General features: G+C 49.1%; 2 protein-coding genes and 1 pseudogene across 2 annotated transcripts; 1 reads left to right on the forward strand and 2 right to left on the reverse strand.

Moving 5' to 3' along the window:
• Positions 1 to 20,392: 20,392 nt before the first annotated feature.
• On the reverse strand, positions 20,393 to 23,007 carry LOC124966620 (PRAME family member 12-like). Its single transcript, XM_047528110.1, has 3 exons — positions 22,721 to 23,007; positions 21,784 to 22,353; positions 20,393 to 20,930 (listed from the first exon to the last, which is right to left on the reverse strand). The coding sequence occupies exons 1-3, from the start codon at positions 23,005 to 23,007 to the stop codon at positions 20,393 to 20,395; spliced, it is 1,395 nt and encodes a 464-aa protein (XP_047384066.1).
• Positions 23,008 to 34,404: 11,397 nt separating this feature from the next.
• On the forward strand, positions 34,405 to 37,315 carry LOC124966666 (tigger transposable element-derived protein 6-like; annotated as a pseudogene).
• An 8,240-nt stretch (positions 37,316 to 45,555) lies between these two features.
• LOC124966720 (PRAME family member 12-like) lies at positions 45,556 to 47,966 on the reverse strand. The gene is made up of 3 exons (XM_047528372.1): positions 47,680 to 47,966; positions 46,760 to 47,341; positions 45,556 to 46,129 (listed from the first exon to the last, which is right to left on the reverse strand). Exons 1-3 carry the CDS (start codon positions 47,964 to 47,966, stop codon positions 45,556 to 45,558), a joined length of 1,443 nt encoding a protein of 480 aa, XP_047384328.1.
• Between the last annotated feature and the right edge of the window lie 7,723 nt (positions 47,967 to 55,689).

The following is a 55,689-nucleotide window of genomic DNA, read 5'->3' on the forward strand; positions in this document are numbered from 1 at the left end:
TGGGACTACAGGTGTGCCCACCGCACCTAGCTTCATAATAACCTGTGAGATTTCCTTCCTCCATTGCTCCCTATTTTTGCTTCCATAAGTAATTATCATGCGTCTGCTAAATGACAGGCACTGGCCTAGGCACTGTAGATTTGCATGATTTAAGAAAGACAGTCCCTGCTCTCTTTGGCAGGCCTTATATTTTTATGGGTAGGACACAGGACAAACAAGGAACCCAAATTATCATCACATGTAGAGAAACTCTGCATGAGGAAAATCAGTGAGCTCCCGTGATAGAGAGCAGGGTGGGAGCCACTCCAGAGCAGGTAGAGGGTATATTCTTCAGGGGTCTCTGAGATATGAAAGGAGATTTGCTCTAAGGAATTGGTCCACACAGCTGCGGAGGCTGAGAAGCATGATCCGCGGCTGCAGAGCCGGAAGCCGATGGAGACATTCAATCCAAGGGCAGGAGAAGCCCTAGCTCAGCAGTCAGGGGGACAGGGAGCAAAGTTCCCCTTTCTCGACTTTGTGTTTCCTTTGGGCCCTCAGTGGAATGCATGGCGTCCCACACATGAGAGGGTCATCGGAGTCGCTACTCAAATGTGAATCTCAACCAGAGACACCCTCAGGGGACACATAGAACTAAGCTAATATCTGGGCACCCTGCAGCCCTAGTCAAGTCAACACGTAGAACTAAAGGTCCCCTTCCAGAACGCCTCTGCCTCCCTCTTCTCTCACCTCCTCACCTCCTTCCTTTCCTCTTCGGCTATTTTTCTCTACTCTTCTTTACGCTCTTCAACCTGGAGGAGACTCTCGGTCCAGCATTATGGCCACGAGCAGGGATCCTTGGCTCAGAGGGGCTGTCTTCTCTCAGTCCCTGGGCAAGGGGGGAAGTGAGCGGCATCTTCCTGGTCTCCATGGTAACCCCAGCACTGGAGGGAGCCACCCAGTAGGCTCTGGCCACCGGCCACCGGGGAAGGTAGCACTTCTGTTGAGGAAACCATACAGGCTCACTGAAATGGATCATCATGCGCCATGGTGGATGGAGAACGGTGAAATCCCAAGAGGGAGGCCTTGGGGGTAAAGCAAGAAATAGTCACTCAAGGGAGAGTGCAGGCTAAGTCCCGAGGAGAGACAATCTCAGCACTGGTTTTACTTATTACTGAAGAAGAAAACTGAGGTTCAAGCATCATGTCTTCCACGTGTATTAGTTCTGGGGAAAGAGGTGACTTAGGTGGCTTTACAGATTCCAGAAGAACCTTCAGATCCACACTTGGATTTCTTGCCGGGAGCCTGCCAGCACCGAAGACAAGCCTGAGGGTCACAGTGCAGGTTCCTGGTATGAGCAGAACTAAGTGCTCAAGTCAAGTTCCCTTTTTTCCCTGACTCTGAGTCTGGGTAAAGTTGCTTCCTCCAGCCAAGCGAGGTGGGGCACCCCTGTAATGCCAGCAACCTGGGGAAGCTGGCAGGATGGTAAGATCCTGACCAGCCTCTGCAACTTAGTGAGACCCTGTCTCTAAAAAAAAAAAAAAAAAAAAACAGGAAAGATAAAAAGGGCACAGAGATGCCTGGACCCGGGGGCACACACTGTAATCCCAGCGGCTCCGGAGGCTGAGGCTGGAGGATCATGAATTCAAAGCCAGCCTCAGCAATGTAACAAGGCCCTAAGCAACATTCCAAGACCCATTTATTCTCAGAATAAAAAATAAAAAGAGCTGGTGATGCGGCTCAGTGGTAAAGCGCCCCGGGCTCAATCACCAGTTCCAACCGCCACCCCTCCAAAAACAAAAGAAAGAAAGAAAACAAAGAGCGTTGGTCTTTTTTCATGTCTTTTCATTGAAACTTTGCAGCTGATCCTGCAGCGAAGGGTTAGCGGTAGCACCCAGTGGTCTGGGGGCATAACTGGTGTCCCCACTTAATGAAGTGGCATGGGGCAGATTCTGACTGACTGTGTTTTTACTCAGTCCATTTTCTACTTGCTCTGTAGAGTTTTTACGAGCAACAATGGTTTCCTTTATCTGCAGTGGAAGTTATTATTCAGAACAGTTAGACCAAAATATTTAACATTTCCCCTTGTTTTTGGGGGGATTTTCTGCTTTAACATATAGATGCCACTATTTATATCCAATTAACTGAGGGACTTTTGAATCTCTAAATAGAAGTACATGCAGTTAATGGTTTCATAGAAATTAGCTTTTGTTTAGGTGACTACTGGTTACACAGTGCAGATATTGTAATGGATTTTTACTTTTATGATTTTTATAATAACAATTGGCGCAGACAGAGAAAATGCCAAGCCAACAAACCAGTGTTCGAAAAATGTGGAAGTATTTTGTTTTAAAACTATCCTTCACAGCCGGGGGCGGTGGCACACGCCTATGATCCTAGCCGCCCAGGAGGCTGAGGCAGGAGGATTCCAAGTTCAAGGCCAGCCTCAGCAACATAGCAAGACCCTGTCTCAAAATAAGAAATAAGGGCAGGGGATGGAGCTCAGGGGAAGAGCTACATCAAACAACAAAAAATTGAAGAAAAATGTCTCTACCAATGTCTCAAAAAATTTTTCTACCAAGATAGCCACCAGCTGGGTACATTGGCCATAAACTCCTTTTTAGTGGCCTCAAGGGTTAAGTGATTTATCATTTGCATAAGCGATCTGCTCAAACCCCGTAGAGTGATCTGGGAAGCAAACCCCTCGGTTTTCTTTCCTTTTCTTTCTTTGCTGTGCTGGGGATGGAACCCAGGGCTCTGTGCATGTGCGGCAAGGGCCCTATGGTTGAGCCGCATCTGCAGGCCCTGGGAATTTCCTCTGTTGCAACCCACAAGGTGGCTTTGTTCTGTAAGCCCCCAGGCTGAGAAACACACGTGCAAACTGTAAATGGCTTTTCCATGGAAAAAAAAGAATTTACAAAGGAGAAAGAACACTGTTCTCTGCTGTTTACAAATGGGATCTGTTCTTTATAAACATACCTTCCCAGGATGTGACTTAGTATATTTTGGCCTTGGAAAAATACCATGTCCTTTTTTGGGAAATCTTCACACCCACGTTCAGGACCGTTCACCGCGGACACGCGAACACTTTGCTCTGAGTCACGTTGGAACCTGAGCCAGAGCTGGTTTTCCAGGAAATCATCCTTCAGCACAGACCACCGGCCCCATCGGCCTCAGGGTGGAATCACGCAGGGAAGCAAATGAGTGTCCGCGGTCTCCAGAGGAGCTCCCAGGGAGTGACCAGCCTGTCCTCCCAGCCCAGTGGCCTTGGCCGGCTGCAGACCCTCTTGGAGCCAAGGCACCTCCTTGGGGGTCAGTGACGCCGGCTTCTTGACCGAGAGGCCATCAGGTCTGCTCGCCTTTGCCTGGGTCAACCTGGCCGCCACCGTCCTGCTCTGGCCCCGTGGGGGACCCTCCTCAGGCCAGCCCTGCCCGCCCAGGAGTCCAGTCCCAAGCTGCCTGTTGGGGGCGCTCACACAGTGAGCACCTTCCAGCCCCACCACACCACAGGGCCACATGGCTCCCCAAGAGATGGGGACCAGACCTAGTCCCAAGGCCAGGCGGAGGACCAGGCCCCCCTCCCTCCACCTCTTCCCTGGACACTAAACCTCTTTCCTCGGGCTTCCTCCACTTCCGTTTAGAAACCTGAGCAGCTTCCCTGGGGCAGGGCTGACATTGCCGCCAGCCAGCGAAGCAGCAGCCTCAGATCCCAGATCAGGCAAGACACGGAGAAACAGGAAAGTTCTGCAGGTTCCCAGGGAGACTGTGGGCTGCACGCTCCTTGAGCTATCGCCCAGGAGGGTGGGGAACGCAGGGACCGCCTCAGGGGCTCTATGTTGGCCCCCGGGGACGTGTCCCTTCCGCCCTGTGGAATCCTCTGTCCCCACAGACGCCCTGGAGACTCTAAGCCCCATGAGGCCTGAGCTGAGGGTGTCACTCATCACTGAATAACAACCTTGGCCGCGGCCTGGCGGGCAGGCCCCTCCACGGTGACGTGAAGAGGCGGACACACGGTTCCCAGCCAGAAGAGGGCTGCCTGCAGCACGTGACCCCTGGAGGAAACAGTCGCAGGGAGTGAGGAGGCAGGCTGAGGGCAGCTGGGTCCAGGTGGAGTTCATGCAGTTGGCCTTCCCGGAAACCCACGAAGGTGTCCAGCAGGGCATCTGGGGAAGTATCGCAGGAGCCCCCTTGTTCACAGAGACCCCCAGGGGAGGCCTGAGACTGGGCTGGTGCCCAACCCTATGTATTCCACGTATTTTCCTACGTGTACATACCTATGACAGCCTTTAGTTTACAAATCAGTCACAGTGCCCAGCACGGTGACCGCACACCTGTAACCCAAGCTACTCGGGAGGCTGAGGCAGGAGGATCGCACACTGAAGGCCAGCCTGGGCAACTTAGCAGGACCTGTCTCAAAATAAAATAAAAAGGGCTGGGAGTGTGGCTCAGTGGAGTGCTTTCCTAGCCTGTGTGGGGCTCTCAATTCAATTTCCAGGACCGTAAACAAATAAATTAGGCACAGTATGATATTAGCCATACTCCTAATAAGACATAATAATTTTAGCAATATACTATCATAAAAGTTATTTAGCCAAGCATGGTGCTACATGTCTGTCATCCCAGAGACTCAGGAGGCTGAGGGAGGAGGATCACAAGTTCGAGGCCAGTCTTAGCAACTTAGCAAGGTCCTAAGCAACTTAGCGAGACCCTATCTCAGAATAATAAATAAAAAGGGTTGGGGACCTGGCTCAGGGGTAAAGCACTTCTGGCAATTCCCAGTACAAAAAATAAATAAGTAAATGCTATTTAAAACTTATGAAGTGTCTATTTCTGGAATTTTCCATTTAATATTGTCAGACGAGGGTTGACTACAGTCAACTGAAGCAGTAGACAGTGAAGGTCTGGTAGTGGGGACTCTGTACCCAATGTTAGGTGCTAGAGTAACGTTCCAGGCACCGAAGAGTATCCCACTTTACCTGAAGCTTTGGGGGCCTGCTGCTCACCCCACCGGCCCTGAGGGTCCTAGGCTTTGCCAACCTGCTCCTGTCCCTCTGCCCATCACTCGCACCCTGAAGTCCCTCCACCCACCTCGGGGTCCTTGCATAACCCCAGCTGGTCCCAGCCAGAGGGCCCTTGCACCTGCTGTCCCTCTGTCTGGATGCTTCCCTCAGCTCTTTCCTCTGTCCTGGCACCCAGGTCTTCTCTCAAGGTCACCCACCCAGAGAGGCTTCCCTGCCAGTCCCAGCCTGCCCCCCTCCGTGTTGGTTAGTTTGAGGCATCAACTCTCCTGGGCTAAGGGGCACCCAGCTGGCGGGACAGCGTCCTTTCTGGGTGTGTCTGGAGGAACCTGGTGTGTGAGTCAGTGGCTGGTGGCCCCCACCCAGTGTGGACAGGCCTGGTCCATCTGTCGAGGGCCTGGGCTGAACAAAAAGGCAGAATTCACCGGCCCATTCTTCTGGAGCTGACCCCCTCCTCCTGACCCTGGACGTCAGAACCCCAGGTTCTCCAGCATCCTGACCCCAGGACCTGACTGGCAGCTCCGGGACTCCCAGGCCTTTGGACTTGGGCTGAACTGCAGTCTCCCGGGTCTCTGAGCTTCAGACTGCCTGTCACGGGCATAATCACCTGAGCTGATTCCCCTAACAAACCTGCTGACACCTCTCTCTCTGGTTTGGATAGGTGGGTGTTGGAGATGAATGGATGGGTAGGTTATGGATGGATGGGTTATGGACGGATGGTGGGTTGTGCATGGGTAGGTGAGTGGTAGGGAATGGATGGGTGATAAATTCCTACCCTTTTCCAGGAATTAAATCTATTGTTCAGTGTGAGGAATATGGACAGGAGAGTCACACACACTACATTAAAGGAAAACCCCTCTCTGCCCTACAGAGGGCACAGCCCTGAGCCCGGGGCTCTGGGAGCTGCTACGTTTCCTTCTTCAGTAGTTGCCGATCTCTGTCGTAGCTGGGGCTCCTGTGACACCTGGCCTTCCCCCTAGAGCCGTGGTCCGACCGCCATGTTGTCAGGCCAGTCCCATGCCCTTGGTACGGCTGGCCTTGGCACTAGCGCTGGATACTGAGTGATTTCCATTTGTGACCATCTGACCCCTAATTACTTCTGTTAATTACTTGGACAGGATTTCTATGCAAAAAGAGCTTAAAACCCAGGGAAGTGGGAGCGGGTGTTCTTCATCTGTCCTTGTCCACCACCTGCCCGGAGAGGGAGGAGACCGGGCACAGCTCAGGTTATTCCATACCCCAGAGATTTATTCTCGCAGATTCGGAGCCAAGCCTGAGGTCAGTCTGTCGTTTTGATGGGTTCCCTCAGAGAGCCGATTCTCCGGCTAATCCTGTGTCTTCTAAAGTGACTGATTGCTTGTCCAAGGGGGGCGGGCGTTGACAGTGGGAAGGGGGAGAGGGAGGGACGAAGCCCTGTCCACCGAGCAGTGTGGAATTAACGGCTTCTGTTATCGGTGGTCCCTCTCTGACTCCAGGGAAAGGCCAGCCTGGAGCTGCCTGCCCGGGACAGAAGTCTAAGCGGGACAGCTTGAACCCGGGGCTACTCGGTGGTAGAGCACTTGCCAAGCACGCACAGGTTCTGTTCCCAGCGCCCCCCAAAACACACACATTTACAAGAACAAAAGCCCACAGCTCCTATCTCCCCTCAAACATCTGCTCCTCTGATGCAGAGGGTGTGGCGGGTAGCAGGTTCTCTGGGTCTGTCCTTTTCCCTCATTCCCCCATCTTTCCTGCCTAAGCCCTCCCTATCCTAGAGGCTTCCCACTCAAGACTTGTCCATTCACTCATTCACTCATTCATTCACTCATTCACTCACTCACTCTTTCACTCACTCACTCATTCATTCACTCATTCACTCACTCACTCACTCACTCACTCACTCATTCATTCCCTCATTCACTCAATCACTCACTCACTCATTCATCACTCATTCACTCATTCATTCACTCATTCACTCACTCACTCATTCATCACTCATTCACTCATTCATTCACTCATTCACTCACTCATTCATTCAGCTCTGGTCACGCAGCAAAGCAGCAAGCAGGACGATCATGGCCTCCACCCACCATGGAGACAGTAGAGGAACGGCCACTTGTCACTGGCATGAGTCATGCCAGGGGTCCCAGAGCAGGAGCCATCCAGGGTCAGGGGTCAGAGGTCAGGGGTCAAAGAGTCTCTGGTCAGAACTGTGGAACACTTGTCACTAGCATCCATCCAAATGTCTGTGAGACAGCCAGACTCCAGCCTGGCTTCCAGCAACAGGAGGCCATACCCAGGGATGGTGGACACGCTGACCACTCAGACAGCACCTACCCCCGAAGCTGACGTCCCTCAGAGCGTCTACAGAAAGGGCTTACCACTCTGTCCCTGTGAAGTGTGTGGGCAACTCATGCCTGCAACTCAGGAACGTCCCTTTCAAGGACCTGGGGGTCATTCCTTTGACTTGGGTCGGGAAGGGTGGGGCCGTTGCCCCCAAGTCTCAGGGGATGGTGGAACCCTAACTTCCGTCACTGCCAGCTAGAGATGTGCTGGGCTGATCACACTGTCCCTGGACAAGGCTGTGTGATTCTCCGCTTCTTTGACTTCCCTGAGCCCTAGACCCCTCCTTCCTGTGTTACCTCTAAAGTGCCCAGTGGTGCCAGCGACTCAGGAGCCCGAGGCAGGGAGATTGCTAGTTCAAGGCCAGCCTGGGCAACTTAGTGAGACCCTGTCTTATAATACTAAACTGAGCACCCCTGGGTTCAACCCCCAGGACTACAGATAAAATGAAATGCCCAGTGACCCCTACACGGGCCAGAGTGGAGGTCAGCTTTTGCCCCATAATAAAATCCACGTTCACTGCTTTGTCTGTCATCTGTTCTTGTTTCTCTTTAATGTTGTCAGAGCGACGTTGGATTTGAAGCTGCAGAGCGGAGCTGGGTTGGCCAGGCGACGTGGGAGGATAAGGGAAACCCAGAGGGCTCAGAGAGCCGGAACGGAAAGGGGAGGCGTCGTGGGGCCGGTGGTCCTTCCCAGCACAAGGCGTCCCCCTGCCCTGAGGGGACAGCCTGTGCCTGCACCCATGACGTCCTCTGGGGCACTGGGCACCTCCCGCCCCCGAGCTTCTCTCTTCTCTCCGGGATCAGCTCTACGGGTGTCCTGCCCCCTCCCTGCTGGGCCGCTCTGGGCCGTCCAGCCCTCTCTGGAGACCAAGAGGATGCCTCCACGTGGCTTCTCCCCTCCCTTAAAGCCTGGGATGTGGCTCACGCGCTGCACAGCTCATTCTGGTCTGCGGTGGCGTTGGGGCTGGTGCCCAGGCCCCGGGGCTCGCTGTGGCCTCCAAGCTCACCCTGTCCAACTGTGCAGCCTTCAGGGCCACGCAGTCGCCTCCCCTGCCCAGCTCCAGAACGTCCCACCACCATGCCCCGTGGCCGTCAGTCACCCCCACGTCCCCTTCACCCGACTCCCACCAGCTGCGACCCTGCCTCTGCGTCCACTTCCTATTCTGGACAGTTCCCATGAGGGGACTCACACGGCATGTGGCCTGTGGTGTCTGGCTCCTCTCACTCAGCGGCCAGCTTCCTGGGCATCGCTGTCCATGGCCGACGGGGTCACTGTGACCGCCAGGCCTCCTTCGCCCTTCACGGTGCCTGGACGTGAAGGCCTCTGCTTCTTGGTGGCTGGGGGACGCGCTGCCGTGAGGGCCTGTGCCTGTGTTGCTGCTGAGTCCTGTGGGGCCTCTGTGAGCGTGGAATGCGTACGGCCGCGTCGGGTGAGGCCTGCGTCCTCAGACGCTGAAGCACGCCAGGCAAGCCCGTGCTGAGCTGAGAGTAGTGACCCAGACTTCTCCCGGGAGGAGGGGCCGTGGCTGATGTCCTGGAGCCCCCAGGAGTGGGCGCACCCCGCACCTTTCATAGATTAGGGTCTCCTTCCTCCTGTTCACTGCCCCCTTATATCTCCTTCTGCCTACATGACTAGGCCCAGGAGATCCCGCTGACATGACAAAAAAGGTGAGCTGCAGATGGCAGGGGAAGGGACACAGGGTGCACTCAGGCAGGGAGGGCCCAGGGGGCATAATGAGCATCTCCCTGCCTGCAGCATTTTGGGAGGGGCAGTTAGGCAGGTAACCTTGGTGACCAAAAGGGTTCTGGAGACACTGACCATCCAATCACCCAGGGGTGGTCTCCACCTTCCCAGACTCTGATGGCCTCCATGCCTCGATTTGACCCAATTCCCTGTTCTACACTAACTGCCTGTCCGAGATTCTGGCTTCAGAATCGCTGGATCCCCTGGCGACTCCAGGAACTGCCTTTGGGAATAACCCATATGCACCATTTTCCACTAGCCATAGACAAGGGTTCCGATTTCTCGATGTGTTCAGTGGACTTGGTGATTATGACTCTGCTGTCTCTGTGGGTGTGAGGTGGCATGTGGCCTGCTGTGACCTGGGGTGATAGCAGGCTGCCGTCAAACTCCTCTCGGGCGCTGGAGAGAAGACCTCATGAGCCCGTGATCAGCTGCAAGCCCAGGGGAGAAGACCTCATGAGTCAGTGAGCAGCTCCCAGCCCAGGGCAGAAGACCTCAGGAGCCCGTGAGCAGCTCCAAGCCCAGGGGAGAAGACCTCAGGAGCCCGTGAGCAGCTCCCAGCCCAGGGGAGAAGACCTCAGGAGCCCGTGAGCAGCTCCAAGCCCAGGGGAGAAGACGACATGAGTCAGTGAGCAGCTCCAATCCCAGGGGAGAAGACCTCAGGAGCCCGTGAGCAGCTCCCAGCCCAGGGGAGAAGACCTCAGGGGCCCGTGAGCAGCTCCAAGCCCAGGGGAGAAGACGACATGAGTCAGTGAGCAGCTCCCAGCCCAGGGGAGAAGACCTCAGGGGCCCGTGAGCAGCTCCCAGCCCAGGGGAGAAGACCTCATGAGTCAGTGAGCACGCTCAAAGCCCAGGGGAGAAGACCTCTGAGCCCGTGAGCAGCTCCAATCCCAGGGGAGAAGACCTCATGAGCCTGTGAGCAGCTGCAAGCCCGGGATCTCACTGGAACTGCCACCTCTGGAGCTCCCAGGAGGGCAGGTAACCAGGGCTGCCTGGTTCCCAGGCCTGTGGCTGTGCGCTGGGCTCTTTCAATGGAAAATCTACTCGGTAGGAGGCTCAACTAGTCTTCCAGCCCCCACCATCCCAGCCTCTCCTTGGATGTGGCCCTGTCCTCAACCACTCTCCACAGAGCAGTCAGTGCCCTGGGACAGGAAGGGAAGCTCTCAGAGTGCTTGCTTTGACCAGCTCGGGACAGTGGGGCAAGGAGCAGGCTGGGGCAGCCAGGAGGCTGCAGGAGGGACGCTGCTCCTTCCCTCAGCTGCCTGCTCTCCACAGGGGACACGGTCTCTGCCTTGGGGGGCTCCACTACAGGCGCTGGCAGGAGGCATCCCCTAATGCATGATCCCGGCTAGGGAGGCGGACACTGGCCTCCCCAGAGTGGCCACGTTGCCTGGCAAAAGGAGACTCTTCCCACGGCTCAGGTTCTGCCCAGCCCGCCACCGCTGGCCAGCCTAACAGTGCACCCGGCAGCCTCCCTGGCTCTCGCCCTCAAGCCAACAGAGCCTCCACCAAGGCTAACACCCTTTCCCACAGGGATGTGCTGGGCAAAAAGTGCCCCTGCTTTGTAGCATTGGACCATTTCTGTGCCTTGGCCAATGTCTAGCTACCAATGTGAAGTCACAGCAGATTCGGGAAGGGACAGCACAACTGGACTCACCGCAGTGCCCTCAGCCCTACCCTCCCTTCTGCTGGGTGAGGACTACAGATAGTGTTGGAGGTGGGTAGAGCGGAGTGTGGGAGGTGGCCAGGGAGCAATCCTACCCCAGAGAAGAAATGAAACAATTAAAAGGAGAAGAAAAGGAAAAGAAGCAGAAACAAGAAGCATTCCTGCCTCACACTGGCAGCCCTGGCCCTGAGTTCCGTACCCAGGGGTTCCACACGACTCCTGTTGGACAGGGCAGGGCTGGCGGGGGCGCTCGTGGTGGAGAGGCCCAGCACGCACAGGGCCTGGGTTCCATCTCCAGCCCTGGGTGGGGGAGAGGGGGGTTGAGTAAATGAAGATGCAGCTGGAACTTTGGAACTTTCCAAATACAGAGGATGGAGGCTGCCCTGCACCTGGACCCACCTGGCAATGAAGGCCTCCCCCTGGAGACCTGCAGCTTGGTGGGTGGGCTACTTCCCTGTCCCCGCCAGGGAAGCCCAGCTGCCGTGGGCTGTGCTGTGCTTACAGGATTCGTTTTCCCTGGCTGCCCAGCTGGGCCTCCTCTGGGCATCTCTGCCTGGAGTCTCGCTTGAGTGGTCTCCGGGTTTTTTGATTTGTTTTTTGTATGTTTGCTTCTGTTTTTTGGCGATGCGGATTGAACCCGGGTGTGCTTCACTTCTGAGCTACACTCTCAGCCCTTTCTATTTTTTATTTTGAGACAGGGTCTGGCTAAGAGGCTGAGGCTGGCCTCCAACGTGCCATCCTCCTGCCTCAGCCTTCCGAGCTGCTGGGATTACAGGTGTTCCCACCATAAACTTATCTTATATGTCACTTTTTCTATAAAGCAGGAAGAGAATGTAGAATGTAGGCAATTTTGAGGACTTATAAATGGTTATTTGGGTAATGAATGGTTCTAGAAGTGTGTGTGTGTGTGTGTGTGTGTGTGTGTGTGTGTGTGGAACCCAGCACATCTGACCACAGGGCTGCATCCTCCTTAGAATCTGAATGAGCCCTGGGCACAGGTACTATCTTGTAAGGGACATCTGTCCGGGGCAGCCACCTTCCAGCCTTCTTTCCTGAGACAGGTAAGGGGATTCGCGGTGGGGACGGGGTCCCAATCCCTGTTGCAGACTCCTCTTTGCGTAGATCAAGGACTCGGAGGCGCCCCTGTGCTTGGGCGGGCAGAAGTAATCATTTAGGTCGTGTGCCTGGCCTGCCAGAAGCCCCGGCGTGTTTTTAAGGCCTCCTTCTGAACCCCAGCAAGACCCGAGGTAAGCCTCCGTCAGTGTGGCCTCTGCAACGCGGTCCTGGGGGTGCTTGTCACATCTGGGATGTGATCCTGCCTGAACCACACTGGCCATTCGCTGCCCTGGGGCACAGGTGTGCTGTTGGTGGCTTCTTTTCCTTCTGTTCTGAGGCGGTCCCCAGCTGATGTGACATCTGACAGATGCCAGGCCAGTAGCCTGCCCGGACCCTCCCCCTGAGCCTTGCGTCTTGCCGAGATGGACATTAGGGTGGTGACATTGCCTAATGCAGACAGGAGAATGGCGTCGGGGCTCGGCACGCCCAGATCCTTTGAGCAGAAGTGGTCCCTGCTCAGGAAACCCATGGCCTCCAGGAGAGGCGTTGTCAGAGGCCAGGGCGGCCCTGAGCTCGGCAGTCTCTCCCGCTCAACCCTGTCAAACTGCCCTCTCAAGCTTTGGCTTGACCTGTGCTGGACACTCATCCGACGTCCCTCCCCAGTCCCCTCTCGGTGCAAACTGCCCCCAGTAGTCTCCCGCTACGCTCCCAGAGCTCGCCTCCTCGTGTTTCCAAATTAAGATGTGGCGACTCCGCAGATCCTGAATTTAACCTTAATATAAACTACGATTAGGGACCAGGCGTTTCCACAGCAGGACACTCAAGGGAGTGCGGCGCTTTGATTTTGAGGATGCCAATCACTCGGTTCACAGTTTACTTTTGTTGAAAAAATCAGCACGTTTGTGTATTCCAATTAGCATTTAATGTCATGTTAAATCTAGGCCTACCCATTCTGTGCAGCCTATTCACCCCAAGGGGGAAACCTCTCTCTGTAAGAGCGAGAATTTATTTTGATCGTTACAAGGACTGTGATGTACCACTTCAGCGGCGTTTTCTCAGAAGCGGGGGGCGACCATGATCAGCCAGGAGCTGGGGTTCCTGCAAGAGCACCACCAGCTCTGGTCGCAGGTCCCCTGGTCCAGTGTCAGAAGTCCACAGGGAGCAGGGGTAGGGTCGTGGGCTCTGGATTGCTTTGTACCCTGGGCTTCTTCAAGGAAATGGACTACAGATGTGCCCTGGGCCTTTCCAGCCTTGGAGAGTGGAAGCCCCAGCGCTACGGCTGAATCTCCAGACTGACTGCGTTTCCCTACCCTGTTGAACCTGGGCCTCTCGGGCCCTTTGCTGTCCACTTTAGGTGGAAGACCTTTGGTGTGAGAGATGACGGAGAGTCCCAGACAATAGTCCAGCCGGCCGGGGCAGCTCTCTGGTGCTGAAATCTAACTTCGACAGCCCTTAGGGGTACCGGAGGTCCACTGCTGTGTGGGGAAGTTTGGTGCGTGAGTCGGGAGGGAGGCTCAAACGCGGCTGAAGGCACCCGGCTGGGGCGATGGACTCTCCAGCATTGCATGAGGGCTTTGAGTCCGGGACCTGCTCCGACAGCCCGCAGGGTACCAGGCATCAACCGCCTCCTAACCTGCTGTGGCTTCATGCCACGTGAGCAGTGAAGGTACTTATATCACACCCTTCGCTGGCGTTAAAGGAGGCTGCTTCCGCTCTCTCCCCAATCTTCCCTTCCCCTGCACACCCAGCAGGCCTCCCGTGTACAGGTCCTACCTACTTGTCATTTCGCCTCTGCATCCACCACCAGCCTTCTCATCTCTTAGGAGAGGCAAGACCCCATTCATTAACCAGGACCCTGTCCCTCACTCATTTCCTCTCTGTTGGACAGAGATGCTGCCCTTAGGCTAATCAGGACCCTGTCCCTTACCACTGGGATTAAGGGAAAGGCATTTCCCCGGTCCCTCCTGGGGAAGTTCAGTTCATGACTGGCACCTCCGGTGACATAAAGCATGCAGGGGACGCTTTGCTCAACGTTGTCACCTTCTCTGTCCAGCCTCTCCCAACATGGGAACTACCCAATCAACTCCCAGGGACAACCACTTGGGCTGTCTCTCCACCGATTTTAAAATCCTTTATTCCCACACTGATCTCGAAATTAAATGCCTCATTAGGCTCAGCACTCAAACCTGGCCACGGTACAAGTTAGATAGCGAGCACCCGTGGCCCAAATATGGAACTCTCGATCAAGAGGGCTTTAGAAAAATATTTAACCTGAAATGGCAAGTACTTGGAACTCCCCCGCCTCAGACCTTTATCCTCCTCCACACAAACCCCTCCCCATAGCCACCTTGTACTTTGTCAGTTACTGGCGACACATTTGCAATCCCCTTCCTCACTCACAGCCCCGGAGACAGTTGATGACCCCTCTCCTTACAGATTCTCGGACTCCATAGCCTCTAATGAGGCCTCCCCTCCCCTGCAGCCTCCTCTCCCCAAAGTCCTGTCGCTACCCCATCAGATCCTCCTGCCCAGAGTCCTACAGCCCCCCTCAGACTCCCCCTCACAAACTCCACACTCTCCCTTCCCTTTGCCACCCCCTCCCCATACAGGGTCACAAAAACACTCCCAGCAAGACATATGTTCCCTCTCCTCCGGGAAGTAGCAGGGCTGAAGGGATTGTCTGAATTCATATATATCCCCTTCTCCAGGACAAATATGTCCCAAATAGAGGAGAAATTAGGCTCATTTTCTGAAAACCCTGCCAAGTATAGGAAGAATCCACCCGTCTGACTCAGGTAAATCACCTCATTTGGGCAGACGCATATTATAAATGAACGTCCACCCTGACCAGAGATGAACGAGCCCACATTTGGAAGGCAGCTAGAGATCATGCAAATCTCTGCATGGCTGAAACCCCATCTACCGGGCGGTAGACACGGCTGTTCCCTCAGTTGAACCTGATTGGGTGCCAACCTCACGACCCTGGGGTTATCAGGTTATAGCCTAGGGTCACTTGCCTCTTCGAGGGAAAGTCAAAAAATTCTCACACCCAAGTAAACTGGGAAAAGATAAAGGAAATCACCCAGGGCGTAATGAAAACCCTGCCCTATTTTGGGCCCAACTTATTGAGGTAATCACCAAATATACAAATTTGGAAGCCAACGGACCTGGTGGCAATCTCGTTAACTTTATCAGCAGATCTGCACCTGACATCCACAAGAAGTTCAGACACTTAAAGAAGGGTCAAAGCTTTCCAGAAGCAATTTCTAAATACTGCTTTCAAGACCTTTAGCAACAGGGAAGATAAGGCTAAGCGGGAGAAAGAAAAGCATCAGCTCCCAGGCTCAGCCATTCCTCAGCCCAAAGCCACTGCTGCTCACGGCCCCATCAGACCCTCTAAGGCATCTTCTGGGTCCTGTTTCCAATGGACATTGGACAAACTGGACATCGGACAAAAGTTTGTCAAAATCCAAGGCCCCCGCCAAGCCCTGTCTCAACTGTGGGCAGTGTCCCCAGGGATAAACACCCCTCCCCTCGGTTCAGCTAGCTTCCCACGTCCCTTGTTACATCAGAGGAGCCCCTGGTTATGAGGATGGTGAAGGGCCAAGCTACAGGCAAATATTCTCCTTCTGAAGAGATTTTTAAGGGCACAACTGGTCAATATCCTCCCTTAACCCCAACCAACCCTACGGCCAATGGCACGTCTCGGTAAGGAGCATAATAATGTTTGGTAATTTCTACATCCTAACCTGACATGATTACTATTGGGGCAGGGGAGGGTGGTTGTTTAAAAAGCCCTAGGCAGCAATTTCCCTGGCCAGGTCATACTGATGCGTGCATTGAAACGTAAACTGGAAAAGATCAGTGGGACCAGCCGGGGACCAACCCGAGACTAAAGAAAAAAAAAGTGTCCATTTTAACTCCTGGGCTGCAACACAGAAAAATGGTTTTGAGACACACTCTCCCTCCCTCTCCTTCTTGCTTTCTCAGACTGCTTTACTGAAATAATCAATGGTCATGTCATTTTTTTTCTAGGACTCTTGTTTCTTAAATCCCATATTTTTTGAGCTCATAATCTTGCTCCTACATACCTAGGTTAATGTTTTTCTGATCAGTCCTATTTTTATTCAACTCTAGCATTTTTTAAACATCGATAACATTGCAATGAAGATTCACCTACGAAAAGCTACAAGGTCTTGTAGATTTTGTGTATATCCTGTTTTCTGTCTATGTGTGTCCATATATCATGTACATAATATCAAAATTGGCATACATAAATGAGCTATTATGAATTAAAATTCAAAAATATGGATCCAAATTCCTTTAATTCACATGATTTAAAAGGTTCAATTTAAATTGGATAAACAAATGAAGGAAAGTCTTTGAGATTACTTAACTCACAAGTCTCTCTAGGTGGTCAAACTAATAAAATATTGATATCTATAAAATGTCTAATATCCATTGTTTCTGTGACTTTTCTTAGACAAGGAAGAGATGCAAATACAGTTCAATACATTTGTCTGATATCTTGGTTTTTACAATAAAATAAGTAAATTATATTCGACGTGTATCGTGTTAATCATGAATGTGTTTGTTAGAGACATTTGATTAATTTACAAAGTTAAAAAGCTAATGGTTAATAAGACATCAAATACCCCTAACTTCTTGAATTCCATGGGATGATACACTTGAGCATTGATTGTGTTTTCATAAATGGGTAAACGAACTGATGTAATTCTATATTCACTGTGACCCAAACTTTCAACTGTATTTTCAATTAGAGTACTATAAATAACATACAGTATTTCCTCTTATTAAAATGGAATAATTTATCTAAATTCAGAAATTTCATAAGGGTGGTTTCAGAATGTAAATTTAAAAAGGGTCAACAGCTAAAGAAATTTGAAGATTATAGGTATAAAAATATATTTAATAGAAGGGAAAATGTCTGGGTAAGAAAGTCTTTGTGTGAGGAAATGAACATGAGGGTTTATGTAAGTAAAGGGCAGCTTTCAACCAGTTTATATGTAACTAAGTTGGTTATACATACATGAAACAATCAGTTAATGCTACTCAAGGTTTTTCCCTAAGGTCAAATATTAATTTATTAATATTATTAATTTATACTAAAGCTTAATGTGTTGAAACAAAAATTTCTTAAACCTTTAATTCACTTTAATTTTCTTTAATTCACTGTTAACATTGTGTCTGTTAAGTTTTATTCTTTAGAGCAAGTAGCCTTAAAGAAATTAGGGTTTTATACAACTCTGGTTAAATAGCAACTGTTTTGAGTATTACACTACATTACAGAGTCCAAATTTTCCTTTAAGAGTTAAACTTGGTTAATATAAAAACATCAGTGTAATTGTGGCACTATTAGCCTTCTTCGTATATGGAATGAGTTCATATCTTCTAGGCATACAAGTCTTTAAAGCTGGAAATTTAAAAGAACATTTTTACCAGGCTGCTGTGCTCCAAACGAAAGTTGTCTGGAATGGTAATTTTAAATTCATAAGAATAACAAATTTAATTGGGGATTTATTCATATCACTTAATGTTCTGTAACTGAGCCTAAATCTTATGTCACTTTCTACACTGGGATAAAAATGTAAATGTATTTCTAAAAGATAATAAGATCCTAATCTGTTTAAAAGTTAATATTGTGAAACATGAAAGCATTCTGCCAGTTTTCCACATGAAAGGAAATTTAAAAGCTCTCAACCTTTCTTTAATTCATATTTTAAATGTAATGTTATATTAATATTAACTAATGTTTATGTGAACTCCACAAACAATATATGCAAACTTTATAAACTGACATTTAAGCAAAGATCAGCTTCAGAAATAGAACACTTTTACCTAAAATTTGTCAAGAGCCCGGCCTTACCTGAGGTAAGATTCTGCCTCCCACCTTATTACTTGTTAGAAGGGCTCCAAAATAGTCCCTCAATAGCTCATTTATAGTTGTGTTCAGAAGACCGACGTTTGTTGTAAAGATGACTGTGATCTCAAACAGGTTTATAATGCAGAATGCCACCAAATTTCAAAATAGCTATTACACAAACTGAACCTGTTTTCACTCTTGTTAATTTCATTTTGTATTTTCCTTGTAAACTCTATAACTGTTGCTTGTTAATATCTTAACAGATACAGAGGTACAGAGGTACTACTTCAAGAACACACAACCTAGGGCTAATCTGAGATAATAAGCCATCAGATAGAATATAAGCCTAACTTTTAGTACCAATACAGATCCCAATTAAATATAAGGGGTAAATGACTGTAAGGTTATGGACATTGAAGTTAAAGCCTAATACACTTATTTTAGGACTGGTGAGACTGACTTACTAGATGTTTAACACCAAGGCTTAAAAATTGAGGTTAAAATAAAGGAACCAAGAAAACCAACATTTGGTTCTTGCCCTCCGAGTCAGCCTGAACCCAGGGAACTAAAACTTCTTTAGGATGCTTTGCAACTCTGGGCCACACGCTCTCCCAATCAGGAAGATTGTGAGACCAATGGAGAACAGAATGCCAATCAGTGCACCTGCTGCAAAGAGGCAGGTCATTGGAGAAGGGAGACATCCCTCATGCTTCCAAGGGGAACCACCTCATCAAGGAGACCCTCACCCATTCTAGCAAGCAGATGGCACTAAAAGAGCGGAGAAGCTACTCTTAAGTTCCCAAAGGGTGACCCCTATGGGAACTCAGCTCACTCTTAACAGCAGATAGGAACAAGGTCAACTTGACCTGCCTGATCTTAAACACCTAGCAAAAAGTTATAACCAAAATACAGCCATACCTGGACATTTAGAGGAAAAAAAGTAGTTCTTTTAAATAAAATTTAAGATGTGCGCTTATCAGTCCACAGTCCTGATGTCCCCAAACTTGAGTTTTTTTCCTTTGTGAGGGTCATATTTATCCCTGCCTGCCAAAATTAAGCTAGCCTCTGTACCTTAGTTTTCCTTACTCCTCAAACTGACATTTAACCACAAAACCAAAGCCTACCCATTCCAAAAACAGCACACACTAGACAAGGAGAGCCCCCAACTTATTCCCTTACCAATAAGGCTAGAAACATCCACTAGGATGAAAGAATTCTACCTCGCAGCTTGTGTATTCAGTCCAATTTGTTGTCTGAACCCATTCAAGTACCACATAATGCCCCACAAAACATGAATTACATTATATAGGAGGATTGGATCGGGCCTTGACTAGAATTCAGAGCCTTCAAGTGTTACATGCTAAAACCATTTTCTTAACACTGACAACTTAACAATTCCAGACTGGAATCTACCCTGAACATTAGCAAGCTAATTAGTCTTCATTTTATATGCCACAATTCTTTCCCCTAACCGAACGAATTAGTTAATCTTCACGTATTCCTATAATGGTTTTCTTCTCCCTATTTTTCATTTTAGAGAAAGACCCCTGACTGCCCCTCCCACTGCCAATCACCACAGCGGCTGAAGCCCTGTTCCTGCTGGGCAGTAGCGATGTTCACCCCAGGGAGGGCGAGGTCCCCTGTCTGCTGGGAGGGCTCATGAGCACTGCAACGTACGGCTGCAGGGGACAGCACTCTGATCTTTCTAAACTCCTGAAGGGTGGGTGGGCTGCAATTCAATAGACCTGAAGCGCCTTTGACTTGCACACACTTGCTCTGGAAGCTGCAGCTATTTGGCGCCAGGAAAGAACTACTTAATCATAAAATGCTGTCAAGAGGGGCTGGGGCTCAGTAGTCCAGCACTTGCCCAGCACGTGAGGCACTGGGTTCAGTTCTCAGTGCCACATATCAAAATAAATATCAACCTCTTAAAAAATCTGTTGAGAAACAGTTTGGCTAAATCCATACAGTGGAATGGGGTCCAGGAGTGTCAGAGTGGCAGCCAGGTACAGTGGCACACGCCTGTAAATCCCAGTGGCTCAGGAGACTGAGGCAGCAGGATCAAGTTCAAGGTCAGCCGCAGCAACTTAGTTACGTCCTTGTCAACTTAGAATCTGTCTTAAAAAGGGCTGTGGATGTGGCTTGGCGGTTGAGCATCCCTTGGTTTAATGCCCAGTATCAGAAAAGAACCATATTAACATATAGCAGTGAGACTTTAGTACAAGAGACTTTTATTATGGATTAACAAGCAAAATACTAAGTAACATTAAAATGGAGACTCTTATACCTACCATCCCAACCCATTGTTCAGTAGTCCTGGGGATTAAAGCCAGGGCACCTGACCAAAGCTACAACCCCGGTCCTTATTTTATTGGTTGCATCTTTTCTTTCTTATACTATTTTAATGTGCTGCTGAGGCTTGAACCCAATATATCACACATGCCAGGCAAATGCTCCACCACTGAGCACCACCCCAGCCCTTATTGAGACAGTCTTGCTGAGTTGCCAAGACTGATCTCGAACTTGAGGTCCTCACATATGCACCCCATTAGAAGTTTATAAGAAGCATTTTTTTGTGATTCTGGAGATCAAACTCGGAGCCCCAAGCCTGTAGGTCAGTCCTCTACCTGAGCCACCTCCTCAGCTCAAGAAACCTCTAGTGTGATAAATAACCCCCTGACTACCCAACTGCTACTGGATTTCAGGCAATCAAATCTGCAGGTCTTAGGTGGAAGGCACAGAAAAGAGGACCTCAGAGAAAGAATAACGAATCCTGACGTCGTGGGCAGGTCTGATGTCCTTTACCAACTGCGTCACCTCTCTCCGAACCATGTCCAGTTTCTCAGATTTGGCTTCCCTTGGGTTCAACGATTCTCGGAGCTCCTCAGGGGCAGGGTACTCCCCTTCTGTCAGCTGTGTCAGTCTGGCTGTGTGGCACAGCAGGCTCTTTAGGGCACAGAGGGAGATGTCGTTTCCACAGAAGTGGAAGGTTCTGAGCTGGGAACAGTGACCCAGGGCTGGCAAGATGGCATTCAGCTGGGAGTCTGTGATCTTACAATACTCCAAGTGCAGGGTTTCCAGGGTGTTTGCCACCTTCTGTAGCAGATCCCGGAGGGGCTCTGGACTCATCTCTTTCAATGAAAAAGAGCAGAGTTCCAAGTGCTTCAGTTGGTCAGTGCTCGGACACACAGCCAAGTGCTTTAAATCGGACTCTTTCAGCGGACTGTGTGTCAGCGAGAGCTTCTCTAAAGGGGTCTGGCTCCTGTAGAGAGAGCAAAGAGTCACTTCTGGTAAATGGAGGCAGCACGCGCGGCACGGTGGGAAATGAGGAGAGACCATTTTTCCCAAGTCCCAGGTTGCCCTCACCTCCTGATAATGGCCGACACCCAGGATGCTGCATTTTGCAGAATCTGCTCATTTCATCACCCCGTTTCTGGCCGAGGCCTTTCACTACCACCTGTGACCAGGTGTGTCCACCCATCTCTATAGAGCTCACCTCACTACCAAGCAGAAAAAAAACCCACAGCTCTGCCCAGATTGGGTCAGTGGAGGACACGCACCAAGGACAAACCCAGGCAAAGATCCACAACAGGCCCTGGGGCTACCCACCCGGAACCTTCAGCAAGGCCCCCATCCCTGCTCCTCACCCCCAACTCTACAGTCACCACCCAGAGCTTGGTGTGGCCTCCCCCAGGTGGGCCTCAGAGGCCAGCTCCCTGCTCCCAGCGGGAGAGCATGTAGCTTCCCTGTTGTGAGGGGCAGGTGGGCCTGGGGCCTCCCCTCCTTCAATGCCCTCTTCTCTGTCCTGTTTCCCGCCACCTTCACTAGACATGGCTCCTAGGGAAGGAGCCTCAACCCCATCTTGCTAGACCCTGTCCTCCCTGGCCAGCCTCCCAGTGCGGTGGTGGCACTTCCCAGACCATGGGCCCCGGGTGAGCCCTCTGCTTCTATGTGGGTGGTGGGGAGACCATCCTTCAGGACTGGGCAGGGGACCAGGCAAGTGGTCACTCTGCAGCATCTCCTTTCTGAGACATGGCAATGGCCGGGCCACAAGCCCTTTCAATGCTCAGTAAGCAAAACTGGCTTTGTGGAAATCCACACACCCTCACACTTACAGGAGGATCTTATGAAGCGTTCCCTGGAGGAAGAAGACATCGTTCACACAGAATTCTCGGAGCTTGTCCATCTTTCTCAGCTGCAGACTATATTTATGGGAAAACCACCTATTTAGGGAGCGGCAGGTAAGGGCGCTTGGACTCATGTTGGAGAATCGGAACACGCGGAGGTTCCTCATCTTGTGCAGGTAAAAAAATAACCTCTCAAGTTGGTCCCGACGCCAGCGGCTGTCCACCACCAGCTCCTGGACATAGTCTAATGGCAGAGCATTCATGAGTTTGTAGTAGACGGAATAGCGGACCGTCAGCTTCTCGCAGTACATGCGGACTGAGAACTTCCTCCCCAGCACCCACGACGTGAGTGTGTGAACGAATTCCGATAGCATGGCTTCCTCCATCTGGAGATCTATGAACACCTTCAAGCGCTGGTTTCCTCTCCTTTGGCGGCGTTTTCTTCTGTTCTTTGGGCACCCCGCTTCTTGCAAGCAGGCGCCTGGTGGGGCTCTGGATGCCAAGAACGGAGATTCCTGATTCTCATCCCGAAAATCCAGTGCTTGCAGTTTCCACTGGCTATGGAATAAATGGGAAGGAGGCAACATTTAGGCAAGGACCCACCCGACTTCCAACCTGTGAGCTTTTCCACCCATGTTCTGGTCAGTTGCTCCTCGGTTTTCCAATTGTTTCTCCGTGCTCTTTCCCCTTGAACCCAGCCAGGGCCCCTTCCAGTGGGAGGGGCAGGGTGGCCTCCATCTGTTGCTGGGGCCTCAGTAGCACCTCTACATCCTGAGGCCCTGTCCCAGGTGGAGCTTGGCCATGGCCAAGGCCTCTATCCTTGCTGGCACCATCTGATCACCCTGCCTCCTGCCCCACCTCCCCCAGCTATCCCTGCCCTGGATGCCCAGGGCCCTCCCTTCCAGGAACCCTGGGTCCCCCTCACCTGAGAGGAATCAGCTCTTCAAACAGCCTATCCAGTCCATTCAACATGGTTATCAAGGCCTTTGTATTTCGAGTCTTCTTCAGGTACCCCATAGGAAGACAGGCCAAGGGGCAGGAAAGCACCATCTTCATTACCATCTCCACGTGACCCCCCATTAGCGCCTCCTTGTACAACTGTAGAATGAGCACCCTGTTCAGGATCTCCAGATTGGGGATGGGCAAGGCCTCATAGCTCAGCACTCTCTGTATCGCCAAGTCCTGGAGTGTGGGTACCGTCTGGGTGCTCATGCTGTTGAATCTGCGGGGAACAGGGTCCTGATCACACCCCCCGGAAGAGGCACCCTCTCAGGCCCCTCGCCTAGCTGAGGTCCCACTCCAGAGTGAACCACGGCTGAGAAGAGTGTCTCTCCACCATTTTGGGGTGCTGGTGATCGAATCCTCAGTATCCAGTCTCCACCACTCCCTCAAGTCTGACCCACTGGTTATCAAGGAGTCTGAAGGCTCAGTGTCCTTATGACAAGTGACTCATCGCCACTTTTCTTAGTTGCTGGGGAGTGAATCAAGGGCTGCCTGCGTGCCAGGCGAGCGTTTTATTACCACTGACCCACATCCCAAGCCTCATGCTCACCTAAGACCCCCTAAGAGAATAGAGCTATCACAGGGCGCATACCCGGCCTGTGGTGTACACACCTCTAATCCCAGCAGCTTGGGACAGAGTCCAGGGCCAGCCTCGCAATTTAGCAAGACTCAAGCCTGTAGAAAGACCCTGTCAAAATAAAAATTAAAAGGGTTAGAATGGGGCTCAGCAGTAGATCACCCTGGGTTCAATTCCCAGTACCAAAAAATCAATTTTTAAAACAACGGGGCCCTCAAGTTTGAGGACCGACTGGGAAAGTTAGCAAGACCAAGTCCACGACTTGGGATATGGTTCTTGGTAGAGCTCACCTAGCATGTGTGAGGCCCTGGTTCAATTCCCAGAACCATACATAAAATACGTATGTACACACATGGACACGTACACATATAAACAGACAATATGCGGTGGTAGCTCCGTGGTATGCCAGGTGGCTGAGCCCGCATAGAGCCTTTGGTTAAATCTCCATGGGTCCCCAAAACAATGAAAATCAGAACTCTTATTGCTGGACTTAAAGTTCATTTGGGGCCCATGGTTTCCAGGTCAGCCCATGGACAATCAGCTCCGTTTCTCTGGGCCTGAGAAGAGGCAGGACATGGAGAACAGAGCCCCGGAGAAACCACTCGGCTCAGGGCAGCCTGGAAGCAGAGAGCGTGGGGCCAGAGAAAATGTAAACCAAAGTGACCCACAGTGACCTTTCCTCCTGCCACCTTACCTGCCTAGAACTTATTGCCCAGTGTGTAGCCTTTCCAAATAATCCACTAAGTGGATTAATGGACCGATTAGATTATGGCTGTTATAGCCTGATTCTTTCACCTCCTGCCTTGACACTTGAGCTTTTGGGAGAATACCTCACATCCAAACGATAACACCCAAAGCCAGAAATAAAACCTTAATACAAAATGTATACATCATACATATATGTATGCACATTCATTTGTTTCAGAGTGAAGGTATTTGAACCCAGATCCTCATGCACCCAACAAGTCCTCTTCCACTGAGCAACACTTCTCTCCCCTGTTTTTAAGTTCTAAATAGAAAGTAACTTGCAGGAAAAAAAAAAAAAAAAAAAAAATCACAAAATCACAAAGTTACAAAGTCCAAAAACTGGATTTTAAATGAATCCCATTCATTTCAAGGAATACAAATCTACTATACACAAATTATCAAAACAAAGCAAAATCAAATAAATGGCTCTCACTTAAAAATTTGGCTGGTACAGCGGTGCAGGCTGGTAATCCCAGCAATTTAGAAGGCTGAGGCAGGCACATGGCAAATTTGAGGCCAGCCTCAGCAAGGTAGCGTGGCCTGGTCTCATATAAATTTAAGGACTGGCAATGTGGCTCATTGGTTAAGCAGCCCTGAGTTCAGTCCCCAGTATCAAAAATGAAAAGAAATTTTTAACATTTCCTAGCAAGGTGCTGCTTGTCCATAATCCCAGCATCTCCAGAGGGGAGCCTAGTCAAGTTCCAGGAACTCTGCGGTACCTTAGTAAGACCCTGACCTTGACCCCATCCCAAAATAAAAGGGGTCTGTGGAGACGCAGATCAGTGGTAATGCATCTCTGGGTTCCATCCCCAGTCCGAAAAGAAGGGGCAACCTGGGCTGCTGTCACCAGTGGGGACCGCTGAGGGTCGATAGCAGGGAGCACTTACCCTACCTGGAGGTCTGGCGGGCGAGAAGGCACTCCTGGCTGCGGGACTCCTGAGAACCCTCTCTGGCTGCTCTGAAGCTTTTATTGACCCCCGGCACCTCCTTTCCACACCCCTCCCTTCCAATCAGAAGCTCATATCTGATCAGATCTTCCAATCTCCACCCAATTAATCCTGATTGAATTTTCCGCTTTGTCCTTATTGATTGATTTTTGCAGATCTCCCCACAGGAAAGGGAAAGAATTTGGGGTAGGGTGGAAGTTTTCCACAGATTTCCTCCACACCAACAGTGAGTTTCGTTCACAGGTTCACCCTCAGTTCTGAGTGTGGGACACCAAAGGACTTCATCTGTTCAGAGAGAAACAAACCTGAAAGCTCATGGTTAAGGGTCTGTGGCCACACCCACATCGTGAATGTGTTCTAGAGTTCAAACAGTTTAGCAGGGCGTGGCGGCTCTCTCCTTTAATCCCATCTCTGCCTTCAGCTCAGAGGCTGAGGGAGGGTGATCCCCTAAGTCCGGGAGCTCCAGGCTATCCTATCAACAGGGTGAGAACCCGCCCCCAAAACAAAAACAAAAACGCTCTCGAAGCTGGGTGTGGTGGTGCGCAACTGTAATCCCAGCGGAGGGAGGCTAAGGCAGGAGGATCGTAAATTCAAGGTCAGCCTCAGCAACTTAGCGAGGCCCTGAGCAACTCAACAAGACCCGGTCTCAAAATAAAATATGCAAAGGGTTGGAGATGTGACTCAGTGGTTAAGTGCCCCTGGGTTCAAGCCCTGGTACCAAAAAGAAAAGAAATTGGGAGTTGCTAGAGAAGACGGAGACTCCTAAAACCTAACGCCATGCTTGAGGTCAGGGAGGGAGAAGCCGTCTTTGGTTCCCCTACAAGGTGTTTGGGTGGGATCGGCTCAGCAAACTGACTTGAGACAATCACATCAACAAATATGAGCTGGGGCCTGAGACCAGAGAACAGCTTTGACCAGTAGCCCAGGGAAGGCCACTTTTCCATGCCTGAACCCCCTGAGGGTGGAAACTGTGGGGACCTCCCAGGATGTTGGGGAGCAAGAAATGTGGGTCACAGCATGAGTCCCCTGCCATCATGGCAGCTACCACCTGGAGCCTTTTCCTTCAGAGTCAGGGTTCTTCCTAAAGGGGCATTTCCCAGGCAATGCTGAGCCCCAGACAGCTCCTACAAAGGCATAATCTACGGAGCAATGACATTTTAATAGCCAGGCACGGTGTGGAGGCCTGTAATCCCAAAAACTGGGGAGGCTCAGGCAGGGGGATTGCAAGTTTGAGGCCAGCCTCAGCACATGAATTTAGCAAGACCATCAGCAACATACTGAAAAGGAAAAGAACCAAGGTAACACCATCTTGTTCTGACCTGTCTCCGTGGTATGCTTGCTGATTCTGTTTTCCTTTCAGCCTCCTGAAGCTGTGTCTATGTTGACAGGACAGTAGGACCTTCCCCGGGCCAGACTGTGGCCCTGATGTCTAACAAAGGTGACTCTGAAATGTACCATCAAAACAACTCTGGTACAAACAGAAACAACATGTATCCCATTTGTTTACAATAAAAATAAATAAATAAAAAAACAACAACTCTGTCCTGTGGTCAAAATAACTGTCTCTGTGGGGTCTTTCTGACTTACCTGTGCCTCGGTTGTCCTTGTGGGTTTTGTGATTTTGCCTTGATGAACTCTGTCCTTCCAAAGTTGAGGTGCTGGGAGCTCCTTGAGGCCTTAGCCTGCGCCCCGCCCCAGCTAGCCTGGCACGCTCGGTAGAAAACCTCTCTTTCCCTTTCAATTTGGCCCAATACCTGTGGTAGTATGTAATTCTTACACATTCCATAACAATATCAAGACCCTGTTTAAAAACAAAAAAATAAAAAGAACTGGGGAGGAAGCTCAGTGGTAAAGGGCACCTGGGTTAAATTCTCAGAACAAATAAAAGCATGTCAGGTAACAACTGTAAGAGGCCGCTAGTTTGGACTAACTTATGCTCCAGCCCTAACAGACTAGAAAGAAAATCAAAGTGGAGTAACTCATATTAACACTCAAACAGAAATTAAGCGGTTATCTGACCTTTGTGGAAATTGAGAGAGAAAGAAGACAAAACTTGAATTCCCAAACAGGTCAGAATCAATGGCATAACAAGTTTTAATCCAAAAAAAAAAAAAAAAAAAAAACAAGTTTTAATTCATATGTCTTTTTCTTGCAATCAAAAATTTAATAACAGGGCTGTGGATGTAGCTCAGTAGTGCAGTGTTTGCCTAACACACGTGAAACCTTGGATTCAATCCCTGGTACTAAAAAAAAAATTATTAACAAAGATACTTTTTTTTTTTTTTTTTCGTCAGCTTTTTTTTTTTTTGGGTGCTGGGGATCGAACCCAGGGCCTTGTGCTTGGAAAGCAAGCACTCTACCGACTGAGCTATCTCCCCAGCCCCCCTTTTTTTTTTAATGTGTACCAGGGCTTGACCCCAGGAGTGCTTTACCACTGAGCCACATCCCTAGCTCTCCTTATTTTTTATTTTGAGACAGGGTCTTGGAATGTTGCTTAAGACCTTGCTCAATTGCTGGGGCTGGCCTTGAACTCGTGATCCTCCTGCCTCCCAAGCAGCTGGGATCATAGGTGTGTGATACCACGCCTGGCTTTGTGACGACTTTTGACAAAACTCCTGAAGTATTTGGGGTTGGGGGTATAGCTCCGTGGTAGAGTGTGTGCTCAGCATGTGCCGTGTCCTGGTTTTGACCCCCAGTCACAGGACTTTATGATATGTTCTGGGTTAGAATTCCGTGGATTGTGAGGGCTACTCTTAAAAACTGATGATCCCCCTTGGGTTGCCGGAACTCAGGAAAGCAGCTGCGCTCGGGTCCTCCCCCACACTCATTTTGGACCACAGCTTCATGGGAACACTTCGGCTGCTACCCCGTTAATGTGCAGATTACCTGTTGCAGAGGATTAACGTGAATATGGAAAAATAAATCATCCTGTGTGTGTACATGTTACTAGAATTTAAGCCAGGAGTGCTCTACCACTGAGCTACATCCACAGCCCTTTTAAAATTTTGAGACAGGGTCTCACTAACTTGCCCAGGCTGGCCTCCAACCTGTAATCCTCCTGCCTCAGCCTCCCAAGATGCTGGGATTACAGGCATGTGCCACCGCACCAGACCAGCAAACTACTCTTTTCACTATGTCTGCCTCACCCAGAAATATTTAATGTTAACTTTACTAGATCAACTTCTTGTTTCATGAAGCCCTAGGAGACAGAAGAAAACCAGGTCTGGTATTTGAAATATGTTTCACTTGATTCTAGACGTCCAGGTACTCTAAAATTAAAAGGAATTGCTGAAAAATCAGTTTGTTTAGCATCATAAAAATATGGAGCCCGTGTATATAGACACATTTAAATGAGCATTTAATTAATTACATTATTATTAAGTTTAATTTGTTTTGAGATGGTGTTTCAATGTTGCCCAGCCTAGCAATGAACTAGTGATTCTCCTGCTTCTTTCTTTTCGTTGTGTGTTTTTTGGTGCTAAGGATTGAATCCAGGGGCGCTCTACCACAGAGCTACGTCCCCAGCCCTTTTTAAATTATTTTTTTTACTTTTGAGACAGGGTTTTGCTAAATTGCTGACTCTGATCTTGCAATTCTCCTGCCTCAGTCTCCCAGTTTGTGGAGATTACAGATGTGCACCGTGGTGTCTGGCTCTGGCTGAAAACGTGACAAGGATAGAAAGTAACCACGCGTGCGTGGTTCTGGGAGGAGAATCCTTGTTTTCTTGGCAGTCCTGGAGGGAGAACCCAGGGCCTCGCACAGGCGGGGCAAGCGCTCTCCCACAGAGATGTACCCTCAGCCTGAAAACCACGTTTAAATTATGAAGAAAATACTGCTCAGAAGGCTGAGTCTGGGGATCTCAAGTTGGAGGCCAGCCTGGGCAATTTAGGGGGACACTGTCTCATAATAACAGTTTTTTTTAAAGCCTGGGTATAGACAGCTCAGCGGTAGAGAACTGGATTGGATCCCTCCCAGCACTGTAAACTAACTAACTAAATAAAACTAATCAAATCAGAAAAACTTCATTGCTTTAAGCAAAACAGAACTATGAAAACCCTTCAACTTTTTAATTCCCTTTAACTACAGGAAAAAGAACACCCATTCATCACGTGCCTGAGGCCTGGGAGTTTGAGACGCCATTTTTGATCCCTGAGAATGTGACGTGGAAGTACTCTGGTGTTAAGCAACCGGTTTTCCTCTTGCTCCATCTCCCTGGCTCCAGCTTACAGGGAAAATAACTTTGAAACTCTCGATTCGCTTCCAGCTCTCCTTCTGCTGTCTTTGGAGGGTTTTTTGTCTTTTTTATTTTATTTTGGGGGCGCTGGGAATTGACCCTACCTGTGCTCTACCACTGAGCTACACCCCCAGCCCTTTAGACTTTTATTTGAGAAAGGGTCTCACTCAGTTGCTCAGTCTGGCCTTGAATGTGTGATCCTCCTGCCTCAGCCTCCAAAGTGGCTGGGACTACCGGCGTGCGCCACTAGGCCCTGCTTGTTTTATTTTGCAGTGTTGGGATTGAAGCCAGAGCTCTGGCACGCTAGGCCACCCCTCTACCACGGAGCCACATCCCCACCACAGATGTTTATTTTTTTATGTCATTGGCACTCTTCTTGTTTCAGGAGGGGAAAATTCCTCCAGCAAGCCATAATATTTACTATTAAAATTGAATGCATTTACAAGATAAAAAAGTTTCTCTGAGTAAAAAGTAATTCATGAATTGGGGAACTCCACATCGAAAGACAGTCCATGGCTAGGTGGGAGGGCACATGCTTGTAATCCTGGCAGCTGGGAGGCTGAGACAGGAGGATCACAGCCTGGGCAATTTAGTGAGGCTCCAAGCAACTTAGTGAGACTCTGACTCAAAATAAAACATGGAAAGGTCTGGGGATGTCGTTCTGTGGCAAAGTGTTCTGGGTTCAAGTCGTAGTACCAAAAAAGGAAAAAAAAGAAAGAAATTAAAATATCCAAATTGAATATGATTTAATAAATAAAAAAATACAATGCCTGTGAGCAAAGATTCCCAGGGGACACAATTTAACCAACTAGTAAATAGCAGTGGAGGGCTGCAGATCTGATTGGAACCTTAGGTTTGTTCTTCAAGGTGTTTTAAGTTTTGGACAACAGACGCAGTGGCGCACGCCTGTTATTCCAGGGACAGGGGAGGCTGAGGCAGGAGGATCTCAAGTTCAAGGACAGCCTCTGCAACTGAGTGAGCGCCTAAGCAACTTAGTAAGACCCTTTCTCAAAATAAAAAATAAAAAGGGCTGAGGATGTGACTCTGTGCATAAGCATCCTTGGGTTCAATCCAAAAAGAAGAAGAAGAAAAGTAAGAAAGAAAGAAAATTGAGAGTGATGTGCTTGCTTTGTTAACAGAAAAACATCACTCCTCATCAGTTAGGGTACCAGTTCCTGTCTGTTGAATAGAAAAAACAAAACAAAACAAAACAAGAACTCCTACTGAGCTGAGTTATTCACTTCAGATCACACTGCTGGAAGAGAATTTAAAGTATTATTAAAATGTTCGGGCACTGGGGTGTAGCTCTGGAACTCTGGGTCCTTGTTGTTATGGGGCACAAGTTAAAGAACAGACCCCTCACTACTGAGAGGTCCACATTTGAGAGTCTTTATTAAGCCGGCCACTGACTGTCTCACACAAGGCCCCAAAAAATGGCTATTGGGAGAACAGCCCCGACCACAGGGTTGTAGGGGTTCTTATACCAAAAATCACATCAATCCTAAGTGTCTGTTGCCATGATTCAAAATTACACATTAACATCATGAGATCATCAACAGAGGGGGAAGTGGGTCAAAACGACCCTTACCTAGGTACAAACTAAAGAATGGTCACTAACATCCACACAATCACCGTTCACATGGTACATTGTTTAGGAGCAATAGGAATCCAAAGAGAGCAACTTTTCATTACATAAGTAATGTCATTTTCTATTGCTAAACATGTCACACTAAGTAACTGATGATGATGATGGGCACAGAGGCAGGGTGTTCCCAAGGGAGAAACTTATTTCCTACATAACATGGAGTCTCAGAGCAGAATGGAATCTGTCCAGTCATTTCCCCCCATAGTCTGGCCTAGAACATTCCCACGGAGCCAGATCTGTCAGCCCATCACAGTTACTATCATCCAATATATATTAAAAATAGTTTGGGGCTGGGGAGATAACTCAGTTGGTAGAGAGCTTGCCTTGTAAGCACAAGACCCTGGGTTCGATCCCCAGCACCACAAAAAAAACACAAAAAAAACAAAAAAAAAAAAAAACAGTTTTTGCCAGGTTCAGTGTCTCAGGCCTGTGATCCCAGCAACTTGGGAGGCTGAGGCAGGAGGATCACAAATTCAAGACCAGCCTCAGCAATTTAGCAAGACTATCAGCAACTTAGTGAGACCCTGTCTCAAAATAAAAATAAAAAGGGCTGGGGATGTGGCTCAGTGGTAAAGTGCCCCTGGGTTCAACTTCCAATACCATAAATAAATAAATAGAAACTGTTTGTGTGACCTGGTGGTGCCCGCCTGTAATCTCAGCTACAAGGCTGAGACAGGAGAATCAAACACTGGAGTCCAGTCAGGCAACTCAGTGCAACCTTGTCTCATAATAAAAAATGAAAAGAACCAGGGATGTGACCAGTTGTTAGAACACCCCTGGGTTTAGTCTCCAGGGTGGCAAACAACAACCAAAACCAGAAAAAGATAAAAATCAATTTGTTCTTTTATATATATATTTTTTGTTCTTTTATATTTTATGAAGTTGTTTTTTGTTTTTTTGTTTTTTTTTTTTTTTAGCTCATATAGAAGTGAATATGTCACAGAAGACTTGAAACTCTCAGGAGCAAACACCATAGACATTTCTCATTGATTTATTATTTAAAGCCAGTACTGCTGGTTGAGAGTTTCATTTTCTTCTTCTTGTTGTTCATTTGTTTGTTTATTTTTGCTAAAATTTGTTATATCCAATGAACTTGAGCGTGCCTCCCACTTGCCCTGCCTCTAGAATGTTCTTATCTGAAGTCTTCCAATCTTGCCCTGTTACGGGGCGCAACTTAAGAACAAACTGCTCACCACTGAGAAGTCCAAATTTGAGAGTCTTTATTAAGCCAGCCAGCTGACTGTCTCACACAATGCCCCAAAAATGGCTATTGGGAGAACAGCCCCGACCACAGGGTTGTAGGGGTTCTTATACCAAAAATCACATCAATCATATGTGTCTGTTGCTATGATTTGAAATTACAAACTAACGTCATGGGATCATCAACAGAGGGGGAAGTGGGTCAAAACGACCCTTACCTAGGTACAAACTAAAGAATGGTCACTAACATCCACACAATCACTGTTCACGTGGTACATTGTTTAGGAGCAATAGGAATCAAAAGAGAGCAATTCTTTACTACATAGGAGTTGCCATTGTGTATTGTTAAACATGTCACACTAAGTAACTGTTGATGGGCACAGAGGTGGGGTGTTCCCATGGGAGAAGCTTATTTCCTACATAACTTGGAGTCTCAGAGCAGAATGGAGTCTGTTTAGTCATTTCCCTTAGAGTCTGGCCTAGAACATTCTCACGGAGCCAGATCTGTCAGCCCATCACAGCCCTAGCTAGGGTGATGCCTGCCAGGCCATCCGCCCAAGGGAAGCTGCCCGTGCTCCCACGTGTGGGGACGTCTCTCCCCGCCTCACCCGCGTGTCGAGGTGAGCCCGCTTAGAAAGACACTGGTTCCAAAAGCAGAGCCCGGCAGGGAAGGCAGCAGCAACGGAAAGCCTGCAGCTTTGCGTGGAAAAGCTAATGCTGGGAAGCAACTCTGTGCCGTCCTGCAGGACGCAGCCGTGCTAGCCCTCTGGCGGACCACGTGGGGCTGGCACTGTGAAGACCCCACGCCTGTTGCCCAGGTCTGGGGTCCACTAGAGATTCCCAGAACCAGCGGTGAAGTGGCATGCCAGACCAAGAGGCCCACCCAAGTACCCGGGCATTTTCTTTAGTTCACTCAGGGACTCAGTAGTGACAAGAGTGAGGAGCTGACATGGCTCCATGGGAATGTTATAGGCCAGACAGACTCCATGTTATGTAGGAAATAAGCTTCTCCCATGGGAAGACCCTGCCTCTGTGCCCATCATCGGTTTCTTAGTGTGACAAGTTTAGCAATAGAAAATGACAATTCTTATGTAATGAAAAGTTGCTCTCTTTTGCTTTCTATTGCTCCTAAACAATGTACCATGTGAACGGTGATTGTGTGAATGTTAGTGACCATTCTTTAGTTTGTTCCTAGGTAAGGGTTGTTTTGACCCACTTCCCCCTCTGTTGATGATCTCATGATGTTAATGTGTAATTTTGAATCATAGCAACAGACACTTAGGATTGATGTGATTTTTGGTATAAGAACTCCTACAACCCTGTGGTTGGGGCTGTTCTCCCAATAACCATTTTTGGGGCCTTGTGTGAGACAGTCAGCGGCCGGTTTAATAAAGACTCTCGAATGTGGACCTCTCAGTGGTGAGGGGTCTGTTCTTAAGTCGCGCCCCATAACAGTCGTTGTGCATTTTTTGAGACTAACGGCACGTAACACCAGAGTGGAGACTGCGGAACCCAGAGTAAGCTACAAGCTTTGGCAAACTCGCTGTGTCATTGCAGATGCACGAATTTCAGCAGAGGGACCACCCTGGTGTGAGAGGCTGGGCCTGCGGGAGGGGCAGAGGGACTGTGGAGCTTCTGCTCTGTTTTGCCATGATCTTAAAACTACTCTAAAAAGCAAAACCAAGTCTGTGTTAAAAAAATAAGGGTTGGGTTTCCAGATCAAAAATCGTCTTCTCCTCCTTCTTCCTCTTCCTCTTCTTTGGTGACTAAGAATTGGACCCAGGGTCACTTTGCCACTGAGCTACGTCCCCAGCCCTTTTAATGTTTTATGTTGAGACAGGGCGTCACTAAATTGCTGAGGTTGACTTTGAACTTGAGATCCTCCTGCCTCAGCCTCCCAAGTTGCTGGGATGACAGGCGTGAGCCAGCGCACCCAGCTAGCGTTTTACCATTCTAAATGCTTATTTAAAGAAACAAGTCTCACTCATGGATGTCTAAAATTATTATTTTTTTTTTACGTCTCATTTGCTTTGAGAGAGCAAATCAAGTTACACATTATTTTAAGTGGCCTGTTGTATTGTTTGAAAGCGCTTGTTATGGTTTGGATCTAGAAATGTTCCCCTGCCCTGAAATGCTCACGTTGTGAAAAACGTGATCCCCAGTGCGGCAAGGTCAGAGGTGGGGCTCAGGCAGCGATTAGGGCTGTAACCTCATCAGTGGATTAATCCACTTGATGGGATAACAATTTGAATGGATTATGAGCCGTCACTGTAAGGGGGGGGGGGACTGGAGGAGGCAGGTCACTGGGAGGCATGCCCTTGGGGATCCTGTCTTGTCCCTGACCTCTTTCTCACTCCCTCTGCTTTCTGGTTTCCAGAAGCTGCGCAGCTTTCCTCCACCATGCCCTTCCGCCATGTTGTTCTGCCTCACTGAGGGCCCAGAACAACGGAGCTGGCTAACCACAGGCTGAGGGTCTGAAGTCATGAGCCAAAAGAAATCTTTCTTCTCTCTCTTTCTTTTCCCCCTGGTGCTGAGGATTGATCCCAGGGGTGCCTCTACCCCTGAGCTACTCCCCAGTCCTTTTATTTTATTTTTAATCATTATTCTTTGGTTGTGCTGGGGATTGAACCCAGGGCCTTGTGCTTGACAGGCCGACACTCTATGAACTGAGCTATATCCCCCACCCTTATTTTTTTTTTATTTCGAGACAGGGTCTCACTGAGTTTCCAGGTTGGCCTGGAACTTGTGATCCTCCGGCCTCAGCCTCCGGGGTGTACAGGGGGGCACCTTCTTGCCCATTTTAAGCTCTTTTTAAGTATTTTGGTCACAGTAACAAAAAAAAAAAACTAATGCAGTACTAATTTTCCCTTACAGTTTTGAGATCAGTTAATATGCTCATTATTTTTTAAAAATCACGGCACAGATATTGATACGCGGTATTTACCCATTTTTGAAAACTACTGTACAAAACAGCGGTTCTCATAAAAACTCATGCCGTGTGGTCTGAGTTACCAGCAGGTGGCATGCAAGATCTGCAACCTGGAAAAGTTTATCTTGGGATCACTGCAGGCGAATGTAGTCTTGTGCTCCCTACCTCCACCCTGTTGGCTACTAACCCTGCTTGTCTTTAAAACTTTTAAAAAATGTATTCTATTATTTTTCTTTTGGTACTAGGGACCAAACCCAAGGATACTTAATCACTGAGCCACATCCCCCGCCCTTTTTATTTTTCACTTTGAGATAGGGTCTTGCAAAGTTGCTTAGGGTCTCACTGAGTTGCTGAGGTTGGACCTGAACTCTGAATCCTCCTGCCTCAGGCTCCTGAGCTTCTGGGATTAGTCATGTGCCACTGGTCCAGTTCATTCATTCATTCATTCATTCATTTTTGTGGTACTGGGGATTGAACCCAGAGGCCCCTCTACCAACGATCTATATCCCCAGTCATTTTTCTTTTTTATATTTAAAAAAAAAATGGGGGGGGGGTTTCCAGGCGGAGGAGGAAGCTGTGGCTGCTGGCTGTGGGATTGCCCAGCTGTTCAGCCCCAGGCCACCGCTGTGGGGCCTTCAGTTTTCCACATTTGTGGCAAAATAAGCTTCAAGAAGGAACACTGGCCAGCCCTCATCCCCTGGCAAACAAGAGAAAGGGAACAAGAAATGTCCACAGTTCTCCCTGGAGGAGAAAATGAAAGTCGTAGAAGCTGTGGACTCAGGAAAGAGAAAAGGTGTTGTGGCAAAAGAATGTGGTATCACTCCTACGTGATCTACGTTCTCCAAAGCATGGAGCCAAATGTGAAGAAAAAGTGCGAAAGGCATAGTAGGACCCCGGAAGAGGATGAGGGATGCTCTTCATGATGACATCGATAAGGCTGTTTTTGCTTGGTTTCAAGAAATCCATGCCCGAAACATACTCGTGACTGGTTCCGTGATTCAGAAGAAAGCACTAAACTTGGCCAATGTGCTTGGCTAGGACAGTTTTCAAACAAGTGTGTGTGGGTTGGTTGGACAGATTTAGAGATCGCCATGGAATTGCTTTGAAAGCTGTCTGTGGAGAGGACGGTGACAGGTTAATGAAGGGTCTAGGAATAGATCAGGTTAAAGCATGGCACGGGGGCGGGGGGGGAATCATGAAACTAATGGCTGACTACAGCCTAGATATCTTCAGTGCTGATGAGGCAGGAGTGTTTTCCAGTTGCTTCCCCAGCAAGTAGTTGCTACAAAGGGGACCGTCGTGGGGGGGCAAGAAAGCAAAGCAGCAGTTGACAGCACTCTTTTGTTGCAATGCTTCAAGGACTGAAAAATGAGACCATTGATGATTGATAGGTCACCCAGCCCACGCTGATTCAAGATTGTCCAATTCCTGCCTTGTGATTACCCAGCCAACCAGGTGGCATGGATGATACAGGACCTGTTAAATGAGTGGCTAATGCAAGTAGGTGCCCGGATGAAGAGGGCAGAACGCTGGGTCCTCCTGCTCCTTGACAACTGTTCTGCTCACTACCACGCCTAGGAAGGATCCGGGTGGGATATCTGCCCTCAAACTGTACTGCTGTCCTGCAGCCACTGACTCTTGGGATAATTCACACCATGAAAATGCTGTACAGGAGTCACCTTCTAAAACGGATCCTCCTCAAGCACAGTGGTAATAAAGATCAAGAAAAAGTGGGCATCCAGCAGGCCATTGGCCTGATTGCTGCAGCACGGTGGTCTGTCAAGCTGTCCACAGTGGTGAAAGGTTGACAGAAGGCAGGCATCATCCCTACAGCTTCCAGTGCAGAAGTAGCAGCCAAGGAACCAGACGTTGCTATTGAAAAGTCATGGCACTCCATGGCTATTGCCACACGTGTCCCAGATGAAGTAAATTTCCAGGACTCGGTTGCTGCAGATGATGATCTCACCAGCTCCCAGGAGTTCATCCAGGACGTGGTGACTGGCAAACATACTGATGGTGCTGGAAGTGAGGATGAGGAGGAGGAAGTTTGTTGACCAGAGCAGCCAAACATCACAGAAGCCATCTCAAGTGTACAGAGACTTGACAGTTCCTTTCCACTTGTCCAAGGGTTCCTGATGCCATTTTTGGACAGCTAAATGGAATAGATGAATATTTAATGAAGAGAGTGACCCTTAGTCTTACCCATCCCCAAATTACAGATTTCCTCCAAGCAAAATAATGTAGGAATTAACTGCCTCCTTTACTTTAGAGAATATTTTTCAAGGATAAAGATGTCTTTAGATAGGATATTGAACTAATTTAAGTAAAGCAATATTATTAAGACCACAATCCAGTTCTCTGAGATAATCAGGAAACTTGAACAGAATTTGGGAATGAAATTTGACTAATGCGTGTGCTCCTTTTTGATCAATCCAGTTGTTTTCCAATTTGTCTGTACATTAGGAGCACTTGAGAATCTTCTAAAAATCCCAAAGCCCAAGCCATATCCCAGATCTGTTAAATCACAGTCTCTGTTGATGGGGCACAGGCATTTAGTCGTTTTGAATCTCCCCAGGTGATTCCAGTGTGCACACAAGTTTGGAAACTTCTGAAGTAACCACAGGAAAATCGAGCACATTATGGACATAGAGCCAACTACTTCCCAACAAGTCTAGGTCAGTGGTTTCCAGAGTTTAGCTCACATCAGAATCATTTGGAAGACTTGTTAAAGCCCAAGACTTTTGAGTTCTACCCTCAGAATTTTGGATTCAGTAGGTCCTAGGGGGAACCCAAGAACTTGCATTTCTAATAAGTCCTCACCTGATGGTCCAGAGTCCATACTTAGAGAAACTCTGACAGCTGGATTCAAGTACCTTCTCTTCAGATGGCCTTCTGAATGCTCTCCATTACTGTATATAAAGAAAAGATCAGCAGAATTTTCTTACTCCAGGGCTATTTAATCCTTTCTCCTTTCTGCTGATTTGTTAACTCTAGAACTTTCTTAGCTATCCTCTTGAATGTCCCCCAAATTATCCAGGTTTTCAATAGAAGTACATGTGTTTGTGCCCAAGGAATTAACAGGAGCCATCTAGCCCATTAAAATATCTTGCAGAGCTTTAAACATAATTATTAGGGAGCTGGAGTAAGGGAAATAAAGAGCATAAAGGAGACCTGGATATGCTCTAGCACAGAAGGTAAAATAAAGAGAACCCTGTTAATCAGGATCATGGGGAGACCACAGAGCCCAGCCTGCCTCTCACTTTCAAGACAGCATGAAAGGAGAGTTTGTTAGAGAGGAGACTCCCGTGAGGGTGTTTGGATCACACCCTGATTTGGATTTTTCTCACTGTTCTTCTTAATCCCTGTGGATACTCTAGTCTGTACCATATAATCAAAATGAAAACACACTACATTTTCCCTCTACTAAGATTGTTCCATGAATCACCTTTTTCCAATTGTGCTTGTTCTTCAGAGAAATCAAAGTTCATTCTAAGTTACTTAAGATTTTATGAATTTATAATCAGATTTATATCAGTTTTTTTCCCATAGAGAAGGCATTCTTTTTTCTTTTTTCCTTCTTTGCGGTACTAAGGATCAAACCTAGGGCCTCACCCATGTCAGGCCAGCCCTCTACGACTAAACTACACCCCCAGCCCTAGAGAAGGCATTCCTAATATTCTTTATAACTCTAGTGTCTATTCCTGAGAAATCAGATAAATACCTCTTCATTTTTAGAGGGTACGCACAGTACCCGTTAATGGGGTGGTGTTTTTCTTCCTGCCCCCACCCTGGGTAAATTTTGTAGATATTTCAGAAACACACAAGAATTCATTTTTCTTTCTGAAATTAATTAACTGAAACAGATAAAGCAGATTAATCATAGAAATTATTGCTTCCACCTTGAACAAAACAACAATCATGAAAAAATAGATGCTTAAATAGATTTTTAAAAGCTTCTTTTGGATAGTTTTCCTTTCAACAAATTAGTGTGGGAATTTTAAAGTGTTAGACAGATTTTAAATCAACACTTGGGAAAGGAAAACAATGCCTTCTAGCCAAATCCTAGGTTATATCTCATCCTTAGCTCCTTAACTGCCCTCATCATCCTCTTGTATCAGGATTACGGACACATATCCTGATCCTTTCCCTCACCTTTCTCCTGCAGTCCCTCTGTACATGTTGTTTGGTCTGTTGGCATCAAACCATGTCCTTTGCCTAAGTGTGTGTGTTGGCTCTCAAATGCCTGCAGCAATAAAAGACCGGATTTTTCAGCTGAGTTTTAGTACCCTGTGTAGTTGACTGCAATTTCCAACCTGATTGCACAGCACAATCAGTGTTGCTCCCTGAACAGGCCATTGTCACCCATTCCATACACATTTCTGCTTCTGTGCCTTTGCCAGAGTGCCTTGCCTGCTGTCTGTCAAGCTAGACCATAACACATGGTGGTGCAGGCCCGTCAACCCAGCTCCTCAGAAAGCTGAGTCCAGAGGATTCCAAGTTCAAGTCCAACCTCAGCAACTCAGCAAGACCCTGGGTCAAGCCAAGCATGGTGGCCCATGCCTGGAATCTCAGTGATTCAGGAAGCTGAGGCAGGATGGCAAGTTTGAGACCAGCCTCAGCATTCTAGCAAGACCCTATCTCAAAATAAAAAATAAAGAGAGCTGGAAATGCGGTTCAGCGGTGAACTGTGGGTTCAATTCTCAAAACTGCCCCCACAGGATGCAAATTAGTGCAGCCACTCGCCACTCAGGAAAGCAGTGTGGAGATTCCTTAGAAAACTTGGTATGGAACCACCCTTTGACCCAGCTGTCCCACTCCTTGGCCTATACCCAAAGGACTTAAAGTCAGCATACTACAGAGATACAGCCACATCAATGTTCATAGCTGCTCAATTCACAATAGCCAGACTGTGGAACCAACCTAGATGTCCTTCAATTGGTGAATGGATAAAGAAACTGTGGTATATATATATATATATATATATATATATATATATATATATATATACATACAATGGAATATTACTCAGCTATAAAGAATAATAAATTTATGGCATTTGCAGGCAAATGGATGAAATTGGAGAACATCAGGTTAAGTGAGATAAGTCAATCTCAAAAATCCAAAAGACAAATGATCTCACTGATAAGCAGATGATGACACATAATGGGGGGTGGGAGGGGGAAAGAATGGAGGAAGGAGGGACTGTATAGAGGGAAAAGAGAGGTGGGAGGGGTGGGGGCAATGAAAAAATAATGGAATGAATCAAACATCATTACCCTATGTAAATGTATGATTATGCAAATGGTATGCTGTTACTCCATGTACAAACAGAAACAACATGTATCCCATTTGTTTACAATAAAAATAAATTAAAAAAAAACTGCCCCCACAAAGACTCTGTCTCAAAATTGGAAAAGGGCTAGGGATGTAGCACCCTGGGTTCAATCCACTGCCACAGGGGAAAAGAAACACCTGGAATCCTCTTTTCTTGAAGACTCCAGCACCTACTCTATCCTTTGCCCTCCTCCCTTGGTAGAGATTTATCGTCTCTACCACTCAGTTAAGCACTTAAATGTTTTCTCAGTGTTCTATGTCTCTTTAATTAGACTAAGTTCCAGGAAAGCAGGGACCAGTTAACCTTCGCAACCTATGGTACCTAACACTGTGCTGGGTACGTCCTAGGCATGTCAATAAATATTGAAGTGTAAGTTCACACACACACACACACACACACACACATTTGGTCCTAGGGATGGAAACCAGGGGAGCTGTACCACTGAGCCACATCCCCAGCCCATTTTATTTTTCATTTCGAGACAGAGTCTCACTCAGTGGCTGTGGCCGGGAATGTGGCTAAGGGTAGTGTGTTTACCTAGCATGCAGGAAGGCCAAGGGTTATTCCCTACCAGGGGACGGGGGATCCTTAACTTCCATCTTTTCCCAGCTATACTGCAGCCCGGGTTCTGAGTCCGCTTCACGTGCAGCCACAGGCTGTTTCTTTTCCAAGTGTCCAGAGGGAAGCCTTCCATGTGCACCGACGGGGAGGGCCCAGCATGGCTGCTTCCTGGCAGACCTGGGTGACGGAGCCTGTTGGCCCAGTACAGGTGCAGATGTTCACGGTGGCCTGATGTCCCTCAGCAGCCCGTCAGCTTAGCCCGCAGCTGGAGAAGCCACCATGGTGGAGGAACCACTGTTGGTCTCCAGAGGGGCGGGCACGGCGCTCAAGCTGAGCGAGGTGAGCGGGCAGCAGCGGCCCAGGGCAGGAGGGTGGCCTCGAGCTGGGAGCCCTGCGATTCTGCAGGGTAGCTACCGCTTCTCCAGCAGGACTTGGAGGGACACCTGACTTCAACAGGACATTTTTGGAGGGAGGGGGCTGGGGATGGAACCCACGGGTGCTCTAACACAGAGCTACATCCCCGGTCCGTTTCATTTTTTAATTTTGAGCCAGGGTCTTGCTAAGTTGCTGAGGACCTAATTTCTGGGGGCTGATCTGGAACTTTCCATCCTCCTGCCTCAGCCTCCTGAGTCACTAGGATTAGAGGCGTTCCCCACCGCAACTGGCTTTAAATTTTGACGCCATTAAGGTCCAGGTGCTTCACCTGACTGGTGCTCAGACACAGGGACAGATGCTTCAACTCTGAATCCAAGTGCAGTGTTAGTAATTAGCAGTTGAGAGGGTCTGCAGGTGGGGGGGGGGGCAGGTGCCGAAGGAGAGACCAAGCAGTGGGTTCTGAGGAGCGACGTCGGGGTCGGAGGAGACGGATTGGCCCGCGCTAGAGGTGGCCCGACCTCCCGACGGTGGCGGACACCCAGGGCACTGAGTTTTGCAGAATCTGCTCATTCATGTCACCCTGCTTCTGGCCGAGGCCCTCCACCACCACCTGTGTGACCGGGTGGGTCCCCCATCTCTAGAGCTGCCCACCCCCCTCCCTGCCAAGCAGAGGAGAACCCCAGGTCTGTCCAGAGGGGACCAGAGGGAGACCCGCCCGCACCAAGGACAAACCCAGGTCAGATCCACAACAGGCCCTGGGGCTGCCCACCTGCAGGGCTCACACCCTGTACCCTCAGCAAGACCCCCATCCCCGCTCCTCACCCCCAACTCCACAATCGCCACCCAGAGCTCACTGGGTGCAGCCTCCCGGGCCTCAGCGGCCAGCTCCCTGCTCCCAGCCAGAGAGCACGGAGCTTCCCTGCTGCAAGGGACAGGTGGGTCTGGGCCTCCCCTCCTCCAACGCCCTCTTCTGTCCTGTTTCCAGCCGCCTTCACTAGACAAGCCTCCTCGAGAAGGAGCCTCAAACCCACCTTGCTAGACTCTGTCCTCCCCGACCAGCCTCCCAGCTCCTTGGTGGCTCTTCCCAGACCGTGGGCCCCGGGTGAGCCCTCTGCCTCTATCTGGGTGGTGGTGCGACTGTCCTTCAGGACTGAGCAGGGGACCAGGTCCTGTGGTCGCTCTCAGTGTCTCCTTCCCTGTGGCACTGCCCGTGACAGGGACACAGCAAGTGCAACACATTTACTTATAGTGCTGGGGTGCCGAACCCAGGGCTGCTCTGCCAGAGTCACATCTGCAGCTCTTTTGATTTTTGAACCAGGGTCTCCCTAACTTGCCACGGCTGGCCTTGAACTTACGATCCTCTTGCAGCAACCTCCTGAGTTGCTGGGGTTTTAGTTCTGTGCCATCGGGCCCAGCAGCTCAGGCCACTTACCCTGTCTCAAAATAAAATATTGAAAGGACTGAGGACGTATTTCAGTGGTAGAGAGTTCCAGGGTTCAATCCTGAGTACTGAGAAAAAGAATCTGAAGAGAAATTATAAAAGCCACGTTACGGTGTTGTAGAGTATGTACCCAGTATTACAGAGACGGGAAACGCCAGTCCTGAGACGTCGGTCGCCATGTGTGCACCTACGCACACGTGAAGGCACTACTCCAGAATGCAGTAGTAGGGGAAGAAGCAGATGAGAACAGGCTTCCTCGGCCGGGTGCGAGGCGAACACCTGCAATCCCAGGGGCTCGGAGGCGAAGGCAGGAGAATCAAGAGTTCAAGACCAGCCTCAGCGACTTAGCAAGGCCCCATCTCAAAATACAGACATAAAAAGGGCTCGGGATGTGCTCAGTGGTTAAGCACCTGTAGGTTCAATCCCTTGTACCCCCCCAAAAAAGTCTCCCCTCTTTACATTATTGTATTAAATGTTTTTAAGCTTTTACTTCAAAAGGCCACGCAACTAATTTTCTCTTGTTACTTGGTGGTACTGGGGATTGAAGTCAGGGATGCTCTGCTTCCGAGTTGCATCCTTAGGCATTTTTATTTTTATTTTGAGACTGGTTTTCCATCAACTTGTGACCTCCTGCCTCATACTCCTGAGTCGCTGGGTCCTAGGCATGTACCACGGAGCCCCGGCTGATTTGGACAGTCTGGATGTGCAATGAGGAGCGGGTTGATGTCTCCAGGTCTGATTGTTTTGTGAACTAACAGGGTAAAAGGTTTTGCATAATTTGGGGGCCTTAAAATTGGAGGTTGTTGAAAGTTTTGTTTTGTTGAAAACTCATATGACTTTCCTCCTATGGAACAGGCTCTGGGAAAGTTCCTTCTAAGTTCTTATGTTGGGGACACAGCAGAGAGAAATTTGGGATCTAAGACTACACTATCCTGCAAGTTCAAGGGAATCTCTTAATTATCTTTTAGTTCTGGGTCCAGGGAAACCTGGGATGTCTCTTCTCTGGGTAAGAAGGAAATTCCCTCCAGAGCTGGAGCATAATCTCAGTAATGGACTTTTCCTGCAGAGAAGGGAAGTTTACCCATGGAGGTCTCACGGCCCTCGAACGCCACCTGCTGTAAAAAGTAAAGAAAAGCTACTTCAGAGTCTGCCTGGTAGACCACAAAGCAAATCCCTTGCAGATTGAGTAGGAGTGGCATTTCCAGGGCACTGTTTGGTTGAGAGGTCTTGGCATAAGGCCTAAGAGGGGTAAGGAGGGGTTTCAGGGAACCCCTGTGGCTTCCCAGTCTGGGTTTATCGCTGATTTCCCAGAAGGCCATAGTGTTGGGCCTGCTTATCACCTGGGTACCAGAGAAAGCAGAGCGAAAGGCATCCGCGGAGGGTCATTTAGTCTGCAGGCCCATCAGATGACAGGAAATCTTGGATGTATAATTTTATCTATTGCACCTAAGTCTTGGTTATATGTCCAGCCTCCCTGTTAGGTTTCTTGACTGGTAGGATGTAAGTCTTGCAAGGATTTATAAGTCCTATTCTATGAATTTCTCTACAGTGGTAGGGCACCCTTGGGTTCAATCCCCAACACCAAAAAAACAAAAACAAAAAGGCTTAAGACAATTTTATTGATTCCTATGGGCAAATCAAAATGTAAGATGAGCCGGGTGCAGATGCGCATGCGTGTAATTCCAGCGAGATGGGAGGCTGAGGCAGGAGGATTGCCAGTTCGAAGCCAGCCTCAGCAAGTTAGCCAAGCCCTAAGCAACTCAGCAAGACCCTGTAGCTAGATAAAATATAAAATACAAAAAAGGGCTGGGGATGTGGCTCAGTGGTTAAGTGCCCCTGAGTTCAATCCCCAACACCAAAAAATAATAAGAAGAACAACACAGGAGAGTATAAGGGCCAGTTTCAGGGGCTCCCTTAGCAAGATTAAAAGACAAGAGATCAGAAGTGCATAGTTAAAATCCTCTGAGTCCACCATCAATCCTCTTGTGTAGCTTGTTCCTTTACCTCAGGAGAGGAACATTGACTGGTCCACCCACTGGGACGTCCACGGGGGAATTTGTGTACAGGTGGCCAACCAAGAGGTTGGGAGCCCCCAAGAATATGACCACAGGGAAAAGTGGCTCATACCCCATTTCTTTTCTCTCTGCTTTGTCTTCCCCTGAGCCCCAGCCCTGAGGGATGTGGCTATGGTCCCTCATGACCTGAGTGTCTCAGATGGCAATCTCCTACTATCCCCAAAGAACTCCTTTGGTTACCCCACTGACCAGCCACACACGTTGGAAGGATGTAACAGACGCCCAGAGGGAGGTCAAGAACGGGAGGGCCTTCTCAGAATGACCCTGCGTTGTCACGATGCTGAGTTCCTGGGCTCGAGCATCACTGATCTATTAGTGCCCGTCCCCTGAGCCGCTGAGCTTCCTGACCTTGAACCTGGAGACCCTAGAGGACAGCAGAGGGTTTGCAGCCAGTTCCCGCATCACTCCCTCACAACCGTCCACACAGGAGTAATGCCCCTGCATACCTCTCAGCATGAGTCCACTTCCAGAAATTCAGATTCCTATTTCTGACTCGAAGACTTGTGTCCCCAAAGGCTCCAACTCTCCCCGGGTGAACCATTCCCGTGACCCCATCCTCCTGCATCACCTTTTCTTTTCCCACTCATGTCGTGCAACAGTCTGAAATCATGTTTCTAGTTTCCCTTGGAGAGACACCTATGTCTTAGCCTTTATTTTCAAGTGCACAGAGCACTTCTGATATATGCATCCAACTAGGCGGGCATCAAACAGCGACAGAGGCTGGTGGGCAGGTTGTAAACAAACCGGTGGCCACAGATGTGGCAGGGTTTGGTATGGAACAAGACTCTCTTGGGCTCCCTTACGGCCCTCAGTATGTCCGTCAGCTCAGCATAGTGCTGGAAGAATCTCTCCCGGTGGATGGCACCCTGGGCATTGTAGCTCTCCAGAGGGGCAGGGTACATCTCTAGACTCAACTGCCTCAGCCTGGCAGTGTGACGCAGCAGGTCCCTCATGACCGGCAAGGAGATGTTGTTCCCCTGAAAGCTGAAGGTCCTGAGCTGGGAGCAGCCACTCAGGGCAGGCAGGAGGACCTGGAGCTGCGAGTCCGTGATCTCACAGTCCTGCAAGTTCAGGGTCCTCAGGGTGGCTGCAGCGTTCTCCAGCAGAATTCTGAGGGGCTCGGGACTGAGATTGGTCTGTTTGATGCCACACAGGTTCAGGTGTAGTAGCTGAGCGAGGTTTGGAGACCCGGACAGATGGTTCCAGTCCGAATCTGAGGGCTGGCAATTGGTGATTGACAGGGTCTCCAGGGGGTTCTTCAGGTGCCTAAGGAGAGACCAAGCAGTTAGTTCTGAGGAGTGATGTCAAGGTGGAAGAAGCAGACAACCCACAGGTCTGTCCAGAGGGGACCAGGGGGAGACCCGCATGAAGGACAAGCCCCTGGGGCTGCCCACCTGTGGGGCTCACACCCTATACCCCCAGCAAGGCCCCCATCCCCGCTCCTCACCCCCAAGTCCACAGTCACCACCTGAAGCTTGCTGGGCGCAGCCTTCCCCAAGCGTGCCTTAGAGGCCGGCTGGCTCCCTGCTCCCAGCTGGAGAGCACGGAGCTTCCCTGCTGCGAGGGGCAGGTGGGCCTGGAGCCTCCCCTCCTTCAATGCCCTCTTCTCTGTCCTGTTTCCCGCCACCTTCGCTAGACATGGCTCCTAGGGAAGGAGTCTCACTAGATCCTGTGCCTGCCAGCCAGCTTCCCAGCATGGCAGCACTTCCCAGACATGACCCTGGGTGACCCTCTGCCTCTATGACGGTGTCTATGGGAGGCCTGACTCCAGGATAGGGTAGAAGCAGAGAAGTTCACAGACTTTCTCCATCAGTGTTGAATCACCAGTGGCTGGCACACCGCAGGTGCCCACCAAAGTTCAGCGATCTCCAGGAAACATTGGCCCTCCTTCCTCACCTGAGCACCTGGCACAGACGGCCATCTAAGGAGAAGGCATCATCCAGGTAGAGCCTCCGGAGGCTGTCCATCTTGGCAAACTGCGAGGTGACGTGATCCATCAGCCAATCCTTCTCCTCCTGGGAGACGTCAACAGACACTTGGACGTGGGAGAAAAGAAGCTTCCTCAGGTTCCTCATCTGGCCCAAATAGGTAGCAAAACTGGCCAGGATAGACAGACTCCAGGGACAGTGCATTTCCACTTGCTGGATGTAGTCCAGGTCCAACTTTTCCAAGATCCTCTCCATGCTCTGGAGGGACAAAGTCGATACCTGCAGCTTCTTACAGCACAGCTGGACCACGCCGGGCTTCCCATCCATCCACTGAAGGACGAAGGCGACGGGGGGATACGGGAGCTTATGCGGCAAGCACAGGTCTGCCAGCACCTTCAAGGGCAGCAAGGGCCCTGTCCCTGGAGGGGCCGCCACGGTTTGCTTCCTAGGCATGGCCTCTGGTGAGCAGGCATCGGCCACCTCTCCCGTCCACATCCTCCAGAAGTTGTGATGAACTTGCCGCAGATCCAGCACCTGCAGCCTCCACCGCCTGTGGTACCACAGCAGAGCCTCAGCGTGGAGGCAGGGACCCTGCCACCCTCCTGCGCCTCCAGTCACCCTCCCTCCGCTGCTCCCGCTCCGCCTCTCCTTCGGCCTCACTCTTCTCCACCCCTCTCCCCTCCAATCCAGCCCGGTGCCCACCGTGCCAGCCGAGGCGGGGCAGGCGCAAGCCTGAACATGCGGAAGCCCTCCCCAGATGGGGCACGGCCAAGGCTTCTCCAACCCTCCCGGCTGGCAGCACCGGAAACCTCGAGTTCGCCCTTCAGCACCCCACCTCTGCCTGCCTCCAGAGGGCCCCCCCTTCCAGCCCACCTGGGTCCCCCTCACCTGGGGCGATCCCTCTGGGCAAGTAGCATATTGAGCCCTTGCAGTGTGACTTGGAGCATCTCCAGGTCTGGCTTCTTCATCAGGGCCCCCAGGGGGAGGCAGGTGAAGGGCCAGGCCCGCACCATTTCCTTCAGGACCTCCCTGTGTCTCCCGCTGAAGGCCTCCATGAAGAGTGGTGGGAAGAGCTCGATGGGCAGGTCCTGCAGAGCCAGGGTGGCCCGCTGGCTGTCCATCAGCAGGCTCCGCCCTGCCAGCTCCAGCAGCGTGCGTGGGTCCTGGCTGCTCATCCTGAGGAGTCTTCATGGAAAGGATCCTGGGGAAATGTCCAGCGAAGGTACATTCCCAACCGTGCTCAGCAGCTCTGTCTTACAGCCACCCAACACTGGCAACACTGGAGGGGTCTTCGACTTACCCCAGTTCTACTCTATGGGTGCCAAACCAGGCCTGATGATACAGGCCTCTAATCCCAGAGTCCTGGGAGACTGAGGCAGGAGGATCACACATTCCAGGCCAGCCTAGAACTTAAGTGAGACCCTGTCTCAAAATGAAAAATAAAACAGGGCTGGGGATGCAACTCAGTGGTGGAGTGGCCCTGGGTTCAATCCCCAGCACCGGTAAATAAATAAGGAAAATAAAGTGGTGTCGTTACTTTTCATTTTTCAAATGAGCAATTTATTGATTTACTTACGTATGGTTATTTTGGGGGTGGTAGTAGGGATAGAAGCCAGGGGCGCCTTACCGCTGGCCACACCCCATCTCTTTTTTTCGTATTTTGTAGGTATGTATTTACTTACTGTGTGGCACAGGCTTGAACCCAGGGTGCTCTGCCTCTGAGCCACGTCCCCAGCCCTTTTCCTTTTTATTGAGGCAGGGTCTCACTAAATTGCTTAGGGTCTTGCTAAATTGCTGAGGCTGGCTTTGAACTTGACATCCTTCTGCCTCAGCCTCTCAGGCCGCTGGGATTACAGGCTCCCAGCCCTGTTTTATTTTGAGACAGGATCTCACTAAGTTGTCCAGACTGGTCTCAAATTCATGATCCTCCTGCCTCAGCCTCTTGAGTAGCTGGGATCACAGACATGTACCACCAGGCTCAGTAAGCAAGGCTAAAAGCCACACGTAGGATTTTAGGGCATTTGGAAGTAAGAGTGGAAAACGCTGACTCTGGGATGAGGCACTGATCGTCATGTGGATCTTGCACACATGTGACCATGTGCCACTTTGCAGTGGTGTCCAGGGAAAGAGATAGATCAGAAGAGTCGCTCCTGTTAAAAATACTGCATACTGTTGGGCATGGTGACCTACTCCCGTAAGCCCAGCTACTTGGGATTCTGAGCACCTTAGCAAAACTCTCATTGTGTGGCACTGGGTTCAATCTCTGGTACTGCCAAGAAAAATAAAGGGTGGAATATTTTTAAGCTATTAGTTATAACAAGTGCCTAACTTATAAAATCTTGAAGCCACAGAAAAAATCAACCAAAAATAAAATAAAAAACCAATCATGAAACCATAGAATCAATGAAGTATAATTTGAGGGTAGACTATTTTTGTGGTGCTATGGATTGAATCTGGGGCCTCGTGCATGATAGACAAGTGCTCACTAAACTACACCCCCACCCCCAAAAGTAAGTAATTCCGATCAATTAGATGCTTTCCAAATTTTATCAAAAATTTTGCTAGATTAAATGGGAGGATTACAAGTTGAAGGCAAACCTTGGCAATTTAGCAAGACACTGTCTCAAAATACAAAATAAAAAGGGCTGGGATATAACTCTATAGTGGAGCATCCCTGGGGTTCAATACTGGGTAAAACACAAACACACACATAATAATTATAAAAAGCAAATGAAGCAATTTAGCAGGGCATGGTGACACATGGCATGGCAATCCCAGCGACTTGGGGCTGAGGCAGGGGGATCACAAGTTCAAGGCCAGCTTCAGCATTTAGCAGAACCCTAAGCAATTTAGCAAGACCCTGTCTGGAATTAAAAATACATAAATAAAAAGGGTCGGGGATGTAACTCAGTGGTAAAGTACCCCTGGATTTCAATCCCCGGTGCTAACAAAAAAAAAAAAAGAGGGAAAGAAATTTAATATGACCTAAACCAAAGCAGAAATCAAAACTATTGGGACGAAAGCAAAACTGCATTTAGAGACAAGATCTTAAATCTGTCCATTTGAAGAGACACAAACATGATAGTCTCTCATGCTAAATGAAATAACCCCCCAAAACCAGAGGCCGAATGTTTTCTCTGATATTGGGACGCTGATCCACAATGGGGCTGGGAGGGATGAATGGAGGGACTTTGGAGTGGGCAGAGGGGGTGGGGGAGGGGAGGGGGCGTGGGGCGGCAAGGCCGTGGAACTCGGCCATGGTTACCCTACATACGCATGGCTACACAACCAGCGGACTCCGCACCTCCTACAGCCGGAGGAAGAAGGCGAGCTCCGTGTGTGTACAAAGGTCAAATGCATTCTGCTGTCATGTGTAGCTGATGAGAACACATTTTAAAAATAATAATAAAAAATAAGACCCTGCCATGACGCTTAAAAAAAAAAAAGAAAAGAAAATGATATGTTTGCCGTCAGAACCTACATGTCACCATTATTTTTTTCTTTTTTGCTCTATCACTGAGCGACATCTCCAGCTCCTTTTATTTTCCAGTGCTGGGACTTGAACCCAGGGCCTCATGCATGCTAGGCAAGCCGTCTCCCCACTGAGCTACATCCCCAGTCTCTCCTTTCATTTTTTGATATTCAGATCAGATCTTGCTCAATTGCTGAGGCTGTGCCTCCAACTTGTGCTTCCTCCTGCCTCGGCCTCCCGAGTTGCTGGGACTGCAGGCATGAGCCACCACTCCTGGGTGTGGGTCACCAGGTGAGACTGGCTGAGAGTAGACCCCACAGGGGTTCTGTTTAGAGCTCAGTCGCCCAAGCGGGCCTTGAACTCCTGGGCTCAAGTAATCCTCCTGTCTCCGCCTCCCCAGTAGCTGGGACTAACGGTGGATGCCACCATGCAGCCTGAATGGCATCTCCGTGGGGTTTGGTGACTTACCAGAGCCGGACAGTTGGCAGGGAGTTGTGAATCCCAGTGGCGACAGCTGGTGACCGTGACCCTGGGCTCCAGGCTTCTGTGCTTCTTGGGCTCTTGAAGCTTTTGCTGGTTTTTCCAACCCTCGTTCCTCTTTTCAACTCCTAGTTCCAATCAGAGTGCCGTCTGATTAAATATCTGAATCCCCACCCACTTAATCCCATTGAATTTCTAGTTTCCTCCAAATTAACTGGTATATTCAACTGTAGTTGTGCATAGGGTCTGAGTCAGGGACGCACTGATTGATTCACTCCATACTATCGATTGATTTCTTTTAGCAGTATGTGACTTTCATAGTCCTGACTGTGAGACAAGAAAGAGTTTAATCTGTTTCTGATATTAGGAAAGAAAATTGAATTTATCATTCTTGGCAGTTCTTTGGCCTTGCCAAAAAAAGAATTTTTTTTTTTTTTTGTACTGGGGATTGAACCCAGGTACCCTTTACCACTGAGCTCCATCTCCAGCTCTTATTTGTTACCTGGAGACAGGGTCTCACTAAGTTGCCAAGACTGGCCTTGAACTTGCCGTCCTCTTGCCTCAGCCTCCCAAGTTGCTGGGATCGTAGGCAGGCACCACCATGTCCAGCTGGCCACGTTGAAATTATAAAAATATGTCAGAGTTACTCAGTGTGTCAGCTGTCACTTGGGTTTTATGTTTCCTAACATATCAGATCATGTGCCCATTCAGGGAGGAAGAGAGGGACCCCTGAGGAGGTGACTGATCTTCAACCACTACTAGGTCCAGAGAATCAAGCCTCAGTTATAATGGGAGCAGCGCTGGGGACTTGGCCTCTGGGCCTGCAGGGGGACAGGGGACTGAATCATCCGAGGTGATGGGAAGAACACGTGGTATTATTTTTGGTCTGCCTGGGGTTTTGCTTGGCTTGGTGCGGTTCTTTCGGGTGGTGGGTGTGGAGGGATTAAAATATCTGTTTGGAGTTTAGAAGTCAGAAGGGAAGTAGCTACAGGAGGGACAACAGAGACGCCAAAGGCCAGAGCTGTCCTTGAAGGCAGGGAGGGAGAGGCCTCCTTTGACTGCCCCAGAAGGAAAAGGGAGTTTCCATATGGGATCAGCTCAGCGAACCTGCTTGAGAAGATGAACTCTAAGAACGCGCATTGACCCAAAGCCGGAGAGTGGTTTTCATGGTCTGAGCCAGGGGAACAGACTAGACTAAGACCCACTGAGAGCCGGGCGTGGTGACACACGGCTCTAGTCCCAGCGACTCAGGAGGCTGAGGCCAGAGGATTGCAAGCTTGAGGCCAGGCTGGGCAGCTTATAAGGCCATGTCTCAACATAAAAAATGAACAGGACTGGGGACAGAGGCTCAGTGGTAAAGCACTTGGAAGGAAGGAGAGAAGGCAGGAAGGAAGGAAGGAAGGAAGGAAGGAAGGAAGGAAGGAAGGAAGGAAGGAAGGATGGAAGGAGGGAAGGAAGGAAGGATGGAAGGAGGGAAGGAAGGAAGGAAGTCAGGAAGGAAGGCAGGCAGGAAGGAAGGAAGGAAGGAAGGAAGGCAGGCAGGCCTGAGCAAACACTGGGTACAGGCTGTGGCTCTTAGGGACACGGAAGAGAGAGAAGCAAGGATTAAAGGCACATGTCCCTGTCTCCATGGCCGCTGCCACAGGGAGCCTTTTGGTTTCTTCCCCAAAGCGGGTATTTCCCAGCACACCAGCCCTAATCCGTTTCTAGGGCCTCTAGCCCTTAAGGGAAGGACCTGCAGCACAGTGAAAAGTGAGCGTTTGAGTGAAAAGTAAATCAGGAACTGGGGACGTCAGACCTAAGAAGTTCTAGCACGTTCATGCGATTTGTCAGAGGCAAGTAGCTATGGCGAAACGCAGACGTGAACTGCGCTCTTGTTGTCGCAGTACGGGGACGAACCAGCGGTGCTGGGCCCCTGGGCTCACCCCCACCCCGTTGGAAAACCCATTTTGAGACAGGCCTCGCCGAGTTGCCAAGGCTGACCTGGAACTTGTGCTCCTCCTGCCTGGACCTCCTGAGTGGCTGGGATTACGGGCGTGCACATCCACACCCAGGCAGCTGCTTTTTGGGTTGTTTTTGTTTGTTTGGGCTGAGGCTTTTTCTTATCTTAAGCATTTAGAGGTTTCCTCTTATCTTAAGCATTTAGCAGAAATTACCCATATTCATTTCACTTATGATTGCAGTTTAAAGAGGTTTAAGATTATTTTTAAGGCCTAGATGGTGGTTTATGCTGAGGAATATTTGAAACCTAGTCTCCAAGTTTGAATTTTCTTTACCTGTTTCTTGCTTGAGTGAGGCTAGGCGTCTCTCTCGGTTACCACCCTTGACCTGGTGCCTGGGCAGGTGGAGGTTTCTGTCAACCTAGGTAACAACAGAGAGCAGCTGATCAAAAAGTGACTGTAGATGGGACAGGGAATGTAAGACCCCAAGCAAAGAGGGTCAGGCCCATCCAGGAGGCAAAGGAAGACAGGGTTTCAAGGGCCGACTAAGGCGCTTTGAGACAGTCATCATCGGCTGCAAGGTTTCCGGAACGAGGGTGGCCTCAGCCCAAGAGGACAGGCAGCTGCTGGGCAGCCGTCTTCTGAGAAGACATAATTCTGTGCAGGACCCAGCGGTGCCTGTTTGTGGTCCCAGAGACTCGGGAGGCAGAGGCAGGAGGATCGCGAGTTCAAAGCCGGCCTGAACCTGAGCATTTTAGCGAGACCCTGTCGCAAAATAAAAAATGAAAAAGGGCTGGGGGTGTGGTTCAGAGGTAGAGCGCCCCTGGGTTCAGTCCCTGGTACCCAAAAAATAAAAGAAGCAAGAAAATACATTTTTTGGGTACAATTTGTGGTGGATTTGGGGAAAGGTCGCCGTTCTGTCCGTCTTTTGTGAGGGCTCCTGTCAGCAGACGGCTGCGCTTGAGGATCCCTCTTCCTAGCCCCCCGCCAGCCCTGTAGTGTCAGAGTTTGACATGAGTGACGCCATTTTGGTGGAAAATTTCCACCACCGGCTTCACCTGCGAGCAGGCGGGAGTTCATGGCTGGCAGCCATCGTCAGCATGTGACTTACTGACATATTTGACCCCATGGAAATGTTACCGGCCAGGCTATGTGGGCAGTGACTACACAGACTCCACTTTGCCCTGAGACTCCATGTTTTGTGGGAAATGCTTCTCCCATGGGAACCCCGCCTCTGTACCCATCCACAGGTGCTTAGCGTGACTTGTTTGGCAACACAAAATGACAAAATGGCAATTCTTGTATAATGAAAAATCATTCTCTTTTTGATTCCGAGTTTCCTAAACATTGTACCAGGTTAGCGGTGATGTCAACAGTGATTGTCTAGATGTTAGTAACCATTCTTTAGTTTGTACCTAAGTAAGGTCATTTCAACCCACCTCGCCCTCTTGCTAATGGTTCCAGATCTCATGATGTTAGTTTGTAATTTTGAATCATAGCAACAGACACTTATGATTGATGTGATTTTTGGTATAAGAACCGCTACAACCCTGGAGTTGGGGCTGTTCTCCCAATAGTCATTTTTTTGGGCCTTGTGTGAGACAGTCAGCGGCTGGCTTAATAAAGACTCTCAAATGTGGACTTCTCAGTGGTGAGGGGTCTGTTCTTAAGTCGCGCCCCATAACAAGCAGTGATACACCCAGCGTCTCCTCGAGTTGTCTGAAACTGATGGCAAGAGTTTGGTATACGTGTGGTTGTAGGAAAGTGTTCAAGAAAGCAAGCATGGTGATAATTACGGGGAAAATCACCAATGGCTGAGGGATAGGTATGCTCACCCTGATCAATCAATCAATTGTTCATTTATTTTTAGGACTAAAGATTAAACCCAGGACACTATTCCACTGAACCACACCCCAAAACCCCCTCTTTTGGAGGTACTGGAGATTGAACTCAGGGGTGCTCTACCACTGAGCCACATCCTCAGCCCTTTTTGCTTTTTATTTTGAGACAAGTTCTCAATTAATTGCTGAAGGCCTCCCTAAATTGCTGAGGCTGGCCTTGAACTTACGATCCTCCTGCCTCGGCCTCCAGAGTCACTGGGATTAGAGGTGTGTGCCACCATGCCTGGTACTTATCCTGATTTAAATGTCATGCAGTAAACATTAACAATGCACACATGAAGTGAAACATCACATGTAATCCCACAAATGTGTACTATGATCACATGTCAATTTAAGTACATAATTATATAAAAGTCTGAGATCCAAAAAGAATAAGACATTAGAAAACATGCTAATAGCTATAATAGCCATCAAATGGGTAAAACACCAATACTAATGACAGATTTGGAGTACAGAAATAATGAACAACTAAAGTGTTGGTAAATAATGCAATAAGGCAGGAAAAGGACTTTACAATTTTTTTGTGTGTGTGGTTTAGGAGGACCAGAAAGAAACCAACTTTACGTTTTACTTTATTCTTTAACTTCCTTTCTTCTTCCTCGTCTTTCTCTTTCTTTCCTTTTACTCTCTTCTTTTGCTGCTTCCTTCACTTTTCCCAACTCAGGAGCAGAGTTGAATTATTCTAGGTGCTTTGTTCATGCTGATCTCACATTTGGTCTACAGTCAAAGCCGTCCTTTGCGGTCATCCTTGTTGTGTACTGGGAGTTAAATCTAGGGGTGCTCTACCCCTGAGCCACATCCCCAGCCCTTTCTATCTTTTATTTCGAGACAGGGTCTCACTAAGTTGCTTAGGGCCTTGCTGAATTGTGGAGGCTGGCCTTGAACTTGCAATCCTCTTGTCTCCGCCTCCTAAGTCACTGGGATTACAGGCATGTGCCATCATGCCTGGCTAGTCTAAGCAGTTTTAACATTTGTAAATATGTATTTATATATTTTTAAATAAATCTGCATATTTAATATGTACCAATTTTTATTTGTTAGGAAGATAATATTTGTTCGCATCTGTGAACACAATTCTATAGTAAGTATATCTATCATTGTAAGT

The sequence above is a fragment of the Sciurus carolinensis genome, chromosome 1 (genome assembly GCF_902686445.1).
Source record: "Sciurus carolinensis chromosome 1, mSciCar1.2, whole genome shotgun sequence".
Taxonomy (NCBI): Eukaryota; Metazoa; Chordata; class Mammalia; order Rodentia; family Sciuridae; genus Sciurus; species Sciurus carolinensis.

Bases quoted from the DNA above. Each gene is read 5' to 3' on its own strand.
- LOC124966620 (XM_047528110.1), bottom strand. From the start codon at position 23,007: ATGAGCACCCAGACGGTACCCACACTCCAGGACTTGGCGATACAGAGA. The intron at 22,354-22,720 runs GTGAGGGGGACC...TTTATTCCATAG, and splicing joins GAAGAGCTGATTCCTCTCAG to CCAGTGGAAACTGCAAGCAC. The intron at 20,931-21,783 runs GTAAGTGTGAGG...CTCTCTCTACAG, and splicing joins ACGCTTCATAAGATCCTCCT to GAGCCAGACCCCTTTAGAGA.
- LOC124966720 (XM_047528372.1), bottom strand. From the start codon at position 47,966: ATGAGCAGCCAGGACCCACGCACGCTGCTGGAGCTGGCAGGGCGGAGC. The intron at 47,342-47,679 runs GTGAGGGGGACC...GTGGTACCACAG, and splicing joins GCCCAGAGGGATCGCCCCAG to GCGGTGGAGGCTGCAGGTGC. The intron at 46,130-46,759 runs GTGAGGAAGGAG...GTCTCTCCTTAG, and splicing joins CGTCTGTGCCAGGTGCTCAG to GCACCTGAAGAACCCCCTGG.